This window comes from Saccoglossus kowalevskii, chromosome 22, assembly GCF_978046115.1.
Source record: "Saccoglossus kowalevskii chromosome 22, keSacKowa6.1, whole genome shotgun sequence".
NCBI classification, from domain to species: domain Eukaryota; kingdom Metazoa; phylum Hemichordata; class Enteropneusta; family Harrimaniidae; genus Saccoglossus; species Saccoglossus kowalevskii.
Genome location: NC_140662.1, coordinates 23,847,789 through 23,908,736, shown reverse-complemented (window position 1 = coordinate 23,908,736; position 60,948 = coordinate 23,847,789). Strand labels below are relative to the sequence as shown.

The 60,948-nt window shown below is 37.0% G+C and overlaps 1 protein-coding gene across 1 annotated transcript; it reads left to right on the top strand.

The window, feature by feature from the left end:
- The first annotated feature begins 274 nt into the window (after positions 1-274).
- On the top strand, positions 275-60,351 carry LOC146729201 (uncharacterized). The gene is made up of 3 exons (XM_085495658.1): positions 275-1,013; positions 56,699-56,929; positions 57,480-60,351. The coding sequence occupies exons 1-3, from the start codon at positions 548-550 to the stop codon at positions 59,231-59,233; spliced, it is 2,451 nt and encodes an 816-aa protein (XP_085351784.1). The 5' UTR covers positions 275-547; the 3' UTR covers positions 59,234-60,351.
- Positions 60,352-60,948: the final 597 nt, after the last annotated feature.

Sequence of the window (60,948 nt, the reverse complement as noted above, 5' to 3'; positions counted from 1 at the left end):
TAGCGTAAAGGGTATAAGTGTATTACTTGGTCACATATAATAATGAAAGTTGTTGCTTAATTCGAATGGAAATATTGAACGAGTTGTTTATTGAAACGGTGAAGTGGGATTCCCTTATCACTCTGTAAAGCGTTCCTCTATGTTGCCTTCACTGTTCACGTTTTACTTTACTTGCAGATCACATAGCACCGAGGGAGTATCTCCGTACACTGGAACAGCATTACGCCTACCAGTGTGTTTGTTGGTTGTGTCGATATAACATCGCTGGTAACTATCTATTAGGTCGACGTTGAGTTATGTGTCGCAACTTAATATCTGCTGCGGTGGATTTCTCAAGTGGCAGTGTCATGTCCAACATCACGGACTATTTCGGGGTTTTACACGAATACGCGTAGTGATGTCGGATGGTTTACCGGCGCTGACATACTGGTTAACGCGATAATGGGCTTTTGGCGTTTTTTCTCTCCGTGTTCCCGAGTGTGATGTAATAATCGAAGGAGGACGCGCCACACTAAGACAAGTAGTTTAGCGTCATAGGTTGTCAAGTATGGAGGAGCCGCCGACGAGGGAGAAAACAGTGAAGATCGCTATCGATGTTGAACCAGAGCGACCGCCGAAACGAAAACGCAGTGCCAAGGACCAGTGTTTTTACTATTTTCGTAAATTTGTCCAGTTTATCTGCTCGTACATTGGCTTAACCAGTGTGCTGGTGGGATATGTATTTGTCGGAGCCTTAGTATTTCAAAGTTTGGAGCATCCTGGAGAACGTAAAATTGTGCAGGAGGTGCAGTGGAAACGCGAGCAGCTCTTGGTAGACTTCAGCACTGCCTGTATCTCCAATCCCGTCAACTGGACGGATATTTCTGGTCGCCAAACTCTGCTTTTCTACGAAGCTCAACTCAATAACTACATCACTCGACACGGTTATAAATACACGGGCAATAATGACCCACATTATAAATGGACTTTTTTTGGATCACTTTTGTTTTCTCTGACGATAATCACGACTATAGGTAAGTAAATACCAACTTGAAATCAAATTTTCACAAAACACATAAATCGGAGGGGGGGGTATTCCCAGTCGCGGGTCGCAAGGATAATTCGTTACGCGAACTGTATCCAGCAGCGATTCCGTGAGTGAGCCGAGTAATGAGCTGTCCAATCTTACTAAAAACAAGGACGGTAACAATCGGTAAGGATCAGGCGCATGATAAGTTATGAAAGACAGCTCGTTATTTACGTTCATTGTATTTCATAAAGGTGTCATATTTATTACAAAGATTGCACACAGAAGTACTAATTGTTTTAACTATTTCGACCCGGATTCTGAAACTCTTCAATGTCGGGCAGATGATCTATTTTTAGAACGCGAGCCTGGGCACTGGTTTAGATCGAGTTAGGTTCCAATGATCACTGCGGTGTTAACACAGAGTATGCTGTGCGTCCCATACACGGAAATACCGGTTCATGTTGATTTATAAATATACCAATTCAAAACCACTTGATAGAACTCATTTTTTTTCTAATGTCAAGAAACGCAAAACATGTCGACATCAGCTGTGAACACAGCACTCTGCGCAGCGCCAACGCTGTCTGTGGGCACGATTCGGCGTCAACACACACGAAGGCACACACAATCACGTAATGAGAGTTCGTTGACATGTTTTATTAAAGATTTCTCACTCAGTTCGGTTTTAACTATTTAAATATACTGTGAATTGGAGGCAACCATCCCTGAAACGTTTTGCAATGTATAGTATGTCTCCAATTACTCTGACGATTTCTAGATAATAAAGCAGTAACTAATATAACCGTCGCGCTGTACGCTATCGTTAAACTTTGCACAAAGCAATGTATTTGCTTACATTCTGCATAGCTAGGCCGACATTTAACCTCGAAGATGCTGATTAGTGCTATGCTATTCATTCCCATGTATATAACGTATTTTGAACTCTCTCCATAAATCGGCTCAGATCACTAATTATTAACGATCGTTGAAACAACTGGCAGTTTTCCATCTAATCGTGTAGAAATTTAAGTAACATGCCATGTTTTTTAGATATTCTACGAACGGTACTTTCTGACAGTAGTTGTGTGGACATCTATCGTAGTTAAAGCCCAGAAAAACGGGTACAATTTATTGACGCGAAAGTGGCAGACGACAGTGAACAGTAGTGAAAACTAATCTGTATCTCACTAATTCACACGACACTCATGTGTTACTAGTTAGATGTTGCGGTGCTCAGTTTAACTAATTGTATTAAAAGAGATGATTTCACACCTTCACAGCAGATGATCTGTATTGTGATCGACAAAAACCTACAATCTCCGAGCATCCGCGATATAGTAAGTCTGGCTCGCCACGATGTTATTTCAAGAGTCCATCGGCTGCATTACTTGCAATACGATTAACATGTTATCGATAATATAATTTAAGATTCCAAACTCTGTATTAAATACTAAATGCAATATATGAAGACACATCGGGATGTTGGATTATGTGGGATAAACTTTGCAAGCCGCAGATTGCCGATCGGAGCATGACACATTCGCTCCGCATATACACAGACCAATCACTGATGTTTAGTCTCTGCACTCACTGGGGTGACTAATACCGTGAAATCTGTAATGAAAATTACAGTTCGCCTCAAATCCCCTGGAAATATCCATAAATTTGTAGATAATACATTGTGATTGCGTTATTGAAATTGGCACATCCAAATACGACATCCACGCGACAGCATTCCGAGGTGCATGACCTTTTCAGGGATTTATTCAGAATTGCGCACGAACGACATAAAATATGTCGTATGCCCAACAATTTCGTTATAACTTCCTTGCGCATACCGTCTGTCCGTGGTCTAACTTGTTCTGACATCCGGGGTATTTGACCTCCAATATTTTAACTGACATCTAGCCTGTGTTAAAATGAAGGCAAGCACGTATTGAATGATCGGTTTTAAATAGGCCATTACTAACTTATAATTGAAGCGTGCATGCGTTTTTTATCCTTGAAAATTCTTGCGAAATGTCTACTAACTAGGATCATTCACGTGACGAAATCGTGAAATTTTCGTTTCACTAAACGAAAACAAAATAAATGCTCGGGCAACTTCCACCCGTGGTTACCTTGTTGTTCGTTAAATGACGTCTTGTTGGTTTTCTTTACTTTTTGTGAATCAAAAATATTCTAATATTTTGTTATGGTTGAGTCACCTATCAGTGATATTAACAAACATTGAGAATCCATGATCTTTGACTTTCTTGGTGACCTGGGTCGCGTCTGACATCACTCCTCGTAATGTACGAGAGCACTACTTGACGACACACTGTTTTGGTTTCTGTGCGTCTACGATTACCGCATGCGTTGTTATGGCGTTTCCATTCGCTGTGGGTTTTGACCTGTATTTTGTGGATGTTGCCCGTTAACTACCATACTTAGAAATGTCGTCACTCTCTCCAGAGTACAAGTAATTCAGCCGATAACACCAGCCTTTTCGATAAGGATGGTACAAAAATAGATTTATCTGCTCTAATGTTTTTTATCAGTATCTCAGAGTACTCTCATCTTTGGAATTCTTTGTTTCTCTTTTCTTCCCACTCTTCATTCATTCCCCTTCAATTAATCACTGATCGTTGATCCTACAAAACAGTGAACTATATTAAGTGTCCTTGTGGTAATTTTTAGAACACTTTCGTTAAGAGTTTAGATGGATCACGACCGATAAATTATCGCAACCAATTTCCTGATTGGTTTTCAGTCCAAACGTTGACTCACGGTACTCGTAATATTTCAAATGGATAATTATTTGCCTTATTATTCTTTGCGTAATTGTATTCCGTTCTCTGTGTACGACGCCAATACAGCAATACTGAACGTCTGCGTTGTTTACTAATGTAATTGCTACCGTTATTGCCTCCGTAAGCCTTAATATTACTGCTCTGTATCCTTTCCAACGCGACAGTGAAAGTAATGTCTTTTATTGCGCCTAATATGTTCGATTGTCACACTGACTGGTCAGAGTTCAGTCACATGACATCCATGAAAACCTTTTAGTATTTCACAGTATTATAAGAGTGACTCTGTATAATCTGTATAACGTATTCTCACGTTTGACGCGCGATGACTCACACTGTGGTATGTGTAGCGATACTGAGGCTTCTAGCAGGCTGTACAAATCAGAACAATAACAAATTCGCAAGTCGAGTGATTGTCGGCACACTAAAATTCTAATGTGGTGCCATTTCAAATGATGCGCACATTTCGCTGTGAATGACAAATATCATTCACAAAAATGGGGAATTTTTCTACTAAATTGGATCTATGAACACACGTTTCAGACGCCACGGCCTTTGCGGTCGACGTGGACAGTTCGACACTTACCGTATTTAAACGCAAATCAGACACGAATATATGTTCTAGAAACGTCTGTCACAAACAGCTGTATATTACGTAACGATATTAAATGAGAATTACTTGTATGCTTGTGGAAAACACACAACCTTTTAATACGTAGGCATTAAAATATAATTCTAACTAAAAAGTGCACATATAAAAGAAAATCATTTAGAGCGTAACTACGTCTTGTGTATCATAAAGATAAAATTGGAATTGAATCGGACGAGGTTAATTTGACGCGCCCCCAAGTGCATGAATATTTGCTTCTTGTCTGCTCGCGTCCATTTTGAACTGCCTCAATTTTATCACAGTTGTAGGTGCTTGGTATATTTCCCTTGATTGGCAAAGTGTTTTACGCTCGGGTTTGCGACAGTTGAAGGGCCGTAAATAGAGCATAAGTACCTGTATTTGAGGGTTTCGTGTGTGAAATCCGTTAATAGCTATATTGCAGCAGATTTGCTAAAACCTCTGTGGTCTAAAGCCGACTTAATCCGTAAATTGGATAAATCCGTGTTTTTACTTGAAATATTCAGAAAATGAACCCCTTGTCATGATTAGCCGGGTCCAATTTCGTGATTTACTCGCTCCATCGAGAGATGAAAAAAACGAATCTCTTCGGAAATGAGAATTGTCAGTATGATCCAAAGTCCAATACATCACGTGGAAACAAAATTGTAGAAACCATGACAACGTGTTCACGCGTATGGCAATACAATTAACGCATAATGGCATTAGGAGTAAACGACTTGCGCTTTTCGAAATGATTACATTGAACGAGATAGTTGAGATAATGTTTTCACAGCTCTCCGAGTCTGAAAATCATCGCCTTCACCACTCTGAGTGTTATACAATATCATTCCACTGGGTATTAGCAATATTATGAATGGTAATATAAAAAAATCAAGATCACACAATTTAATAATCCATTGATACAAGGGTTTGGATGATCATTGATGTTTTTAATGGCGCACACTATTTATTTGTTTATGGTTAAGGGTTCATTTGTGGGAACTATTATGCGTCACCTAGTTTGTTTTTGAAAACAATTCTTTATTTAGTTTAATTTTGATGTGTTCACTATCGACGTAGTGTTTCTAACATCCAATGTTGTATTGCGTTAATTAGTTCAACCAATCAAGCATAAATATTATATTAATTTGAAATTTGTTCAAAGTTGGCTTTTTATTTGTATACACATTTTCTTTGGCTGCAGATTTTTATTGACTAAATGGTTCAATAACAAAATCATTTCAACATCTGAGTTGTTTCCCATACGTCTGCTTGATTTTTGACAACATTTCTTGAGTACTTGTGAAAAAAAAATGTTCATGTACAATCAAAGTTACCCAAAAAACAACAAACCCGATTTCCTGACATCACACCAGCGCACGACCTCCGATGTTCCGCATTTTACATCTTGCTCACGATGATTCCGTCATTAGCGAAGCAATGACATTAAAAGAAATCGCTTCTTTAATAAATCTGTATTAGTAAAGGGCATTTTGTCTGCTTTAATCGGCGTTTTAGATGTCGGTTCTTGGTAGTCCGCTTTCGCTCATCGATGTTAATCGCTCTTAGCAAATCATACAGTCCACAGGTTTGAAAGTCATTAATCACTGTGAAAACAAGGATTTGTATTATCTCAGATTGTTTGACTGATCACTGCCAGATTGTTAACACTTCATCTGCTATGACGTCATTATTCGATCTACGTCGTCGCATTCTCATTATCGTGTTATTTAAGTTCTGAGCGACCACATGTTTCACAGACACACAGTGGTTTATTTATTGTATTGTTTGTTCTGGTCGTCGGCCCTTGGCACCTAAACACTTTGATGCCGAATGCTCCTGGTGACTCCGACGAGATGAGTGTGTATTACGTGCCTGATTCTTGCTGGGCTCTTTGTTTGCGTCGCACTCCCATTAACTAAACATCCAAAACGTCTGGACCATGAATTTCTGTATTCGAGTGAATATGGGCATTCAGACGAACATTACCCGGGGCAATGTACTGATCATCGGATTGTGCATGACAATGTTGCCCGAATAGACCATTTGTTTGATATTCTGTCCGATTATCTAAGCAATTTGTAAGCTCGATCACAGTTGATACTTGACGCACAATGTAGTCATACCATGTATACACTCAAATAAGCCAAGTAACTATTTAGGTTTTTGCGGTGCTGCAAATCAAATATTTACATCTACGATTGATATTGATATTTACGACTGTCTATGAATTAGACATCGGATTGTATGACGCACTTGGACAAAAATGTCACGTGATACTAAAACCAACGATTCTATTTCGATTTTCGCGACGTAGAAGGTTCAGTGGCAAACCTTACTACACACCCACCTGGAAGTCAATATATTAGTGTTTGATACTAACACTAACGCATTGTGAACTTTTATTTCGACTGGATGATAGTTATTTTAGAACATTTCCACGTTTTGAAGTCGACTGCATCGGGAGATATTTTCTCTCTGAGACAAGAGAAATGAGTTTGGGACACCGTCTAACTAAATATTAGGCAATCAACTGTAAATGATTCTCACCTCATTCTTTTCACCACGTGCTTTCACTATTTAAACAGTTATATAATGAAAAACAATCTCGCACTCACTCACTCACTCACTCACCCACCCACTCATTCACTCACTCACTCACACACACACACACCCACCCACTCATACTCTCATTCACTCACTCACTCACTCACTCACTCACTCACTCACTCACTCACTCACTCACTCAATCAATCAATTATATACTTATTTTATTACCTGCGAATTCACTTAATGTTATTGATGATTCTGGACATTCACCTGACGTAAAAGACTATTGCATGTGAGCCCAGCTGACAGTATTATCCGATTACCTTGTAATAATCATGTAACGACAGCACATATATTGGTGTATGTATGAGAGTCGGGGCATCCATCACCTTCGCGCATGAACGGTCAGTAACAAACTGCCAACCGTATTACTCTCGTGTACACTCAGGTGGAAGCTCCTCAAGACATCCGACGATAGTTATCTTACTCGATTGGATTACTTCAAACTTATCATATGCTACCCTTGCTTCACCAGATCGTTGTAATTCGAAATGACATTAGTATCACGCTAGAGTCAGTGTCCCTGGGAACTAGTGGGCGTATTCCATTCAACCCGCCTACGGACTATTCACACACAAACTGTCAACATCTCGATTACATACAGTTTACTGTTTGTCCAAATATATAAATATATATAAGGATATAATTGCTACATTGTTGACCTCTTTGTATGAAATTTGCCCCTCCGAAACAACAGCAGACACCCCCCCTTCGAACTGTGAAAAAAATACTGCCCAGTTGTTGGTGGTTAAATGTGTTAAGTTTGCTGTTTGTTGATAGATTAGGACGATACCTCTACAAATTGTATGTAGTTAAATACAAATTGTACAATGTGGTCCTATCTCCAGACATCTGGATCAAAAGAGCGATCTCCGTATATATCTTACATGGGAAATAAACCCGGGGGACAAGCAGCTGGAAAGATAGGTTACTAATTTGGTTTACACGTACTATGCATTGGTTTAGACGGGACATCGATTATTTGAATTGTCGTTTTGAAAATGACATTCTAATATTTGATTTTTCGATAACAAAATCTATTATTTTACCTGACAGCTATCTATGTAACAAATACGAAATGTTACAATCCGCGTGATGCCGACGATGTAAGTTTTCGATTTTGTACTCACTCATTCGAAGGTTCAAGTTATTATAATAAATCTGATTTGATGGACAGACTATTCGGACATTGCTGAACATTTATTTACCAGCTGCTATGCAATGTTCAAGCAAATATGTTTCGCAGTAGTAATTTTCCAAAGTTTGTCGGGACCGCGGCGATGATTTGATGGTTTTCGAAAAAAATAATTGACTGAAATATTTATACGATAAAAGGTAACGACAAGAACACTCTGCTCATGCTTTCACGCTATAAACCAGTATAGTTGTAGTAAAAGGTAGTGATTAGGAAATTATGTCAATTAGTTTCAAAATTTACAAATAAATTATGTTCAATACGTACAAATGTTGAACAAACACTTTGCTGAAGAAAATGCTTTAATTTTTTCAAAACCAGCGTATTTTTTGTCAACAGTTTCTTCCATATTTCGCTGACAAAACTGTAAAACAAAGGGAATTCAAAAGGAAAAGCTGTGAATTTATTTAGTGGCATATTATCAAATATATGATTTTCGGCTAAGTCGTCTGAACTAGTAAAAAACATCCTATCAGTCAAACAATCAAAATGAATCACTTATTTACAGAACCGGATTCATATTTTATCTGATATCGGGAGTATCGGAGATAATGCTGATGCCGCGAGGGAAATGCTATGTGATTAATAGTGTCACGTGTTGTAGCACCGAGGGAAATCGTGCTATTCCTGATAAACGTCCATGAATGGTACCAAGGGACCTGGAGAAAATTAATAACGGATAGCTGGAACAGATTGTAACATCTGTGACCTTAAATTGACCCATTAGGCTCTCGTTGTGAAACTTGCCAATTTATTATATTTCACGACATGGCATAGGATCGCTGCAGTGTACCGCCGTTTTCTCAAATTGTATTTTATTCTATCGTCAAACTATTCTACTTTAGAAGTAGGTGGTGCTTCATTTTGAATAATTTATTGCGGATATATTCTCAATTTCAAGGCCTACATTATATTTTTACACAATATCAAGTACCCCAATTTACCGTATATTATTGCACATTCTATTGAGGAAGAACGGCGAATACGGCGATAGAAATTATACAAGAATGAATTGCCATTTTACTCAGTCGTCTAGGAAGATTTAGATTTTTTAAAAGTTGTTCGCTACAATCCGATCAGTAATTCTCTTGTTTTAAAATGCTTTCCCATTTGAATTTAACTATATGGAATCAAGTAAAAGACGAATACGGTGTACAAGAATAAGTCGCCACTTTCATGTATGAAGTTTTCGATTTGTTAAATGGTTGCATTCTACAATACGATCTACTATGTGAGAAAAACGATTATGGTATTACAGATATATGAATAAGAAAAAAATACACGCTCCTTAGGTTTCTCTGAAGATTTAGATTTGTTTAAAATATGTTTGCTACAAACGGATTCGGATCCGTAATACCCGTTTGTACCTAAAATGGTTTCGCCTTTTGAGTGTAACACTGTAGTAGAAAAATGGAAACATGATGAAGAGAATTTGATTTCTACTTTCTACTGCTCTACTAAGCTCAGTCAGTTCTGTTCTGTGCAGTTCGAATTCAGTTTAGTGGTTAGTTTACAACCGAACATTACTTGATTTCTACTTTTTAGGCTCAGTCTGTTCAGTTCGGATTCAGTTTAGGGGTTAGTTTACAATCGACTATTGATCGATGTGTTTTCTACGTTATTAGTGTTTATTGATGAACACAGCTGGTCTGGAACCGAAGATTTGATTTTCGACAAAAGACTTCAGTGGTACGTGGCAACACGGTAACCGTGGTGGCAATATGTACCAGTCGAAAAATTGAACATATGCATGTACTGTTACTGTAAATTACTGTATTGCGCGTGTAAGAGAAAAAAAGCTCGCGATCTCCGAAAATACTTACCGGGCATCGAACCGTGATGACTTCCCAGGCATCTTAATTTGAGGCAGCGAAGTGCTGTTTGTGACGTTGCCGACAATTTAAGTAATTTACGTAAATTGAGTGAAACGGCGCTGTGGCGTGAACGCATCACTGATAAATTGATGGATAGTGTAATAGTAGTTTTTTTTGTAACAAAGCGTTATTAAAATAAATGGGCCAATATTCCTGATAATATCCTGAATTCTGCCATGAATCATTCTACTTAACGACTCACAAATATCATATTTCACCTTTTATAAACAATAATTATTCAGAAACGAGGATGAAATGCGGGTAGTTGCAATGATAACGATTTTTGCCAGAACAGCATTTATATTGATTTTTGTTAGAGTTTAAGGTATGACGAATTGATGTGACGTCATTTTCGCTGCTTAAGATCTCTATTACATGATTGGCTATTGGAATCAGCTTTCGTAACTTTGGGTAATTCAACCTTTGAAAACTGTTGTTTAAATATGAAATCTCCGTTAATGTGTAGATTTTATTTTTTTGTCGATAATTTCACTCTTTTTCCGCTCAGCAACTAAAAAAAATGCCGGATAAACTCATCGCATTTAAATTTCCATGGTCATCCGCGGTCGTGCAGAGCGCGTGTAAAATGTGTGTAAATAAACAATGCAGTTACGTGTTATCCATTTCGCCTGAGACCCACGCAACTGTGACACCTCATCAACTGGAAGGAACAGGGTAATTACAGAAGTCGAAATATATAGTATATTCTTGTAACGTTGTTTAATAATAAAGTAAAAAATGCCACAGTGCAGAAGTCTACGATACCACGCTACCACGCTTAGTTGAATACACAGTGTGCAATATCAGTGTTATTCGGGTGACACTCTGCTTCACGATCTCCTTAATCATAATATATATTTATATATATCCATGTGTTATAAAATATACATTATCGTAGATTTTGACCATTCATTCTTGTTAGGCAACATGCGAAACATGAACTGGTGTCAGTCCCTTGAGTTAGCGTGGCGCGATAGTCGTCACCCCTTGGGTAAATATTAGGGTTCTCAGCAACATATCTCATTTCAACAATATAATGGTACATTATCAATACTGTATACAACATTAAAAGACGAAGCATGGACACTATGCGGCATAATTGCGCATTAGGGCGTGCTTATATATACAATATTGATATTGATTGTACGTACTATTATTTTTAAGTGCACGCGCATACGCCTAATCACAGTCCCTCTAAGGGACTGTGGCCTAATATGCGGTATATTGCCGAACAACACTCCCGCATAATTCAGTTTGAATTTATATGATCAATCAAACCTTAAACACAAATATGTCTTGATTGTATTGGATGTCGTAGCCATGACATTAAAATCCAGTCATATACTATACTATAGAAGAGGTTATTATACCGTATTGCAAATCAGAGCCCGTCAGATATTACGAAGCAGTGATGTAAATTATGATATCGTATAATTGATCATCATCGTCACTCTTGACGTCATGAAATTATGTTTTACTATACGTGATATAAACCCACCGTTTTTGTTTTCTGTTGAGTGAGTTGCACCAGGGTGCCCGTTTAGGTGTTATACCACGAAAAAATGATGAAATTAAAAGATTCAGCAATCGGTTGCATTTCCAGTGCACAGTGCTGAACGTATCGAATTTACATAAACACAAAAGATGCATTGTACGCTTTGTCATGTCGTGAATTATTCAATGCATAACATCTGATATTGACATGACCTTTCTAATACCCATTTTCCCCACAAACCTTCATCGAACCCCTTCTTTTGTAATTTTTTTCAATAATTGAGGAAGAAGTTCATCTCCTTGTCAACTCCAGACGTTGCACCTTGACGTGAAGCTGCCCAATCCTAGCTAAGGTGTAAGGTCTGATTTACAATAGTGGTTTACAAAATGTGCCACAGTTACATAAGACAATTACATTCAACATATGAGTGCATGTTTGGAAATGACACTCTGCATATGAATACGATTGTGGATGTTTTAAAATTAGTATAAAGACAAAGAGACATGTTTCATGACTGAAAATGGTATAACCATATAATACGGTTGTTTTTTGTTGTGCCCTACGGCACGATGCATGCTTAACCGTGTTCAGATCATTACCTGGTGTTCAATTCTATACGAGTATGCCTAGTAAACATTGGAGAGACGCCTATATTTTTTAGTTAATTGTACGTACCAATATTGAAAAGCGCATGCGCAAATTCATTGCCACTTTTTCATCAACACTGTTTTGTGCGCGAGATAAATGAGATTTGAGTATTGAGAGTTAGTAGTATAACTGTAACTTTACAATGTAACTGTTTGTTGTAAAAGAAGGTTTCCTTTTTTTAAACATCTCCAATTTATACAAATCATTGGAAGATGGACAGCGCTTTTATAACCTTAGAAATGTTCTTTTACACTAATTCATTTTCATTCATACGTGTGTTGGCGCCTGTATCGTGGGTAGTTTTTTGTTGTGCCCTACGGCACGATGCATGCTTAACCGTGTTCAGATCATTACCTGGTGTTCAATTCTATACGAGTATGCCTAGTAAACATTGGAGAGACGCCTATATTTTTTAGTTAATTGTACGTACCAATATTGAAAAGCGCATGCGCAAATTCATTGCCACTTTTTCATCAACACTGTTTTGTGCGCGAGATAAATGAGATTTGAGTATTGAGAGTTAGTAGTATAACTGTAACTTTACAATGTAACTGTTTGTTGTAAAAGAAGGTTTCCTTTTTTTAAACATCTCCAATTTATACAAATCATTCGAAGATGGACAGCGCTTTTATAACCTTAGAAATGTTCTTTTACACTAATTCATTTTCATTCATACGTGTGTTGGCGCCTGTATCGTGGGGAGTACAGACAATCAGTCTTGAAATGAGAGTGATTGGTGCAATAAAGCCACATTTAGTGGATTTAAAAGCTACACCGTAAAAATCGCTAAGGACCTACCAATGGATTAGTATTAGTTATTATTATGTAATTGGATACATTTGCGCGATTGTTGCGTAATCTGTTTCTAGTGCGCTTGAGGTCAATACTGTGTCAATAAATCTAATGGACCGTCAAAGAAATGTTTGTATGTAATCTCTCTACTCGTGAATAACTTGACTGCAAGAAGTTCACAATAGAAACAAGTCTGAGCGAGATCGAGTGGTGTAGTCTATGATGTATATGATGGCATGCACTGTGACAGGTGCTTTAGTCTATGTTACATTCCTGACATGCGTAAAACTGTCAGTTCATACAACTTCGGCTTCCAGCACCGATAGAGCCGCCCAACATCATAAATAACCTGTCAATGAGCAACCGCGTTACTGCTTCACCAATTATTAATTCAGTATATATTTTAAAAAGATTCCATTTAATTGGTGAAATCGTCGCGTTTAAGTGTGCAGTAAGAATGTTAGAGGCAGTTTATGATAGAAATACAAGAAAACTATACGTTTCACATTCAACTTGGCATAAGTCGACGAAAATGGACCTCATTTTATAGCTTTCAACAAAATAACAATTGAGCCTGGTGGACAGCGTTACAGTGACCTACGGACGCATGATGAACACTAGTACATGTCTTTGTACGTACTAGATCATACATTATACATACAAGCATGACAACTGGCGAAGTAAGAGGTTAATACGTCGTAAATTGTGGCTTCTACCGAATTCAGCGGGTTTCAGGAATAATTAGATCCAATCGGTTGAACAATTCTAGTACTCCTAGAGACATGTATTTATAAGAACGTGTAGTTTAAGGGCGGTTAATACACTTGTGATGTTGTAATTCTCTTGTGACTGGAGATTTGAAATTCGACCAATTTTTAATTAAAAATGGCATCCAGAGTAATACTTAACGCTAGTGGCAAATCACTCAGTCACTACGTCAATGGAAACAGGCTCGGATGCCCCTATTTTTAATTTTGGATTTGTTATATGCTTGATGGAATCTTTCACTTAGTAAAATTCCAGTACTTTTAATTTCGTCTTTCGTAATTCCAGTACTCAATATTCGTCTTTGATACGTGTATTTTTCACACAACCATTATTTGCTAGGCTTTATTTTCAGAACAATCGCCGCTGTACCAACTTTAACAGAAAAAGTACAACCACACAAATTCCGTAACTATGTTAAATACAACTCTATACCATGCCTGCATGTTTGTATTCATTCACGCGGAAGTGTTCTTGAACAGCGCACATTTTGTCGAGCATTGCATCAACACCTACATGTTAGAACCCCAACATGGACACAGAGGCCATTGCGGGGTAATTTACCAAACACCATTTTTGATCATGAATTTGGTTGCTCACGGAATACCCATTAAATATATCTGAAACATCCAGTCTGTCATAGAAAGATATATACGACTAACATTGACAGAAAAACTTAATTTATCCCATATTGTGACAGAATTGTGATATATAGTCCTGTTATATCAAGACTTGATCTGAAATGAAAAAAATATCCGCTGTGACTGGTACTGGGGTGTATCCATCAACTGCTTTACTCCAAGGAGTTACTGTACAATTTTAGAATAGTGACGTACGTCAACATTCTATGTACACTCGTAATGAGTGCTACGGCGTTTGCAAAAGACGCCAGGGGACCTTAACAGCAACAGCTGTCCAATCGCACGTATATGGAAACACATGCCAGGATAGTGTTCACCACTGTGACGATGTACATATCGCTTTTCAAATCGCTGTTGCTTATTGGGTACCACGTACATAATATATACATGTACTGGAATTCTCCATAGTGAACATAGACGACGCTTTGTTGAATGTTAAATTTCGCCTAAGCCTCGGGACAGAGAAATTTCACCTTGGCCTAGTAGGTTATACGAGAACGATGCCTTCGTTATTCTATTTTGACGACATAATTTAATCATCAATACCGTTCTCAGTAATGCCAGTTTTCTTTATGACATAGTTAATCCATTCAGCGGAAAGCTCCGACAATGATTCTTAAAGTTACACATAGCTACGGTGTCAAATGTTAACGGTTCTCCTTATACATTTATGACGGACATTCGTGTATATTTTTATATGGGCTGCATTAAAAAATAAAACGCACGTAGCACTTAGCATATAGCCTGTGATCACAGCGTCGGAATTAGTAATATTGACATTCCTAGTTAAGGAAGACGACAGTTCCCGAGTCGAGGGGAGAAGAATCTTCTCTGACTTAGGGGTAAGACGACGTCTACCAATGGAAGTGTGTGCGAGTGTGTGTGTGTGTGTGTGTGTGTGTGTGAGGGGGGGGGGGGTTAGAAGTGGCGCTTATATTTTATTCACATGGAATCTATACAGCTACAAAAACGTGATATTCATGAGTGGAACAATCAGACGTCTACTAGTCTACTGACGTATATGTACTAACTAATTGCCATGGTCGGTTACCAGAACTTATAAACAACTATTGGAATCTAGCTGACTACAAGAAAGATGAGCGATGATTAACTGTACCAAATCTGACTGTCAAAATAAATAATATTAATGTAGGAGACTGACATGGCACTTAATTAACACATTCCATATATCTAAAGAAAATGAGAAGCTGGCATCTGCTTTCATAGAGAGTACAGCTTTTGCGGACAGGCGCGCTGTTGCTAAGGTTCAAGAAAAACATCTTTTTACAGGTGCACAGTCACCTTTGTTATGTGCGAAGACGTTACCATCCAAAAAGAACATCTTCTATAAAGGTGCACATTCCCTCAGATGTTGCCATTAATAAGTAATGTATTCTGCACAGTGCGTGGTCGCTAGCGTTCAAGAAAACTGTTTCATATAATTCGGGTTGACACTAGCGTTCAGGAATAACATTCCTTGCAAAATGTGTAGTCACTACTGTTCAAGACGAATATCTGCAAGTGGCTGAGCCACTAGCATCAAGGAAGAGCGTATTTTGCAAGGTGGGTTAGTTACTAGCATTCAAGAGAAACGTCTTCTGCAAAGTGCATAGTCACTAGCGTTCAAATGAACATTCTTTTGCAAGGTGCATAGTTACTAGCATTCAAGTGAAACATCTTCTACAAAATGCATAGTCACTAGCGTTCAAGAAGAATATTCCTCACAAGGCGCATAGTTACTAATATTCAAGAAGAACGTCTTCTACAAAATGTATAGTCACTAGCTTTCAAGAAGAACATTTTCTGCAAGGTGAATAGTCACTATCGTTCAAAAGGAACATCCTCGGCAAATTGCGTGGTTACTAGCGTGCGTAGTCATTAGCGTTCTGCAAGGTGTATAGTTCAAAAGAAACGCCTTCTGCAAAGTTCGTAGTCACTAGCGTTCAAGAAGAATGTCTTTTGCAAGGTGCATAATAACTAGTATTTAAAAAAACGTCTCGTTTAAGGTGACACATAGTAGGCAATTGTTGGGAGTTGTTGTTTTAAGTGACTATTCAAAATAGCTAGACGTTTCAGGCAATGACCATTCGCCAATAGCATTTGGAAGGTGCGTAATCAGTGTCATAGGAGAACGTTTCCTGCAAAGTGTGCAATGGCTAACGTCCAAGAAGGACGTCTTCTACAAAATGTGCAGCTGCTAGCGTTCAAGAAACTTTTTAGTAGTAGGTAATCATAGTCTCAACCAATATAGCCAAATATTTCGAGCATTAACCCGTCATCAGTATATATCCGAACGTCTAATGTCAGGTGCACAGTGGCGTTCCAGTTGAACGCACCCGTTTGATGCAGAGAGCTAGTGGTATTTCATAAGCATGACGTCACAACGTCTCAGGATCACGTTTACTGCCAATCCACCCAACCACCTGTTCAATAACCGTCAAGCACGTCACAAATTAAAATTCAATTCATGGTCAGGTATGCGCAATAAATTCATTCGTTTGAGGGTCGCTTTCACAGCCGGATAAAACGTCGGTAACCTGAACATCCATTTATCACGAATATAATGGATCAATCTCGTGACATAAATAACATTTATCGTGCTCTGCCTAAATCAAAAAACGATAAAATCTACACATCCCGAAGAAGAGGAGAATGTCGTTTATTTTCTCAGGTAAACTCTTCGATCCAATCACTGTTAAAATCCCATTTTCGGTACGCCATACCACATTTTTATTCACGCTTCCCGGCTTTTCGATTACAACTCGTCGTTAAAACGTTTGAGTAATATGTCGTTCATTGCAAGCACATAATCCACCATCGGAATTTGCAATTGAAAGGACTATTATGTAATTTTATTACCTGGAAATACAGACGTTGACATGTAATTGGTATGATCTCATTTAACAAAAATATCACGTGATTTCACACTGACCCACTCACGGCATAAATGAATTGTTGATTACCAACAACCACTCTGAACTTCTGTTCAATAGTTATATATAACCCCAAGGGGGTACCATGGTATGGCACAATTTTTGTTTTCAAGTTGTGACTCAGACAATTTGTGTATGTGAGGAGACATTTATTTTCTCACGTATCTAGAATATATATATATATATATATATATATATATATATATATATATATATTACTGGGTTAGCATATAATCATGGAAGAATATCTGAACAGCCATTTTTGGATTAGATCGCTTCCAGGGACCGAGAAGTGGTATGCTAGACAAGTACTGAGACAGTGGTGTGTGAGAAAGATGTTGGCACATAGTTATATGTGAGTAAAGTGCTGAGAAAGTGGTGTATAAGAAATGTACTGAGACATTGATGTGTGCAAAAATATTCACACGGTGTATGGAGACAGTGGTGTGTGAGAAATATACTGATGTGTTCGAAAGATAGTGAGATAGTGAGACAGTGATGAGTGAGATAGTTTTCCAGATCTTAAGGCAATGGTGTACGAGACGGATAGAGTCATAGATGCGAGACAGTGAGCGTCATGGAAAATCAAAACAAAATGTTATTTTTTTGTATTTAATAATGTGTTTTTGCAGTCATACAAACATAGTAAAAAACAGAAAGCTGTGCTTTAGTTTAAAAACACATTTATAAAAATAATTGTAAATACCGATCATCTGTTATTCATTTCTACGCCCATAATGCGTGTGTATGTCAGTGCCCCCTTCTCTTCACTGATATTGAGTCTGATTTTTCAGATATGTTTTTTGTTTTTGTTTTTTTTTTCATAAAACTCCAATGTTTGCTTAAATTCTGTATTTACGCGGAAGCACTGCAGATTTAACTGTGATTGGTATTTTCCTTACCAATTCGCAGGGCATGTAATACGTGCTTTTAACGCGTTTGGACACAACGATAATATCACTTTTTTTTTGCGTAATCGAACATTTTTAAGCACCCACCACTTTCTACAACGCTATTGGTTATATCTACGTTCGAACGATGAGCGCACAATGAGATTGCTTTCTAACGTCCACAAATCATGCGAGTTCGCTTCTCGTGAGATCTTCATTGCATGGTTATGAAAGTTGCATATGCTTGTCTTATAAATCGTTAATTTTTATAATTTATTTATTCTAGCACATTTCAATTGTCAGTCATAAGTTATATCTGGTGAGTTGATATTACACGCCATGACGTCACATGCATCTACAAGAAATATTAATCTTACCTTGTCTGAAGGGAAACAACTCGTACAGATTTTTACAAAACATTCAAAACTGAGCAATATTACGAAGAAGTAAAATATATAGATTTTTGTATATTTAAACAAAAAACTTATTGCAAATTGAAGTTTGCATCGCAGTTGGGAAAGTAATCATGTAATGTCCTCTCAGTTTGCCATTGTTTTTCAGCGTATAATGATTTATTTGTAACATTTATAAGGAACACTGACTGTCCATGGCGAATTCAAAAGTATGTGTTGCGCAGGGTGCAATGTGTCATAGACTGTAAAATTCAATGGAAACACACGTTTCTCGGTTAGGTGTATTATTTAATTCATGATTTCTAACAGATTGTTTTTATAGGACACTTTCGCCAGTCGGTGTTCCATGATTTTGTGCGGTCGATTTACTATCACAAACTTGACATGTTAGTTTATGGTTTTCGTATTTAACAAACATGTCTGTCTAATCAGAATTGCGAAAATGTCGTTCTCTACCTGGATTATTTGTTCTAGCCTCTTCACTTTGACATGTTTTCTGGCTTCTAAAGTGTTGGTAACGGTGATTGTTGTTGCAGCGCACTTATACAAACATACACGACGCACTAATAAAACGTCAACATACGCCAAAGAGTACATTCCATGACGTCACAAAGTGTTGCTAACTGACGTCAGCTTTTATCCATTATGAGAATTTTCGATATTGTGTTCAGTGTATATATTGATGCTCTATAACAGAATAATTGATCCCCTCCGAGTCCGCTTGTCAAAACAAAATCGAAGACAAGTTTACTATATATTGCACCAATGTCTTCCCCGTGCCTATAAGTATGGACAGTAATAGAGACAACACACATATCGCTTTAACAAAAACGGGGTCATGATTTGGAGCACCCGCTCACCACTCAGTGTATATTTCACATGTATGCACAATGTATTTCACAAGTGTTGCATACGTCGCATGGGACCCGCATCAAACATGGCGCGGTTTGGCGACTGTAAGGCTTTAATCGCTAAATATCGATTAACGGTAGTCAATTGTGTTTGATATACCTTCTCATGCAGCACATTTGTACACAAAGTGCCCCTCCATATCAGCAGGGTTGAAACATGTTTTTTTTTTCGGCCAGGTTATATATACCCTATTTAATTGAATACATTAACCGTTTTCTAAATTACCAACAAGATAATCAGGTACATGTATATCTGAAATGAAAAAAAAAGTGAATAACTGCACACTTAAACTTAAGTACTATATTAAATGCATGGCGGCATTTAAATGCTATATATAGAGGTAGAGCGATGGCCTATTGTATCCCAATAACTGATGTGGTCATGGACTAACAGCTAGTCAATGTGTAGAAACACGATATATTGCCGACACGCTCAGTTATTGTCCCCAGAACGCATTTGTAACATATGCGAAATCACTATTGAATAGAAGGTACGCAGGTGTTCTAGTTAATACGCCAATTATTACATACGCCAGGGGAATGTTACGTTACTAATTAATAGTATCTTATTTCACAGTATTTCCGTATTTATTTCAAATCCCAAACACATAAACTAGTAAATAAATATTGATACACAATATAACCACTCAGCTGTCATAAGATATGTTTGCAAATGAAACTGCTTATTTGAGCCCCGCGAAGTTTGTCAATGTGCTTATGCCGTGCTAAATATGTTACAATTGAGTAGCTATTGGCAAATTGTCTCAACAATGTCCCCAACAAATTAGAAATTTTCAATATCTAAGTATGGAAATTACATGACGTTTTTGCAGCCAAATCTTGTTTATAGCAACTGCAAAAATGTCATTTTACATAGTAATGCACTTTTATTTGTAAATGCAGTTGAGAATATGTAAATCAGTGGCCCCACACATAACACGAACAGGATTTTTGCTATTGACTCTATTGGCTAATTATGGGTATGTACCACTTAATCAAAGCGTATGCTCGTTGTGCAGTTCATTATTTTATCGATCGAATACCATATTACATACCACCTAAAACAACAATTATAAATACACTAAATGTTGCAAATATACAATGATGCAAGTATGTTTAAACGGCCCACGATATAATAGTTGAACATTTTACTCCACATTAAATCAGAAAAACACGAGTCAATTTTCTCATCTGATGAAAAATATAATCACCTATCAAAACTGAACTTAAAACTGCTCACACGGTGACATGTTGTTTCACCCATTCTTCACTCCGATTTTGGTGTGTTTTCATTTATAATTCCTTTGATGAATTGAATTATAGGTTTTAATAACTCATTGGCCCACAGAAAATCTCTAGATAAAACAATACAAAAATCAATTGTGTAAATTTTCCGCGCTTCGTCTTCAGAACGATCTCTGTCAGAGCCGAATACACTCTAATTTTGAACTCTGAAAGATATACACTAATTGCGTGATGTCATCGAGTCGGCAAGGAGAGGGTCACGACCTCGGCGAATTTAACACTGTACAATGCCGAGGAGATTCTCGCGTCATTCCTAATTTGTAAGCAACTGACACCGTATACGTCAGAACCAAATCCTCGTCAAATGCCCTCCACTCTCTTGTCAGCAAAAATTATAGCCCCCTGTCTTCAATCAAAGGTAATTGAAAATAGTGTCACCATTAAATTAATGCACAACTGTCAGAAGAATCTATTTTTGCCTTTATGGTATTGCTTTACCTAAGCCGTAACAGGACCGAGGTGGTTACCGACAATTAATCGTGAGTAAACTAGACGTAATGATTTGCGTGCGCTGGCCTGGTAACCTACACATCATTTCGATCACGCGAGCTGCAGTGGTTGGGGAGAAACTTCCTCGGATATCTATTCCACGTTTCAACCACGTGAGGGATGTAATGGTTACCCGTAATGCGGGTGTTAGGACATGACATTGACAATGTTTTAGCAATGTCTTTACCAAAGCCAAAAAAAGCATGTTTCAAATATATTTATAGTCTGTTTACAGTATGTTAAACTTTTCATTCCAGTATTTTTCTTCCAATTTGGTAGGACTTTTTGCTTATATTTCTTGAAATGAACCCTGATGTTGGAGTCAACAGACAAACTTTGAGTCAATTATCCCCTTTTTTCTCAAAAAATAGCTATTTTGTCCTAATATTCTGAAAGAAAGTGCAGACTATAACTGAGACTGTTTTGTGAATTTGTGATGAAAAGAGTGAACTGGTGGCGAAAAGATTAAAACATACAAATATATTTTAAACGTATTTCAAACCTGTTATGTAAAGTATCATAATAAAATCATCCATAAATGACAGAAATTTGAGAGAAACAGATTTTCAATCATCCAATTCCACATTCGTATTTTGAAGGAGATATCCAGCTATATTTCACACTACAAATGGAGTAATATGACTGGATGAGGGTTTCTCGGAAATATTTTCACTACCACATGAACTAGATTAGAATAAAAATCGGTAGAATTCACACCCAAAGGCCCCAGAGTAAATTGAAGCAGGTATAAACAGTTAATCTGTTAATGAAAAAAAATACACGAAGCATTCCCACCACGTTTGAACTTCAGCAGAGATTAATGAACCAGCGAAGCTTCCATTCCCAATCAGTTATCCTGTGATACTCTCACTGGTGAAATTTATGTTATTTCATGTCTCTTTGTTTGTGTTAGAACTTATCTCGATGTATATCGGCGGGTGTAACTTGTTCTATTCCTTCGAAAACACATGATTGGAACAACTTGACATATTGGCGATTCCATTCTTGCCAATCAATGGACAAATAATAAACACACCCAAATTCAACTTTAAATTCTAAATTGGATATTGTTGATCACCCGATGAATGGATGGGGAAAACAACCGGACATCGTTCTCTGAGATCGGAAGTAATCTTTCTCAGAGTTACGTGAAGGTTCGGGTATCGAATGATTTGGAGTTTATAATGCCGCTCATCGCATGTGATTGAAAATTGAAAGCATTTGTTATATATTCGCCATATGACGACGGTTCAACATGTATTTCTAAAAGCTTAGTAACTTTTTTTTGGTAGTTATCGTTCATTCCCGGATCCGTTCATATTAATATAGATTGGTTCGCATGGCATGGGTGACAAAATGCGAAATGGCATTTGCAGTTTGTTCCGATTGTACTCCTTGAGTAACTACCTGTCTAACGTTCATGTAGCGACGTTTAACAGTATATATATTATGCGAACATTGTTTTACCTGACATAACGTCGGCGCTTGGCTGTAAATAATGACTCCATGGCAACTGCGATCGCCTTGTTGGATCATGATGAAATTGACTTTCTGTGTGTCTGGCAATTTATCATCCGGCGTTTGATGAATTTCGTCACTTGTGTCTACATAAGAAACGCAACAATTTCGCCTAGAATTTGAATTGCGTGTTGATTCTATCGCATTAGGAGGGATCCCATGGTCCCCATGACGGTTTCTCTGCAGATCTATTATATTAACGCAATTCATAAACATTATAAAACTTAACTCTTCACTTGATTCGAGACTCTCTTCAATTTGAATTCTAATATCGGACAGGAAATTGAGTCTAGAAGTGCCACAACTACTAGCCAAACTATAAAAGAGTTGTGTTACCAGGGAAACGCAGTATCCCGAAAATTATTGCGAACAATTTTTCCTTTGTTAATCTGAATGATCTGGGTAGTTCGAGCAAAGCATTTGATTGGTAATAATGCAGTCTGCAGTGAAAGTTCGGAGGGAGGGTGATGATTTGTTGTGACTTCTTGTTTGTCGCGTGCGAATACGCAACCAACCATATTCTGCTTCTACAGCAGGTGCTGTCCTTGGCATGCTCTTTGGCCTCGTATTACAAGCTTTGCAGATGTCGTGTCACTCTGATGGACCAGAACCACGATTAGTAACAACAACACCACGTGACCCAGGGTCGTCCGCTATGCTAACAATCTACGCATAATAAATAAACAATTGCCCCTGATTATTACAATCGTCCCGTCGAGTCACGTGACCAAATGATCGACGAAGCTCAAACCCCAGTTCTAAGTTGCGGTTGTAGCATATCCTTGACCTCCGATCTCCGGAATTGTCACCGCCTCTGATTGATGCGTGCGATGAGCTGCTTGTATACCTTGAATGCATGAGGCTTATTCCTGAAGAATGAAGGTAGGGACGACAACCTCTCTTGGGGATGTGCCAGAAAAGGTTAAAACGTGTGAAGCCAAGTTTTCATTACGCAACATAATGTCGTGAGTTCGTCATGTGGTAAAAGAAAATGTCACCGAGGATAATTCCTACTTAAGTATAAACAATTTATGATGGCTGTTATTGTCCGTATCAGTCATCATTTCCCAGGGGCATGTACCTCACAATACAGTCGCAACATAGAAGGAGTTACGCAAAGTACATGAGTCGACAACTACGTGGAGGATAAATGTGTTTTTTCTGCTTCGTCGATATTATCACCGTTTTCGTGTGTTCGTGACTTTTAATACAACAATCGAGGTAGCATTGCTACAGCAGTATCATCGAAATATGCCGTTTCTTTTGACATTGGATACAATGACATGAAGTGTATTTGCTATAGCAGTAATTACGTTGATATTCTTTGTATAGTTTCTTATTCTGGGATTTAGATAAACGCATTGGACAAGACAATTATGATGCCGCTCAGGTTATCTGAATGAATAATTAAGCTGATTAAATTTAATTAGCCTCTTTAATGTGACTTCTTTTTCTTTTTCAAAGTATCTCCCCTGTGACTATTTATCAACACAACTAGAAGTTACAGAAGCATATACGATCCGGCATGTGTCTGTATTTAAAGAATGTCATATTTCCATTGGTTGGCCATGTACATAGTTCGTCCGGTTACTTGATGCGTGCTTATATTTCCAATAAGCTATTTGATTGGTCTGTTGATCGGCCATATTAGAATCAAGACCAAACACCCTTAGTCTAGTGAAACTAATCTAAACCAGACAATCGACCAGCTTGTCGAATTATACACGCATATATGTAAAGAACAGCAAAGAAATGCTACAAATAGTGGAAAAACGTTGGCGTTATTTTTTATTAACATGCGCATACTATTATTATGCCATCATTGTTCATTGGTACATGGAAATGTTGGCCGATGTCTGAGCACAATTTCGCATCAAGGGATGCTCAACTTAAGTTTGAACAAATCAAAAATGGCAGCAAAAAGTCTACAACGTACAAATGGTTTATTGCTCGATTGATATAATTGGAAGTTTGAAATCATCGAGTCAAATAATACCTCTAAAACGAACAAAAAGGGAATTTGGTAAAACGTAAGTGTCTCAAAGGGATTTATGGCCAGTTATCTAATTTGTAGGTATGGACTTTTTCATAGTGATTAGCTTCTAAATCCATAATAGCCCTTGCTACATTATGACGTAGAAGGTTTCAGAAAAGGGTTATTTGTAGACGTTATTGGTTGTATTAGATCACACCGATAACCATTATATTCTCATGTATTGATCAATCGGCAATATTCTGTTTCAACTAAAAGCTTTGCTATTTGCTTAACATTTTGACTATTTGAAATGGCAAAGTCATACGACCTGGTTACAATTTTTATGAGTCGATAAAACAGCGAGAAATCTACACGTGAAGATAGCGACAAGATAGGTTCTATTTTTATTTATTGACGTATTTTACAGTGCCATGATCGGAGAGTAAAACGAAGTTTGTTTGTTACTTTTTATTTCCCGTAGTTGTACGTATGTTAATTCTGTCTGTGCGAAGGCCATTGAGTCACATAATTAAGTACTTATGTGTAATTTACACCCACACGGTATATATATATATATATATATATATATACGAGCTTGCAAATATTGCAAATACTGTGATAACACTCTTTTTATTTTACCCGAATGACGATAGCAGTTCATCTGCACTTTTTCAAACCTTGCTCTCTACCCGCCAGTACTATTTATAATATACAATACTTTATATAAACATATTTTTAATGTAACTTGGTTAAAGTATAGTCCACTGTAATTGTATTGAGCTAAAAGCACAGTTAAGAATGGCATTAGTGCTTTACGGACATACTTATTATGTTGGCATATCCGTTAACAGTATCAGACGTCAGAATGTCCTCCCGCTGTTCGCTTGATATGCCTCTCAAATATTATCCAGCAAATTTGCTGTTAATATTACAAGACCATTTTTCACGCCTGATTGAAATATTGTATTAGTGTGTTTTAACAATTTTTGATATTTCAACAAGAAATAATTTCCGAATATTTGGACAGTAACTAGACACTAGCGTATCAACAGGGAGTTCTTAGTGTGTCGTGAGTGTATGCTGTTAAGTGAATTATTGGAGTTAAAGGATGCTATAGTGAAACGGTGAATGAAATTCTAACAAAATCGTTTCTAGTGTTTACCATGGGATATTTTCTACACCGTTGAAAGCACTTTTGGTGTTTTAAATACTGATGTTTCATCATCAAATTGCATAGTTTTTCTCCTTGCTTACGACAAATTGGTAAACTCATATCGGCCATATTGGATTGCACTTAATAATGTTTCGACACAACTTTCACAATGAAATCTGGACCAGGACATCTGACGTTCGTCAAAGCCCAGGGTATAACAATCGCAACCGATCCCAACTACTAAAACCGAAGTTCGAATTCTTGCTTTTTTTGTAAGGTTACTTTTTAGGCGTATATCTCTTACTATCGCGTCTTTTGTGCAATATTTGATTTAAAAGAAGTGTCCATGTCACTCGTCACACCGCCTGTAGTAGTTGTAGTAAAAAGTGTATATCAACTCAGGGACGTATTTTGAACGGAGTCGGTTAGCAAATTCCCCACACATGAAGTAAGGTAAATTTGTGTTGCACATGTGTCATTTTGTAAACATATATTAAAACAAATGTAGGCATGTCAAGATGAATAATGTAATTACGTGACGGCCTCATATTTCAGCGGATTGTCAATTTCCTGGACGAGTAAAACGTTCAGTTGTTAGACCAAAGTAAAAAAAACATATCAAACCGATTCGAAACCAAATTCATTAGCGAAACGATTATCTCAGGTCGAATAACTCAAACAATATGTCGATTGACGTATAGTAAACTGTACTATCCGGTCAGCGTAAGAAATAAATATTGTTCGAAAGACAGACATATATTCAATATATTTCATAAAGTTAGTCATAATCAAAATTTCTACATGTTGTTGACTTCAGATATGTGACATTTATACCTTCTGAGTTCATCTTTAAAACAAAATTACTATCTTTTCATATGCTTTTTAAATCTGCTAAGAATAACGTTATGCCTGTCGAGACCCGTCTTTATATAACACCTGGTTTAGTAACACCATTTCATAGTAAGGCAGTGTTATGTTCACCTGTTCAACAACGTGCAGTTCATCAATAGATAGTGACTTTTCCATTGATTTTCTTCCTTGAGGGAGTTTCAGTTTTATGGTATTTACTAAATTCAATTTGACAGCTACAGCAACGGAACATGTGATAGATATTGTAGTACACGGCTTGTTATTATTGGCTTATCTGATGCTCATCTCTGATATGAGTTAGGTTCACACTGCAAGTAATATATTTCCACCCAAGCTCCAGTATTGATCTGCCACGATTGAATATAACAGTATTCTGATCATTAACAGTCTAGTGATTTATTCGTTCATCGCAGTACAGACTTTAAAGCAATAAAATATAACACTGCAAATATTACATACGTATATAAAAATGTGATATTAGTAAAACACTAACAGCTCGTCATCACTTGGTATGACAAATCACAGATCACAAAGAGACATAATCGTCGACGTCTTCGCCAATCATCAACATTGCCAATCGTATATTTTAGCGTTGTGTCTTTCAAACCAAGCATATATTGAACGTGGACTCGCTAATGTGCCCTATATGTAAAACAGCATTGCGAACATTACCTTATTATGAACTGAGAAGGGACATGTGAAGGAAATCGATTTCCGCTATTATATAGTTGTACAAAGCATAAGATTGTAATCAGAATACTTTGCATACTCATTTGCGCTTAGTTCATATCCCCTTTCCAACCTTGCCCTGATATGTAATACACTATACAGCGATTGCATTACTGTGTGAAATAATGAATGACAAGCCACTATTTTTTTCCAGGAATCGCATTCAGCTAAAACGAATATTACTTAAGTATGCGTTTCATGTACGGACCTCATTGTATTTTTCAGTCATTGGAACTAATAAAATCGATGTTGCCGTCAGCCCCAGTTCTCTCCTGCCGCGAATTACGAGAGAACCCGACGGTGAGACTGTTCTGTTCTACGTCCTCCTCGTTAAATCGGTATATTTGTGAAGCTGCCTGAGGAGATTACAGGTCGACCACTGCGATCTAGTGGGGGTATGAAATGCGTCGAGAAACCCCAAATGACTGCGATTAGAACGGACACCCCGTATCAGCAAGGCGGGTTTTGTACTGAACAGAAACTAGATTTCCATCACCTGTCTGCTATGGGCTTGGGTGGTGGCTTCGCTGTTGAAGTATTGTCATAACCCAGGACAGTTACCGCGCACATAGCTCGTTGACGTGTACACATTCTCACTCTCAATAATGATATCGAGTTTTATGTCAGAATTGTAGGAATGCGTTTTAGGATACGTGGTCAAACAATATGTGTACACTTTAGCTTTAACCCACATTGACACCTCGGGCCTCTGTTTCTCGCGGCGTCTGGTATGTACATAAATTACCATCACCGAGTCTTAGAACTAGGTAGACGGACTTATCTTGTCTTCTTTCATAAGACATGTGACTGTATGTCTAAACTAGAAAGTGCAATACACACAATCATTTTTTATGAGTAAAACAAAATTACATGTGCAAACACGCAGAAAGCATTATATAACAACTAATAAAAATACATGTATATAAAAAAAGCACATGATGTCAGAAGTTTTGAATAGCCAAATCCATCTTAGTCCGCACATCTGTGAATAGGTTGCAAGTATTAGTGTCTTTGTATAAAATTATAATCTACTCAGATATTCCGTAGTTGAGCTCATGTGTCGATATTACATGTTCATACACATAGGAATGGTTCGTGTATTTGTTATTCACCAGGCTTATCTTAATTCCATCTACTACGGATTGTTAAGGATCGTCAAGTTGACGCTTTCTAGATGATCGATTGATGAGAATTCAAAGGCATTCCGTTTTTAGAATGAGTGGGTCGGAGATTGAAAACAATTACACAAGAATTATAATCAGTTTACTCTCCAAATCCATGCATACCATATATGCAATATATCGGGAAAGCTGCATTACGCACAATTACGGAAATATTGCAGAATATGTGCAAACTATTCCATGATTGGTTGTATGCAAATTAGAGGAATAAATCTCAGCTGCCAATCAGATAAGTACGCGTGACGCGTGTACTACTCGACTCAACCAATGGGCGTTGACTGAACTCAAACGATCGACGAGCATTGGTCAGTCCGATAAATGCTCGTAAAATTACTCGAGGCTGCAGTATACGTCGTAACAAGCAAACTACACGGTTACATTAAAACACAGAAAGAAGCGATAATAGAATAAAATACCGTTATATAGATAAATGAGACTTTTATGTAGATTAGAGAGAGTGACCCCCGAAAGTGATTTATCAGGGGAAATTAGTGGCGTAATGAGATAATTTACATACGAATTCAATAATGCATCCCATGTGAATCTTTTCAGGTGGCTAATGGTTGTTTAGTACACCAATTTGTGAAGTTGTTGCCGTTCGTGTATCTTCTTCTATTGTGTCGTACCTGGATGGAATTGGTCGTTTTTGTTATCTGAATAGAATGTATGCTTACCTTATCTTTTACTGTTCTTTGTGACGTACGGGGAGTAATTTGTCATTAATGTATATATTGATTAGTGCGTCTTTTTTACTCCCATGTGGGTTATACAAAGAAAGAAAAAATAATAAGCGAGTGTGTTTATTGTGTGTTGATTAGTATTTAAGTGCGAATGAAAATATAGTAAATGACATGAACTAGATCGGTTTGTAATGTATATAAAAAGGTGTGTAGCTTAATTGTTGTTAGTATTAATTCACCTACACAGCACCAAACAGTCTCCAACTGCGATTATACAGTCAGTTCTGCACTTTCGCGGTGCTATGTAATTACTGAAAATAGGTATTAGTTTAATATTGCTTCGGCGTGAATTAAAATAGGATTATACATTAGTTTGCAGGGCATGATGCGCATTGACTTTTCCCTTTTTCCTGTCTGTTCATCCACTCCATCAGTTTGATCATTTCCGATATCTAAACCCGACGATATTCAATTATCTGCGTTCATTTAATTTCTGTCAAGAATTCCTATGATATACACCGAGTTACGTGTTGAAATCAACATTCCCGAGACACTTAAGTTAAAAAAATAACAGTTCAATGGAAAGCGCTGGAGTGTTTTCGCTGTGATAATGGTGGGCGCCATTGATTTAAGTGGGTTTGCATATTTGAACAAAAAGAGCATGGGGCAAAGGTGTGATCTGGTACTGTACACGTGACGTTCGCGTATGCGGTTGTCCCGATCGTGTTGGCAAGGTAGTGTGTGCACGAGTGGAAATATGTGTATTGTGCATATTTAAATCACAAAGAAAAGTAACATTATAATACATATCAGTATTCTCGAATGCATTACTTCATTTTTTATAAATGTTTACAGCAGTGCGTTCAAAGTCGACCAAAATACTATAAGAATACTATTTAGTTATGACGCTGAATAATATTACTATACGAATGTGGGTCAGTACACTCTCACCTTATCTAACTTCCTTGACATAATGTCATTAAGATTTGTATGTGGTTTGGGCATTGATGTCCAGAACATGACAAATATGACACATTTTGTAAGTGCATTGTAACCCAGAAATTAAACTTTTCAAATAACCCACATTGAAAATAACGGCTATTCAATATCTATTAAATTAATACTTTTCTTAATAATTGTGACAGAATTATTATTCCCAGAATATTTTCAGAATTTCCAGTTCACAATTTCACATAATTTCATAGTTGCTTATTTTTCAGGTGCAAGGTTGAGAAAAATACGAGAAACACAATATCTGTAAACTGAAGACACAGTGTGTTAGACTAGCTTAATGTGTGGTTGGCTGTGATTTCAGTGTATTACCTTGTCCGAAAAGACAACATAGATTACAGGGTGTATCGAAAAACGCTGATGGCGTCATTAATAATATATGTTCTTCTGGGTGATATCAGTAGATCAGTTGTTTTATCTCGACGTCGGATATATTAATGATCATTATAAAAGGCTCGGGTCAAGTTCTATTTTGGTGTGTCTCGCTTGAATGTTTTATGAGATTTCATTACACTCTAACATTCGTGTGAACTCGTACAGTAGTTATATTAAACAGCGTAATTAACTCCCAAAATAGTGTAAATCTGTCTAAAAAACACAATCATAAACCATTGAGCACCGCTGTCCACTTATTCAACTGAGCCGGCGGAGCTGTTCATATTACTGATTGTTTGTCGTCGTTCGCTGGATTTCAACTCACTACTAGTACAAATGTGCTTAGGGTGGTTCTCGCTCGGATTTGTTCAAGTTAATTTCGTTACGACAAATTCAATTCTCCGATTTTTATGAATATAAATAAATAAATAAATAAATAAATAAATAAATAAATAAATAAATAAATAAATAAATAAATAAATAAATAAATAAATACATAAATACATAAATAAATAAATAAATAAATAAATAAATAAATAAATAAATAAATAAATGTCAGATGACAGCCTAATATTACACAGAGAATCGTGTGAGTCTGTAATATTCATTGCCGTATTCACGTGTACTATGGAGGAATGTTTCACCAATGTAACTGCCTTTGTATTCTATTATGCGAGCAGTGTAATTTCCCATACACGATTGTAATTGTGTTATGTGACATCGGGGAACGCTGTGCATTATCGGGACAATTATGATTGACAGGTAAATCCTCGATGGAACCCTATAAATCAGTCTGTTAATCCCCACTGCATGCGTGTCCTCTTGGTATGGTATGACTAACACGTGACGTGAAAGCTAATGTAAAAAGGGCGAAGTTTGTAAGAAAGCTATATACTAGTAGGTTGGATGAAAAGTCGGTTGTATGCGTACGAGGTAAACGTAAACGTAAACGTAAGGGCCGCACTGTGGTCACATATTTGCCAACCAGTATGAGGACGTTTGAGAAAAAAATTGAACCCACAAATCAAAAGTAACTCGCGTAAGCTTTGCTCAGTGTGCGATAGTTTCCGCAACAACTAAAACGTAACTGTTGCATCTCCAATGGTGTTAACATGGCACGGAGGTCGCGTTTCCGACGGTACTAACAGTAGTTTAGGTCGCGTTTCCGATGGTGATAACAAAACAAGGGATCTCGTTTCCGATGGCAGTGTAAAGTATTCACGCTGCTTCTCCGATGTGTATAACACAACTTGGTGGTCACGTTTGCGATTGTATTATTAGCACGTCAGGCTATTTTCCCAATGGTGATAAACAGAATGGGTATTGGAACTGGTTGTCCACTTTACAAGTAAAACTGCGGTAGCGATATCAACAACACATTTGTACATTTTTATTAAAAAGGTATCTATATGTTTGGTGCCACGACTAGGGGAATCTATCATATATATCGGACTTATTTAACATAACACAAGATGATTTCCATGGTAATAAGAAACAAAATGCCTAATATGCCTTATTTTGAATGCAAATATGCAACTTTCAACTACCTACGTTTCTCTCTATTGGTTCTTTATTAGACCGTCAGGGTCCTGAACGGCTTTACATAGCTGCTCTATTAGCGAGATACATACAGTGCCACACCATACGGGTAAGAAAGACTGGTGCTTTCTCTTAATGAATTAATGTGTATGTGCCCGTAGAATGCGTCCTTCTATATACCATTATTTTATATGAGGTTAATCTGGAATTTCACCACCTAGTTTATTCCAGTTCGTTCATAATAATATGTTTTAAGTTTCACCATCGACTGTATATTGCAATAGGCACTGTACGCGACGATCATCTCGGGAAATCAATGGACTCCATTTTGAAGATACGTACAAAGGACGAGGGGTCACGTGAGACTATCGGTTCCTCACGATTACTTAGTTGTTTAGAATCTAAACCTGTGGTTCCTTGAAAAGTAATTATTCAACAATATAAATGAATGCCAATTGCAGTATGTTACTTTGAGATAATATGTGTCTGGGGTTGTAATCGAACGAATTTTCCATCGATGGTCGACAAAGAGAATATCATTAATCCCACGTCAGTGACCTGGCTCTGATAATGTAATCGGTTGTATGTGCTCCATATTTTTACCTATATATACATAAGTCATATCTATCAGAGTCGGCACACTCGTACAATGTCGAGGCGTATAGAGCGTATTACCGAACTCTATCCGATAAAGTCGCTTAAGTGAAAGTCTAAATTGATCAATTATTATTGAATATCCTATCCATCACCGAAGTTAATACACCCTGTCAATTTTCACGAGTTGACCTTTGATATTATAACCTATGATCCGAATATATTACCGCATATGCTAACACATGATTGAAAAAAAAATGTATTTAAATTGAGAAGACACAACAGTATTTGTAATTAGTCACTGAGTGGGCGAGGATCGATCGTCAATTCCCCGCCCTTGCTTCTAAGGGCCTAGAAACCAGATATCTGTCAAATGTTCTCCTAATACATTAATAATGTTCCGAGTTATATTTTTAGACTCGACCCACCGTCAGTGTTTGTCGTATCCGCCGACAGCGTGCAATTAAGCGCTCATCTGGGTATTAGGGGGATGGCGTTGATAAAATAGATTGCAAACTAATCGGATGTGTTATTGTAGTAAGACAAGACGCGCGGCGCAAGTTGGGTTTCTATGTTTAAGCGTCTGACTGATGTGTATTTTCACTTTGATCAAACAAGCCTGTCGACCGCTTATCGGCTATCGTGATTTGTCTTTCAAGGAAAAACAAATAAATTGCACGGAATTGTATTACATGCCACAGCGCAAGTGATTGTTGAAACTCGCATCGTTCATTCTAATTGAAGCTAACGTGCCCCAAATGGGTCGTTCCCAATACATTACTGCTTCCATTGCCGGCTAACAACCCGACACGTAACTGTTTGCACTCACTGATGAACATTGGAATTTATCCGTGCTTTTCTTCAGTAATCCAGTGCCCTTTAGAAAATTAATCGATATGTGCATGGAGTGTAATTTAATCATACTCAATGGTCGCACAATTGGAGACTCTGTTGGCAAATATACATGTTACACACCAAATGGTTGCAGCGCTATTGACTTTGGGATTATTTCAAAACTTTTTTATAACTCTGTACAATACTTCAAAGTTCATGAGCTATCTAATATTTCGGATCACTGCCCTATCTCTTTGTCTTTAGCCATAAACCAAATCATCTATAATGCCCTGAAAAAAAATAATAACAAAAATAAATTGGATCCATTACCAGCAAAATATATTTGGGATGTGGATACAAAAAATAAATTCTTGGCCTCTCTGCATTACAGTGAAAAAAATGAAATTACGGAATTTCTCCTAAAACAATATAACAATGATTCAGAAACAGCTTCTTCAGATTTTGAAAAAATCATATTATCTCTCACAGACCAAAATGTTAAAAAAATCACTCCAAAGTGTTTTAAAAAGAAAAACAAAACAATACTAAAAAAGAAAAAATGGTTTGATAATGATTGCTGGTTGCTTCGCGTAGAATTAAAAAATATTTCAAAATTACTGCAGAAACATCCACTAGACCCGATTATTCGTGGTAGATACTTCAAAACAAAAAAGCAATTCAAAAATTTAGTCAGGAAAAAGAAACATGCCCTAAAACAGTTAAAACTGAATGAGCTTGAAAAATCAAAAAGTGATACATCTAAATTTTGGAAAATACTGAATGATTTAAACAATGACAGTATAACACATTCAGATAATGAACCTATTTCACCTGGGGACTGGTTAATTTACTTTAAAAAACTGTTAAATAAAAACAACACTGTTCACTCTAATATGAAAACACATCTAGAAACTTTAGAGAAAAGTGTGGACGCAGTCAATACAGAATCTTTGAATGGTCCTATTCAAAAAAATGAAATTAAAAAAGCAATTAGCCAATTAAAAAATAATAAGTCATCAGCAGAAGACAAAATCAGTAATGAGGTTTTTAAATGTGGTGGTTATTACCTGTCAGACGCACTACAAAAACTTTTTAACATAGTGTTCATGTCTGGCAAATTCCCCGATTCTTGGAATACTAGTCTTATTGTACCCTTGCACAAATCTGGATCAAAATTGAACCCTTCTAATTACAGGGGAATAGCAATTTCAAGTTGTTTAGGTAAATTATTTAATAGTATTTTAAACACAAGACTAGTTTCATATCTAGAAAAAAATAATATCCTCTCTAATAAACAATTTGGATTCAGGAAAGACTGTCGGACAACAGACAATCTGTTTATCCTGAAAACTATTATTAATAAATACCTCCATCAGGACAAGGAGATCATCCATCAGGCAAATGATAAAAATAAATTGAAAACATCAAATAAAATTTATGCCTGCTTTGTAGACCTCAAAAAAGCCTTTGATAGTGTTTGGCATGAAGGTCTTTTTTATAAATTGTTGAAAAATGGTGTAAATGGTAATATGTACAAAATTATAAAAGATATGTATGGTGATGTGAAATATAAGGTAAAAACAAGAAATGGTTTAACAGAATCATTTTGTTCAAATATCGGAGTAAAACAAGGATGCAACCTTAGCCCAAGTCTGTTTAATTTATTTATTAATGACCTGCCTGATATTTTTGATAATGATCATTGTGACCCTACACTGTTACACAACACACCCATTAATTGCCTTCTTTATGCAGATGATATTGTGATTCTTTCAAAATCCAAAAGGGGATTACAAAACTGTTTGGATAAACTATCAGCCTACACATCAAAATGGCAGTTGTCTGTCAACACAGATAAAACAAAAATAATGATATTCAATAAGTGTAACAGACTCCTTAACAAGGAAATATTCTTTTATGAAGGAAAAGAAATCAATATAGTTAAAGATTTCAATTATCTTGGCTTAACTATGAGTCCAAATGGTAAATTTAAAGATGCAATGAAAAACCTAAAAAGAAAAGGAATAAAAGCCTTATTCTCATTAAAGACCAAAATTGGATCTGGTAATCTGGACATGTCCATACTACTGTCACTATTTGATAAACTTATCAGACCAGTTATTGTGTATGGGAGTGACATTTGGGGAGAAGAAAGCTCTACAAAATCAATTGTAGAGGATGTTCAGCTTACATACTATCGGTACATTCTTGGTATCTCAAAAAATACACCAATCATGGCAATATATAGTGAATTGGGAAAATTACCTCTTGACTCTTTTATTAAGAAACAAATGATAAAATATGCCAATCGTATTGCAAATTCCACAAATACTCTACTTCAAGAAGCATACTATGTCAATAAAATTATTAAAAGTAAATGGTTTAAAAAACTTGATCTGATATTAAATAATATTAACCATTCTTATCTTTTAAATGAAACAAATATTATCTCATTATCAAAATTAAAAACAATTGATGAGAAATTAAAAGAAGAGTTTACAACTGAGTGGAAAAATGAAATAAATAATGACAATAGGAAAAAATCAAATTCTAAAAATAAACTAAGAACCTACAAACTTTTTAAAACCAAAATAGAACAAGAAAACTACTTAACAATTATGAAAAACAGTGAACTTCGCAAATCCTTAACAAAATTTAGACTTGGCAACCACTGTCTGAAAATTGAAACAGGCCGGCATACAGGATTGGATTTTAAAGACAGAGTCTGCAATATGTGCGACAATGACCATGTTGAAGATGAACAACATTTTGTCACAAATTGTCCTCATTACAATGAAATAAGATCAAAACTTTACATTGTAGCTAATAAACGTATACCAAATTTTGACAAATTTAGTAATGAAAATAAATTCATATCATTACTAAGTGACGAGAAAATGTCAATTCCTTTAGCGCAATATTTAAAAAACTGTTTTAATACAAGACAGCAGCACCTACATAAACTAAGCCAGTAATACATTCCTTGTATTCAACTTATTATCTTTTTTTTTTTTTATGCCTTTTTGTTCCCTTACTCTTTATGTGGTTATTTTTCTTTTACTAATATCTGATTTGTAACCCTTTTCATCCCCTCCGAGGGATGTTGTGTGTTAATAAATAAATAAATAAATTAGTATGTAGTTCGAATTTGTTTATCGTATCTGCAAATATTGGGCTTACTTATTGATGTGAATCACGTGTTGTTCCCCTAGTACCCCTTCTGGGCAGGAGCAACACTTTCTCGTTAAACTTTCCCACAGTGGCCTTTTCGCGTGATACTGCATAACATTTTTAGATATTTCGAGATTTTATTTATTCATATGATTGGAAATTAGGAGCATTTCGATTTAATTTGTTGTTATCCAGGGATACCAAAACGTATTGAACCGCAAGTGTTCGTGATTTTCGCCCTAAGCACGGTTACTAACCGTGCCCTACTAAGCAACGCGGCATGCACTCGTCCAGGCAGACTTTATGACGTCATTGCGTCAAACGAGTAATTTTAGGGCATTTCCCGCCAATTTGTTCAATTTCTGTTTTTCCTTATTAAGAATATGGAATAATTAGCGTAATATGTTTGTTTTCTGTGAAGTAGACCTTCATGGAACACATCATTACATTCAATTATATATAGTGAGTGAGATTTTGGGAACGTTGCTATATTTATACATCAGGAAAACAACATGCATTACGTTATTCAGGTATGAATGGCGTGTCACGTGCTCACTACTATCAGATTACGTCACTTTTTGTTATTTTCAGGGATTCGTGTCGAGATAGCATTCATCTATCGATTCTATCGCAATCAGGAATGTCCTATAAGGTCGTGATATATAAATAAATATCACATATATGTAAGCGATATTTTAACATTAGGCCAGACTTTTTTTATTTCTTGTTTCTCGAGTTGTTATAAGGCAATTTTTTTGAGGAAGGCGTCAAAAAATAAAATTAATTCTTTTTTTCCATTAGATTTGTGTGATTCTCAAAGAATTGTAAGTGAGATCATTGATCGGAGAGAAGAAATGAAATAAAATTTTATTCCATGTATAACCTTGTTTCTCATCTGCACGAGACTTTGGTACTTTGATCATGATACTCCTACGAAAATGCAACTTGGATTTGTTATGCGGCGGGCGGTAAAAAATGAAGATAAAAATAATATTTTTTTAGCAATTTTGTGCGCTTACAAGTCGGCGGGGGCGAGAAATTACGCTGAAATAAAATGTTATTTTTATTTCATTTTCGGCTCTTGTTCATTCGGCGGGTTCGCGAAACAAGGGATAATAAAAGTCCGGCCTTATTACTTAAAGTCATGTTGGCATCTGACTGAATATTTCAATGTTTTGTATACATGATTATTCCTATTCTTAATGAAGTAGTCTTATCATAATGTAGGTTCCGTTTCCCCCCAAATACTTGAGTCAAACAACGCCGCCTCTGATAGATAATAGTACTAGCTTTAGTACCGGATTAATAATCGCGTACCGGCATCTTTACCGGACTTAAATTCCTATCGGGGTACAAAAGTTAATCCTAAAATATTCACAACACACGCAGTAGTGTATCGTCTGTGTGGACTGACTGTATTGAGTTGGTGACAACGTAGTTATGAACGAAAGCTAGGAATTAAACTTGGACGGCCGTAATATTAAAACGTCACAGGTATCGCGCAGCACACGTTTGAATTTTGTGTACAGTGTATTTTACACGGTGTACTGTGTGTGTCGCAGGAGTCTGGTGTCGAAAACGATCGCGACTTGCGCGACGACTGATTTCAAATAATGTCGTATCAACAAACTAATACCAGAAATAACTACCCATTTTAAGAGGTAAAAACGCCAGCTTTTATCAGCACTGTACAGCGAATATTGAAGCTGTTAACTTATTGGTTACTAGTATATGGTAACAGATAGGACGGGGTATACATATTTCAAAAACAAAAAGTGTCATATTGGACGATGAATCGGTGTACTGCCAGGCAATGTGAAAAGCTGCTATGTACATTTTCGATCCATAGACTCAATATAGATGGGTGTTATCGAGCATATAAGGCATGACCATCAAATATTTGGTTTATTTTGTATCCACACGTTTCTTTTAATTCGTTCGTTACCAACCCTACCTAGGCAGTTGACTAGCCTTGAATAATATATGGAATTTATTATTTGTATAACATTGTCACATACCATTATATACTAGTTACTAGTATTGCAGATAATATGGAGATTATTTGCAGTCTTTTGTGATATTCGCGAACAGGTAATTAATTTAAAGGACTGAAAGTCATAGACTAACACGCTGCATCTCTTTAAATTGACGAAACAGTGTATACTCGATGACGTCACAATTGCGTAGCAAAATCATCGCATGTATGACTCATACTTGAGGAGTACGTGATACTATATTGGGGTGGGGTCTCTAAGATTCTTTTAATGGATTTATTGGATTTTTACTTTTGTAGATTCATGGATGTTTCCCTCATCACAAAATATTGATATCTACAATATGTGTCGTTTCAGGGTGCGACGATTTTTAATGTGATTTAAACAGTTAGGTAAAAAACCTTTCAAGTGTATACCGGTTTTACATACTGAATCAATGAATCTACAATGAACTGGCATTTGAGGAGTAGTCGCGTGTTCTTCAACATTACCATTAATATGAATTTCAATATGTGAGCCGATGTAACTATAGCAACAGAGACTAACAAATTGTTGTAAAATTAGGCACTGTTGGTGGATTTCCGTATGTAATGATTGAATCGCGTATATACACGTATGATTGTCATTATTATAACTGGTATAGTGCTCTTATATGTTTAAACGTAGATTTGAAAACAAATGATTTCCAAAAAAAAAATAATGTTGAGGCGTCCATCGGTATGTATAAATCTGGTTAAGATCGGATCTCATGTAGAATGCCAGGCGTTCTAATATTAGTAACTATCATTTCCACGTTTGAATTGGGTTTATAACGTTGTTCACGGATCACTGACATTTACAGAAAACAGGGTGCAAGTAAGCCATTAAAAGCATCTCAAGGAGATAACAATTATAATATCTATTGCTTTAGCTCGTTGGCGTTTGAAATAACTTTACAGTGGTGTTTCTTCCTATGCTATGCGTACATCCGGGAATAAACCATTGCCGACTAACACATGAGATATGTCGCCCTCGTTGCTAATTTTATTGCCCAGAATGCATTGCAAAAACAAAATGGCGATTTAATTTTAAAATAGTTGCATGTGAGCGTGTATTATTAGGATTGGGCTGCACGTTGGTTACGAATGATTTCTTTATGTCTTTTCCAGTCTGTGGTGGAACGTGTTCGGAATATTAAATATATATTGAATCGAATTGTATGCTTATCCGGAGGTGTGATAAACCACAGCTCATGTGTCTTTTGACAGTGATGCTCTCATTTCCTCTTTCACCACTTCACAGAAACCTAAAATAACCGAGATGCAAAACAAAAAGATTTGCAGTAATTAACAGGATAGACCATTGTCTTTAATATGTGATTAAGATATACGTACAGGTTCTACATTAGGTATCGATGCGACCTTTTTTTCTAATTACCGCGTATAATCATTAAGCCCATAATTTCCTGTGAATACAACAGCGCTTGCGTAATTTGAAAGGCATGTCTGCGCAGGCGCAAGCTCCATGAACACAGCTGACAAAAAAAGTTCATCTCAATACAAACGTGTCGCTACTGGTTAAAAACACTAAAATAAAATAAAATAAAATAAAATAAATGATGCAGGATGTCTCGTAGTAGCCGTGTATGCTATGTGTTATTTAAACCGTGAAAAGATATGTTAAATGAATTACCAGTCTGAATTTCGTGCTTTTAAAAATTAAATCCTTTTTAACCCACTTTACATAACTTTGAATATATAATTAGAATGAATTGTGCATGTAAAAGGAGTAGAGAGGCGGAATAGAAACCATCTGTTCGACAGTTCATATATGAAAATCGATTGATATGGCGCTTTCTCGCTGAGTGGTGTGTTCTGGAATTAGAATGTGCATTATATGAAGGGTCGTTCATATGAAATTATGAGGGAGGGCTGGAAGATTCGTTGAACAAAAAATGAGAGCTGGACACTACAAAAAATGTTGCGGGCAAAAATGAATAAAAAAGTACAAACAAGACACTTCAAAAAAAACCATGCAGTCAGCCCCATGATTTAAACTGGTTAACCCCTGGCCATTATCATTACGCGATCGAACTAGGAGAATATATTACCATTTTTCAGCTAGATTGCTCTGCCTGGTCCATACAAAATAGTTGACATAATTGTCAGGAGTATGTGACATGTGCTTGAACTGCAATTGACACTGATGAGAATATGTGACGGGACGATGGCCCGGGGTATGTAAAATACCTAGAATTGTGCATTACTGGTGCAAGCGCAGCGAAATTTGAATACCAGTAACAGTGTATGCTGATACGTTATCGGGAATGTATTAGAAAGGTAAGACAATGCAAGACAAGTTTAAAATTGCATAGTCGGGAGACATATTTTTGGTGAAAAAATAAAAATAAGGAAATCATTAGCAGTGCCGCTGTCTCATCTATTCAAATTGTCAATTCTGAGAAAATAGACACGATTTTTATTTATATCTAAATTATAAATTCTTGGGAAATCTCCTCAATGACGTCACAAAGAAAGGTAAATTGTGAACTGTAGAATTAAAAATAAGTCAGTGAAACATTTTTAATTTGCACTAACCTGATCATACACTCGAATAAGATCGCGTTTGATCGAATCTACAAAAACACATACAAACATGTCATGGTAACATGCAATGGTTCGATAACAATGTACTTAGTTGCTATTTTTAGAGAAAATACAGTCAGTCTATATGTAAATAAGCTGAAGTTGAGGAAGAATATTACACTTTTCTACGGATATCACAGACTGATTTAACTTTCGTCGATTCTAATTAAAATTGTAATATCGTGAAATTGGTAAATCATCTATGGCAGCGCCGAATAACCTTATCAATCACACAGATCGCTAAAGAATCTCGCATATCTAGTATTTTGTGATGCATCATGGGAGGAAGAAAGTAGGTCAATTTGCCGTTAATGTTGATAGTTAGGTGGGAATGTGGTCGTTTGGTTTAACACTCTGGTCATAAACCTGACAAATAATTGATTGCTGACCTTTCGACCTCTCGTAATTGATTTATATTAACACTTTGCTTCACGAGAACTGTATCACTTAATTTTAACAACTGGGAAACATTATTTTCCTTTAACTTTGGTTAGTCTTAAATCATCGATTGTGTTTTGGCAAGACCTGTACGTGGCTGGGATATAGTCTACAGTACGTAATTTGTTTAATAAACTGAGTTTTGAACTGAAATGTTAAACACCCGGGCCGATGAACTTGCTGTGTAGTAAAACAAAACTCTGTACTTTGGCGCCATGTCTAAGGCAGACGTCTCAAGACCTTGTTGAGTGTTAACACAAATTATCCTCGTGATTATTATTGCCTTTTTATATTAACGTTATTATATGTGGATGCATTACATGTAACTACACAAGGTCACGCATCTTGGTACTTTTGAGAGCGTGTAAACTTCACTGTTACACGATTTAACATTGGGGTATTGGAAACTATTGTTTTATTGAGCGACAGTATACTGGGATGTGCGACTTTTGGGGATTAAAAATGAGGTATAGTAAAACCAGAATTTTTAAAGTGTAATAGTTCTCGCTTTGATTTAGTTAGATGTTCATCAATTTAAGTATTTGTGTCATCAAAGTGTCTCGTACCAAATGTCATAGGCAATATTATTTCTTTAACCATGAGATATCTCCTGGATATTAGTTCGCCTTTTAAAATACCCCCAAACATTTAATTTTGAGAATTTACTTGAAGTCTATTCTGCAATGATAAGCAGAAATACGATTCTAAGGCTTTATTTCTTTCTTAGTAAGTTTGTGTAGAAATTCGTGATATAATATTTACTTTTACATCAGTTGAGGCAAATGATGCTATTTTCAGGTGTCATTTCTTGATGTTGTTTTCTCATGCGTACGAAGGACCATGTTGTATTGGCAACATTTGCTGTTAATGGTTGAAAGCAATACACAAATATAACACAATTGGAACTATTTCGGGATAATTGGATTCGCTTAAAATGTGCTACTGTAGGGTAGTATTATTCTTAATTTCCTCATTTCTGATATCAATACAAGAAATTATCAGAAAAAATCAAAAACGAACAAATAAAATATTTTTGTGAAAACAAACCATTACAGTAGCACATTTTAAACGAATCCAATTATCCCGAAATAGTTCCAATTGTGTAGTTACTTGCAGACAACAATGTCTTGTCTCACTGCCTTGATGTGCACGCACTTGTAACATATACATATATGACGTAAACAATACGAGTATGCAAGTATTGAGTTACAAAGTATGACGTAACTTTACACGCAACATTGAACATTCACAATTCCAAATACCTGGATGACACATAAAAGATGTAAAACGTCATTCTGTACGCCAGAGCACAATTCTACGGCAGGTGGTAACCAAATCGTGTAGAAAAACAAATACGAAAGGTTCTTTTGTTGAGAACTACGTTCTACTGCTGTAACACGGCTCAGGTGACAATAAAGAATCCAACTCTGAAAAAAATGCTGTTTACGTCACGGTTTCCACCTGGGACAGAAAAATAATTCATAATAGCTCCAATAAGTTTCTAGCACATTCCGATGATAATTCTGGCTTGAATTCCCTGCTAATACTAGCCTTGGGACACTAGTGTCTAGACAGTTATGCAGTTAGTCATTTATGTATTCCATTTCAGTTCCGTCAGGCCAAAAGTTACAGTTACAGGAAGCAGAGAGTTATATGAATGAATAAATGTCTTTGACCTTTGGCACATTTTGAACCATTTAACTACAAAAAAAAAACTATCGAATTCAAACATCTTCAATGGAATCAACTGAACACGGATTTTCCAGATCAGGACTGCAGCACATTGTCATTACGTTACTACAGTCGTCGCGCAGCGCGTTTGAACTGTAAATAAACAATGCATTTTACGCGCGTGGTATACGTCTCGTCAGTGAGACTCACATCGGACAGAACGCGGCGCGACAATTCTGATGCTTTTATTATGGTACCGGTGCCATGGTGGCAATATAAAATCATCGCCTGCTGAGTTTGCGCAGATAACTCGCTCAGACTGATTTACTGATTGAATATATTTAGAAATAAATATATGTTTTATATAATATACTCATATGTAATCATGAATAAATGATTTCTGTCAACGTACAAATCTCTATTCAGCTACCATGTATTTTTTGAAGAAGATGACAGTTGTCAGCGTTGAAAATGCGTTTGCCGGGCGAAAACGAATTATATTTAAACACTAAGAGATCTGTTTAAACAGATGCCTAGCTCTTAATCTCGGAGGCAATTTAGTTGGTGAATATATTCCCACTTGATTCAAGGAATTGTGCTAAAATCCGTCAAAATCTCGCAATCAGCAAAAGTGTGCTATAACACATGCAAGGTGACTAAAAATGTATTTCCACTAAAGTTGGCGCCAACGCAACAATCACTCACTTCGAGATGTGTTTCCTGCAAAAAAGCCGCTCGATAAACTTAGTTAAGTAAGAATATAATAGTACCACAGTCCGTGGTTACGTCACGTTTACGTCACGTCTACTTGCTATTTAATCAATACAATACGCGCCAGTAGATAACAACGTCGGTAAAGCGCAGAGACGGGCACGTTAGTTGGTTTACGATGAAGCAAATTTCTTATAAAAACAGTGCGGCTATAAACTCGTATAATCTAAAACATATCTCGCGAGGAAGACACAGCGCATGCGCAACAGGGGGGAGATTAACTACCAAATTTACAACCACGACGACAGATTTCTCCCCTGAGGTTGTAGACAGTATATGTTAACGTCCCTCGCCTGTGGCAAAAGCGGCCCTCATGGGGTTTGTTTTATTTACTGTTCTTCTGATCTCCGGCTCAATAACACATCAGTGTATACACACCCAATGAAAATAAGAGTATTGATAATCCGTAACAATCTAAAAGCGAAAACCTGTTCTGTAATTTAGCCCAAGGATAAACTTCCGTGAAAATATCTACCGTTACGTGCACGACATGCGTAATTGCGAACTGTGGTGTTGCTATTTATACAAGTAACTGGTACATATACGACGTTGTAGTCGTACGCCGTAGTAACATGACATTGCTTAGTTACGATGATAACACGGCAAGAATTAGATATTGCAACATTTGCTCAAATTATGTCAATGGTTGGACGATTATCTTCAATAATATGAAATTACATCAGTAACATATTCAGGATCATCGTTCACCTGACGGCATATATGAAGCGTTGCCACGAAACACCACAGCGACCGTTGTCCCACTGAATAAACTGTCGTTTCTGTGTCGCAGCCTGCAGTTCAATCCTACTATATTTTGTTCACTGAAACAGCAACCATTGAATGATAAATTGTTAAAATATAATAATAGACATCACTAATACGTAGCAGTATTTGAGTAAAGTGTCATTTTTAAGCACGTATTACCACTCAACAGACATCGTTTTTTCTACTAATTCTAAGCTACCTCATTGTAATTCTGGTCACGCAGAGGCCCCAACCCCCATCGAGATCGCTTAGAACGCAATTACTTGTTTGCGAAATATTGACTCGAATACTTGACTTAATGGTCTTTCAAAATCTTGAAAAAAGAAATCGTAAAAGGTTTTTTTTAAGAGGACATAGTTTTATTGTACATAGTTACAGTCTTGGGTGATGGGGATCGGTGTTGTGTGTGCAGTTGAACAGAGACGTGTTATCGGGATGCACTTCTCGCGCGACCCGCAACGAGAAGCTTTTATTGGAAAACAAATAAATGTTAGTAAATGGGCCCTTCAATAGAATATACAGATGAAAGGACTAGCTCGTATTTGCCAGCCTACTGCCATGTACGGGGATCGTATTGTGAAGTACATTCAGTCGAGGTGCCATAGTAACAATTTAAATGCGACTTTACATTCAAGAATGGCGGTTGACTTCGATGATTCTTTGAGTGTGCAACTTGAATGAGAACATAAAATGTTCATGCGAGTTTGTATTTTGGTACTTCCTGTTCAGTTTATTTATCAACCGAAACCTGTCGCTAAAAATATGTATAGAACGTCGAAATCAAACACTATGTCTGTCCACAGACTCTTGGCCTACAATAACTACAATTGTGTTGCATATTAATACAATGTACACATTGTGTCCTTACAAAGGCAACATAATATTTATTTTATAAATTATATGACTGAAATATGCAAATGTAACAATGAGGTAATGATACCAATAATTCCACACGCATTTAAAAACGATGATTTTTTTGTGCAACCATGCAAGACCAATCCGGTCTATAACAAATGTAACGATGAAGCGCAAACCCTGGAAAGTTCTCAAAAGTTATATTTATTTCCTCGTGAATGTTAGAATTTGGATGTGTTCGTTTGACAACATATGTATTCCCATGTCCATGCTACAGAAAACTCAGTGCGCATGTCATAGTGAATGTTAGATGATGTGGCCAAAGTTCAGGGAAACCACACATATCCATAATACCATTGGCAATTGACATTGGCAGTGTGTTTGTGTGTGGAACCTATGTGATACATCTCTTCAGCCTCTGGCACCTACGTCACCGTTTCGTGTCAAGTACTACCCAAACGTCATATCCGTTATTGCGATAAGGTGGCAATGTTTATGAAAGTGTTCCCATCTAATCACCGCTATAACATATTAAGCTAATTGTTATATGTACTGCACAAGTGCTAGAAAATCCCACATTGCAGTCTTTGAACGAATCGAGCTGCCCCAGGCAACTAAAAAGGGTGTCAAGTGACAAACACCGTGTCTAGGCTGTTTTGTGATAATCTTCTGAACTTCTCAGGTACTCTTGGATAATTTGTGTATTATTATTATTATTAATAAATAATATATATATATATATAAACATATATAATGTCAAACAATATATAACATCGTTCTCCTCTTCTCGCATAAAATAATCAATTAATAGAGCCAACCGACTAGAATTTGACCTAAAACATTATTCGAATGCTTCACACAAACACACACTCACAATGTATCATTAAAATCACTCATGGTTTGGACGTATCCTTTTCAAATACGTAATGTACTGTAATTCAAATTATGCTGGTAATTTAGCTTAGATATCATGACTAAGTGTAATAGGGGTATCAGTACTGTAAATGGTATGGTGGGATGTTAACGTAGATAAAGATCGGATGTCACTTTGATGCCAATTGAATGTTTAGACTATCTTGTGACTACACATTAACCTTTACGCATCTGTTTTCTCAATGTATATTTAGGTTCTATTAGGTGCATGTACCGTGTTGTGTTTATATTTAGGGGGGTTACATCAATATCGGTAAAATTCTGACCTTTAGTTTTACAAATACGTAATGGCGTACTTAACTGAAACAGAAAATCATTAATAAACATATATCGAAATGACGTTTTTACTTGTACTTATACTAGTACCTCAAGTAATTGTGTGCAAGAACAATAAGTGCATTTAATGATGTACGTACAGGTAAATCCTGGGCGCATGCGCATTGGTGTTTTTTCAATTCATCGAGAATAAATACTTGCAATATGCTCTTTTTATATTTTACGATAAGTCATATTTCGATCATGATGGAAACAAGGAACAACATTAAACTTTAAACTATTCTTAATAACACTGAAAAACTAACAATATTGCCTTTTTAAAACTAATGCATTGACATTGACCAATATCTTCGCATTACCAGCACAAGCACAAGCACAAGGGGAGTGAAGATGCAGTCATTTACTGCGCCAGTATTTTGACAAGGCTTTGTCGTATAACACGTTGTAGATTTCACATAATGTTTTAATGCTCTTTACAAACTTTGCCTTCTTGACCTTGCTTGTTTGGGGTCAACGACATAAATTTGGCAAAGAACATTACCTGGAGTTGATTTTCGATGTGTATGATACAAGCCAGATGGTTTCTGACATCAGTATCAATGTCCTCGTTATATAGCCCGGGGCATTATCTGTGGTAACTGTATAATGTTCACAGGGTTTTACTCAGTTGAATAGACTAGTTAATGAGGTGTATACATTATTCTGTAATTGTCATGTGACTTGGTTACAGTGAAGGTGTTTTTTTTGTTAAGTTGTCTCATCATGCCCTGCGTAGAAGTGTCTCATTGCAGTATTTTCACATTCCATTTAATTGTTTCAAGCTAGGAACAAGTTTATGTAACAGTCACCACCGCGACGCCTTCCTGTGTTCGATATGAGTCCCACGCGACGTGTACAACAAGCGCTGTAAAACGACTTCGGCGCGTTACCATGGAAGCTGTTTGTGTGTATTTTCTCCTCTCCTATGGTGGCAGATAACCAAAAGTCTTTGTTCTGTCGATTTCCCGTATCTTGCAAAATTTAAACCACGACATTCACCGTAACTATCAGTAATGACAATTATAACAGCAATATTGTGAAACGTAACTGTTATTTTTAGGTCTGTATTGTTTTATATTGATATCTGGCCATGGTTTTCACCTCCTAACTGACTTTACGCTTGACAGCTTAGCGAGGACGTGTTTACAATATTTTAAATGCTTATAAACGTCACGATAATGACAGCAATGCTGGTTAGTATATCAAGTTAAAAGAGCAGGCACTAAGTGCAGCTGGCATCGCGATTTATTAGGTGCGAGTGACTCCAATGATCTAGCGAGTACGTGTGGATGGACGGCACACTTTTTACAGTGATCCTCATTGAAGTAAATTGCTGGAAATACGACGCAGCAAACGCGGACTTGGGAGATGATAACTTATTTGATGTGCATGGGTTAACACTTTAACGACCATGACTGTCTTATTTACGAAGTCAATTCTTCATCATTTTCGGATAGTGTCTGGGTGTTTAATTGGGCTTTGCGAATGAAACAAGAAAGTACCTTGATGCAGTTAGCTACTACACGCATTGTGCGTCTATTGGCTGGATATAAATGAAGACAATATGCGAATTGTAATTTAGATGGCGTATGTATCGTTCGTGATGGATTGAATCAGTCGCAGTGCCGCCAGGCTTTTTTTGGTATCGTGATATAGTAGGAAGAAAATAATTGTAAAAATAAAAAAAATGGTTATGATTAAACAATTACAAATGCACCTCATATTAAGTTGAAAAACGCCGAGTGAAGGGATAAGCTACCTGCGCATGCGTTATGCTGATGATTTTCACAACTTACAATTTGTAAATAATTTGATACTTATTCTATTAATATAAATACCATGATGTCTTGGTTAAATTTAGCCCACACAGTGTATACAGTTACTTTATCTCGATTTCAATCCAGTGTAAACATTAAACGCGCTTAAAATAAGTTTTCGCTGTGTGAACCTTTGCCTGAGTCGCCAGACGGTTACTGCTGTGTCTCATTAGGGCGCGTGTTTCTGTGATATGTCTTCTCGTCCTCTGTGCTTTGTATTTTCCCGCGTGTTGTGACATATCGTCTTAGTATGTTGTTGTCTAGCTACAATGCCCATGGCATGGCTCGTGGTGAATGTATTTTATCGAACATATGATTTTAAACCATGGTCATGTGATTCTTGTCAACCCACTCTACTTTTGAAAATGACATTGAATGTGATCATCGTTTCTCTCGTTTGATTATAGTCAACGTATATTATAAAGCCAGTTAGGGATCAGTCATTATTTTGGGGGGTGGTGGTGAGTGCAAATTACGGTTACTAAATACTAGCTGTGTTCGTGAAGATTCCTAATGTCACCTCAAAACGTAATGTCACGGTGACAATAGATAGTTCAACCGAATTTGTAATTGAAAAGAACGAAAGTACATGTCCGACAATAAACCGAGAAGTACTTTGGGTCACGTGATTGAAATGAAGCAAGTGATTGGATAAGTGGATGACTCATAAAGTGTATTACTGGCAATAGCAATACACCATCGGAATTCCATTATAGTGCGATGTCTCATTTACAAACATGACGTCAAAGGAAAGAACCATGCTGTTAAAACTGCCCGTAATTATATCGCATTAAAAAACTATAATTCAATCTTTAGCGAATGTACGAGCATTACTGTGACGTCACTTTGTCTGAAGTCAAAGGTTGAACTACAGGTATAAATTGGAGTAATTTAAGACTGATAATCTGACAAAGCAAAATAGTGCGTCATCGCAGGGTCATGCGATAATGGACGCTAGTTCACGGTCATACATGTTCTACTTCCGGTTTACCAATCTGTCATGAGTGGAATTTGGTAGTCTGTTTAATGATGCGGAACGAGGCTTGATGGAGAAAATGGTGCATCATGTGACCCGGTCGGTTATCAGTGACAGTAATGCATCATGAACTAGATTATATGCATGGAGCGCGTACGAAACTCACGCACTGTAGAGTACACATAAAGTTTGGAATTACATATTGTTGATATCTTAGCAAAAAAAAAACGGTATTCGTATCGTTTGACACGAAAATAAACTACAACATTGCACATATGATTATGAATACAGTGCTAGTACATCGTTTAAATACGATGGAAGCTCAACAAAAAGTATATGACAGTTCAATTGTGTACGAGATTGAATTATAATAATAGCGCAACTGCAAAGAAACTCAGTACGCAGAAATCATGCACTCGTCCCTGTTGAGCCAAACACCGTGAACCCTTTTTCATTTCCATTGCTAACAATTTCAAAAAAATCGTTACTAAAACTGAACTGGCAAAATCCTATTGTATATACTTTGCTATTACTAAGGTCAGAAAAAGAGCGTCTTTGTTTGACATTTGACATTGGTTGTCAATGTAGGCAATGATTTGTACACTCGTCAACATGACTTAATAAAATGAAACGCATTAATGATCTCGGCCGTGACAACCAGTTAATCGCATTGTGTGATAGAATGTACAAAGCAAAGAGACAATCAGCTGATGAAGGTGATGTCGGCAGTAAAGAGTTTCACTCATTTAGCTCTTATTTGGAAATTGCCACGATTTGACACAGTAATTCGACCATTGAGTCTTTGACGTTTAATTATTAGAGTAACCGCATTTTTTGTTTTTATAAAAAGTTAACCATAAAACATGCCGCCATCTGATTGGCCCAGCTGTTAGGTTTTAGGGTAACAAATTTGTTAGACCGAAATTTTAAGGTAAACATCAAAATAAATAATTCGAAAAGTGTGAATACTATATTTTGGAGCATGTACAAGTTGACTTCCGAGAGACATAGAAATCCAAGTTACTCTACCTTGATAAGCAATCGATTGATTATCCGAACCATATTAATGGTTTCTAGATTTGATTTCAAAGAAGTTTTATTTTATTTTGTTTAAAAGGTGTCCTTTATTAGACGAAACTGAACATGATCGATTATGTAAACCAATCGTGTAATAGAAACATGCGTCCATGTCGATCAACTTACACATATCGAACACTGGGCCTACGTGGTCTTCTCACATCGTGTAACTAGTGAAAACTGGACAAATACAACATAACAAGTTTTTATTCAGTTTGAAAAAAGCAATGCCACTTGGAATGTGCTGCACACGAAGTAGAAGTTGTATAATAATAAGGTTATTACGAGGATACCGCAAAGTATGCACTCAGACAGTACACCGTCGCATCGATCTCCACTGCGCGTCGGTCAATACTCCTGCTGTACTGTCCTCAAGCATACTTTTCAGTATCCTCGTAATAACCTCATATGAAGTTATACATATCATACTGAGAGTTGATATAATGTATTACGTAAATTATCGTCCTGTAATTGTTGTTTGGTAATGGCCGGCATGTTGACTTGATAGGTATATATCTCAGCTTTGGGCAGAACTTTAATAGCATGTGTGAATATTGAGTCTGTGGTATTATGTGCGCGTGATAATAGTTCGATTACGTCAACAAAGTTACGCTCAAAGTGACATCATGACGCACACGGTCGTTGACTGGTACAAACTCATTGAACCAGTATACTAAAGTTTATGAATTCTCGGTACTTCAAACAATTTCCATTCAATATGCAGATATTTGAAGGACTGTTTTAATTGTTTTAACACGAGCAGCTGTGAAGTGACGATGAACGCAACATTCAAGTTGTGGCCCTGATTTGACAACCTACAAAATATCACATTACACTCGAACCAGTAAATGTTCTGTTCAGTCAGTCAGTTTGTCAAAAATGACTACACTGGATTGAAAATATTACTAAAATTGTTGAAGAATGTTTTAGCGAAAATGTTAGCGAGTAAAAACAGGAGTGAAGCGATTAATGCATGTTGACATAGCGAACTCGTCCATGTAATGGACATATCTATGGTGGATAAAACAATGGCACTATTCTGGATGATTTTTACTGAAATCGAATATTGCAACTTGACGATAAATAGAAATTATGCTATTGGTTACAGGCTCTATCGAGTACAATTGACACTTTTGTCATTTCCATGTCATTTTTGTAAAAGGAATACTTATATTTACTACTACATTGAAATAGTTATTATTGCTAATAACTTTTCTATGGCAAACCGTGATCGACTTGGAGCGGCCATAGTGATGCGCACCGAAAACAGTCGACACGACATGGCCCCAATTTTTGTTAAATTCCAGTCTAGATAACAGCTTGACGATGAAAACAACGCCCCCAACGATATAACGACATCACCTCGTGATGACCGAAGAGCTCTCCGAAGACGACTACTTTTCTCTCTCCTCTTATCACTTACGCTGACTATCGGCTAATGAGGTCTTTTCTTCCCACTCACAATCAAGTTATTAGGGCTCAACCAAATTGGATCAATAAATACTTTAAAATGTAATGTTCAGTAATTCAAGAACCTGCATTCTATATTCCCCTTTGTCAGGTGATCAAGCAGAGCGGCGATCACACTCATTATATTCACTTTTTGTGTTGATGGCCCATTAACCATCTATGTGTCGTTGGATACACATATAGTTGATGACATAGGCGATCGTTCACGTTCAGTTCCATTGCTGAATAAAATCGGTAAATTGCTGGATAATTTCAACCAATTGTGGTTTTCACTGATGTATTTCAACTTCAAATACTCTTTTAATATAGCAACGTGCACGTGCTGTCCATCAATGTCGAAACAAAGAACCGTTGTTATTACGTGCACTTGTTTATTTGTGTGTGTTGTTTGTCTATTTCTAGCTATTTACTTTCACCATTTTTATGTGAGAAATGAACAGTAAAACGGTCGGTATTAAAACACTAAAAAACCATATAAATGTCAATAAAGATAACAATCCTATGTGACAGCGCCAGCGTGGACTTATGTTAAAGCGGGGGAGTCATCACCTGCGCATGCGTCAGATGGTCATAACGTATCATTGTTTACAAACAAGCGACTACCCATGAGTCTTTGCGCTTTTAGCGTGTGTTGTTATCGTCGCTTGGGACTCAATTCCCGCGCGTGCGTAGGTGACGACCCTCCCGCTTTAATATGAATTACATGAAACTCGGCTGTTAGTTAAATATACTCAGTTTCCAGACTCATCAATATTGCTTGTTTTATCGATTTGTACTTAGTGACAAGATGTCGATTACGTAAACATGCAACAATGTCAATTATCATTGCATCCATATTAGATTTCACCTCGATTTTGACGGATGCGATAAATGTGGTTTTCAGATTCGAGTGAACAACTTGATTCGTATTGTTTTCGTATTGGATTCGTATTTATTTATTTATGTATTTGTCAGTTGTTAGACCACGTGCACGACAATGGTTTCTGAGGTTAGCCGTTGAGCGCTGAAAGTGATTTTGTTGATGTTTTGATAGTGTTATGTTTATGTCTCACGTTGTACTGATTGTGGTCTCATTCAGTCTATCGTTTGACGTAATATATGATATCATTAATATAGAACGATGCTACATGGCGCTGTTTAATCACGTGTTACATAATCTACCTTTTACTTGTGCAGGTATACTGCGAGTGAAATGATTTAGTTACAGAATATAAGAACAACCGTCATTACTCTACCTACCATGAGATTTGCAAACATCATGGTTGTCATGGCAATATTTGATATATGCTGCGTAAATTTCCGCATCCCAGCGCGATAAAGAAATGATCGCTCGTTACTATAGTAACTTCACATCCCTCTTTTCTTCCCAGAATTGCCTAGTAAGTAGGGTGGCATGAGATGACGAAGTGTTGGCGTGGTGCTGTCAGCAACAGTTTCCGGCATAATATATGGTATGGCTGTCGTTCATGTGGACAGGACGCTTTCCATCAACATATATGGTGTGTCTGTAGTTCATGTGGATAGACAGTTTGCGTCATCAGATGTTGTGTTGTGGAAAGGGCGGTTTTCGTCATTGTATACGGTGTGAATAGTTCATGTGGACAAGATAGATACTGTCGTTACATATAGTTTGACTGTAATTTACGTGGACATGACGGTTTCCGGCATTTATATATGGTGTGACTGTGGTTCATACAGACAGAACAATTTCTGTCACCATATATGGTATAACTGTAGTTCATGTGGACATGACGGTTTCCGTCATTCATATATGGTGTGACTGGTTCATATAGATAGGACGATTTCTGTCGTCACATATGGTATGACTGTAGTTCATGTGGACATCACGGTTTTCGTCATTCATAAATGGTGTTAGTGTGGTTCATATAGACAGAACGATTTCTGTCATCATATATGGTGTGACTGTAGTTCATGTGAACATAACGGTTTCCGTTATTCATATATGATGTGACTGGTTCATATAGACAGGACGATTTCTGTCACCATATATGGTATGACTAAAGTTTATGTGGACATGACGATTTCCGGCATTCATATATGGTGTGACTGTGGCTCATATAGACAGAACGATTTCTGTCACCATATATGGTATGACTGAAGTTTATGTGGACATGACGATTTCCGTCATTCATATATGGTGTGACTGTGGCTCATATAGACAAAAAGATTTCTGTCACCATATATAATATGACTAGTTCACGTGGACACGACGGTTTCCGTCATTCATATAATGTGTGATTGTAATTCATGTGGACAAGACGGCCAACTGTTTACAGATTCAGTCTTGGATTAAAGGGTCAAGAGCTACTTGTTTGTCAACTTTCTCGTTTTTTTTATCCAGATTGGTCTCTGTGATACCAAAAAAACACGAATGCTATTTGAGACGATCGATATTTTAAAAACGTACAAAAAGACAAGAAGTTGGCAAAAATTATTGAACGTTTTCTTTACACATGCGAACATCAGTTGAGGAAATCTGACGTTAGCGGCGCCCTAACATGAAAATAAACCGAGGGATCTCCGATTGCATGCATGCATGCCAAAAATAAAAATCGAATAGAGTCGAGCATAGACCGATGTAATTTGCTGTCCATTGAACTGTCGTCGTGGTCACGTACCTTCAAAGATATTGATAAATAGAAATACACATTGTGATGTGAGCTCGTCCTTTATCTGCCAATCACGTGCTGGTACCAAAGGTCAATGAAGGCCCCTCGGAAAGACCTCTCCCTGTTTGTTCAGAGACAAGCAGCATGAAAAAGTACGACCCCCATGAGACGGCACCAGCTCTTAAAGAATTATGAGTATTTCGGCATTAGCCGATCCCTTGGGTCTCGTCATAGCTACAGTGTTAAGGGAGTCGTGTAATTCCGTTACCAGAAAAGGTCAATTGTCATAATTAAGACAATTTGTTAAATTAATTGAGTTCATGTGATCTTTTACGTTTTTTACGTGACAAGGAGCTCATATTATTTATGAACAGACAGTTAGTCCTGCCGGGTGGATTATCGTCTGCCAAGATTAAGAGCCGTATGTGTACATTTCCACGCGCAAATATGCAAAACAGTTTCAAACATCCGGGTTCTTCAGTGAATCGAGCCCTTTCGGCTACGTTTCGCGATAAAGCCAGTAATTGTGATGTAATACGAAACATTAAAATAAATATTTGTTTTCAGTGGGTAAACTTCAAAGCGTGGGATACTCGAACGGCTGACATGACACGCAACAACCTTCTCATGCTTCTCAGCGAGCAATCTCGTGGTAATACACCACGTGACCTCATCACCGGAAACTTACGAGTAAAAAACGGGAAACACTGAAATCTTGCCGAGTGGTTAATTTGCATATTACCTTCTGACATTCATCGAAATGTTAATTAAGAGATTTTTCTTACATGTGTCAGTCAATAATCCCAAGGATCCGTTTCCGTGGCAACGCTCATTAAAAGCTTCCTCGCAAGAGCAAATGTAAGGTTGTTCATCATATAGGTTGTTGAAATATTCGCTTCGGGCGACACAGAACGCTTGGTTTGACTTCCATCTGCCGTTGATACTATTTGCTTAACATAACGACTCTGTGGCACATATTCACTCTTTCATATCAATCCACTTTGTTTTCTTTCATTTGTTATAATGAGTGTTTGTTAACAATTGAAATCATGGCAGCGCTGACAGCTTTTCACAATGGAGACGCCTTGAAATGGATTCCTCAGTCCCTGGTAATAATATGAAACGTTGAACATGAAACACCCTAATTTGATTTTTTTTAAATAAATAACTCGAAATTGACGACGATCTTAAGCATGTGACTTTTAATTTTCATTTTCTGATTTACACTTTAGTCATTCTTTGAAATAAAAATCCTCCTTGTTTTGCTATGTTTTGAGTACACTGGCAAAGTCACATGTGTATGTTGTCATGACGACATTAATTTGTCAATACAAATTATCTGAATATTTTTTTGTTTTTGCAGGATACGGCCACATCACACCTGTCACCTGGTTTGGTCGAATATTCTGTATGTTTTATGCGCTTGTAGGAATACCCTTGATGCTACTAGTATTAACCAACGTTGGCCGACTACTTGCAAATACGGCTAAGCTCTTATACGTTGCATATACCAGCAAGCTGTGCCAGCAATCTAGGTGTTGCCGTGCCCAGCGGAACAGGAAAATGGCGAGAGGGAAAAGTGTGAAAGCGAAACGTAAGTATTTTGTTTTAGCAACACTTGGTGGCGCTATGTTATTATGCTTACGGATAATTCGCATTACGTTTGTGTGGATAATAGAAATACACGAAAAGACGGGGATACAAACTATTTTACTTAAAGCGCGGTGGTCGTCGCGCAGCGCGTGTTCGAATTTAATGTAAATAAACAATGTATTTTACACGCGTTGCACACGTCGCTATGAGACCCATATCGAACAGGACGCGGCGCGACGACCACCGCGCTTTAAGGTTCACTAATGAATAGCCAACTAACTATGGATATCGGCGTATCTTGAATGCCAAAGTTAAATTGTGTAACTTTTATGAAATAAAAAAGGTTATAAAGACGTGTATGACATGGTAATTATGAATATTGGTCCGAAATTAACCAATAAATTATTAAAAAAAAAAACTACATAAACATTTGCACTAACACGGGGAAAACATGGCACACAGTGGATTTATTAGTTCGTTCAGAGTTTCAAATGTAAAATTTAATCTAAATCGCAATGTGTTTTCTCTTTCTTATGTTGTTGCTCTAATAGCTAAAAGAAAAGCACCGACAAGGAAAAAGGGCAAGAAAGGTGTATCTAAGAAAAGAGGAAACAACAAGAACACAAAGAAAGAAATTGCCTTGACGGTGGACGAGGAAAACACGAAATGTCAACCAACGTTACCAAAATCACCAAGCGATGTAGGACCTACCAGAGATAAAATGAAAAAGAAGAAGAGACCTGCTACTATAGCAACCGCGGATATTAAAATGATGGACCCTGATAAAGCTAGTCGGTTAGCACACTATGACAGGATTGAGGATTTGTTGAAAGGCTCGCCGGGGCATAGTACGGGAGAAGAACCGTCCAGTGTGGCATCGTCTCCAGCAAGAGGGCTAACTATTCGGGAAGCATACGCGTTCAGCCGATCTGCGTCGAACGAAGGGTCTGCCTCCACACCTACGTCACCACAGAGTGAACGAAAAAAAATCACTTTCAACGCAGGTGATGAGGAAACTAAATCAGATACGGAACTTGAAATTGCGAAGTCTGGCGAACGTACTGCGGAGGCAAGCAGGCAATCAAATACTCCAAGTTCTAGTAAAGACGAAAATGGTGACAAAAAAACGAACAATGATCAAAAGGAAAAAGATGAGAGCGATTCTAAGTCGGGATCGAAGTCCGAGGTTGAAAAACCAAAGAAAACGGTTGAACTGGACATTAATAAAGACACAGGGACCTCCAGTTTGAAAAGGAGGGGTAAGAAAAATCACAGATCAAGAAGTGAAACTAGAACTAAAAAAGATAGTTATAGGTCAGACAGCGAGTCCGATAGCAGGTCTGGTAGTTGGCAAAGGCGGCGAAGACGACGGCTATCGTCGCCCGGAACTGGCTCTAGACCATCATCCATTGCGTCTTTGTATTCTCTGGAGCTAAAGGTGATGGACACTACAACTGCTTTGAGGTTAGCTAACTATAATAAACCCGATTGGAGCAGTCGAGACGATTTGGACAAAGCGCTGTCGGAATTTTCCGAGGACGATAAAAAATCGAAAAGTGGGGACACGCCAGTTAAATCTGACAAAAAAGGCACTAAAAAGGATAAATGTGCCGAACAAACTGAGGAAAAATCAACAAAAGATAAAAAAGCAGAAAAAAGGAAAAGTAAAATAAAAAGCAAAAGCAAAGAGAGCGTTAATGTCACGGAACCAACAGAAAACGACGAGAACAAAACTGAAGTGGAGACCGAAACAGGAAATGCCGAGGTTTCTATTGTGGTGCCTGAACGTCAGGACAGTGTGAAATCAAATAAAAAAACTGCACGGAAACGTAAAAGTACCGCCAAAAAGAAATCTCCCAAAAAGACAGTTATAGACGATAATGAGGAGGACATTGCCCCAACGCAGGGCATGGATGATTTAGAGGCCGATTTTTCAGAGGAAGAGCGCGCGCGCAGACGCAACGATGAATTCGAAGTTCCCATCACACCTGTATTAGTATTATTCTTCTCGTATATTTTAATGGGCGCCATTTTATTCTCTCAGTTAATTGACGGTTGGGATATCCCCATCGGAATTTATTTCTGTTTTATCACCTTGACTACCATTGGGTTTGGTGATTTCGTACCTGACGATAGTCTGTACAGTTTGGTGGCTTGTACAGTGTACACCATGGTTGGCATGGCGATCACGTCCATGTGTATAGCCTTGATGATTAAAAAGTTTGTCTCCTCCATCAGACGAGTAGGCAGACGAATAGGACTCATTAAAGATGAAGACGAGGAGCGTGATTTCGAGGACAGATGAAATTATGCAAAATAATTGAGTTTTTTTATTCATGTTTGTTATAATCACGTGATTTGCTGTGGTTTGGTATGAATCTGAACTTGAACCCACATTTCGTAGAATAGTGTCGAGAATTATGTGTTACAGGCAAATCAGCGTAAGGCTGTTGTCCTTGGTTACATCAATGATGATGATTTACCCTAAACTGCGATGCGCGCGCCGCAAAATGAGAATGTTGCAATTTCTCCCTCTAGCGGGCGCACAACCTACGCAGTTGATTTGTCCGGTCACATTGAGCGTTTTTCTATTCATATTCAAAGTGCAATGCTTGATGTTAAACTCAGAGATGTACAAAATGTAGATATTATTTATACTTTTCAATATCCACCTGTTACCATGTCAACGCCAATAACGAGGTTTCGAATATTTCGGGTATGGCGTATTTACAATGAGTGACCTCTGTCCCACTACAACATTTAGTGTTTTTTCCCGCGCTGTGCAGACGTTTTCCCCAAATTTTGTTTTTGTCGTATCTTCGGAATATAGGTCGTTATTTCTACAACGTTTTTGCAACTGTGTTTCCCGTCGAAATTAAAAAATGTATTTTTCGCTTACCTGGAACAAACAGTTTAATCTGTGTTACTGTCGCCACTACAAATGATTACACACGACACAACTCGATCTATTTCTGATAATTCTTTCTATTCAAGTGTTATTCATGAGATTCGAGCCTTAATTGTGCTCATAACATCGCCATTTTCCTGTATGCAAATTAGGTGTTTACGTCATAAACGAGTTATGGTGATCGCAATATATTCCAAGTAGTTCCAGAGTAGCGGGAGAATACAGATATTATTATCCACCCAATTTTGGCGAATTACCTGAAATAATGTAAACAAACTTGAAACTTAATTAATTTTGGCGGGAAAACGCCGACGTCTGAAGAAGTTTAAAGTAGTACTTACTATGCAAATGCACACTTAATAAGAAATCATTGTTGTATAGACTATTCTCAATAAAAAGATAGTGTTTAGCTTATAATTAGAAGAATCAAGAAATTCCTACTTAATCTGTTGCTTTCATATCAGAATTAAAAAAAAAACATCGAAGAATGAATAAATTTATAGTGTTCCACCAAACCTATTATTTTTTTGTTTTATTTTAATTTTAATTGGTAATAGTTACTTCACCAAGAGAGTGAAACTCTTACTATGGCACGTTTATGCCAGTTAATGTGCCAAATCGTTTGTCGTCATGGCAACAACGTGTATAAGATGTATGTACCCAATCGGCTATCATGTGTGTGATTTATATATGTACCAAACTGGTTGTCATCCTAGCAAAAACTTGTGTGTGAATTGTATGTACCAAAATGGTTGTCAGCCTAGCAAAAACAAGTGTGTGAATTGTATGTAACAAACTGATTCTCATCCTAGCAAACACGTGAGTGTGAATTGTATGTACCAAACTGGTTGTCATCTTAGCGAAAACGTGTATGTCAATTGTATGTACCAAACAGAAACTGGTTGTCATCCTAGCAAAAACGTGTATGTGAATTGTATGTACCAAAGTGGTTGTCATTCTAGCGAAAACGTGTATGTGAATTGTATGTACCAAACTGGTTGTCATCCTAGCAAAAACAAGTGTGTGAATTGAATGTACCAAACTGGTTGCCATCCTAGTAAAACAAGTGTTTGAATTGTATGTACCAAACTGGTTGTCATCCTAGCAAAAAC

Bases quoted from the DNA above. Each gene is read 5' to 3' on its own strand.
- LOC146729201 (XM_085495658.1), top strand. From the start codon at position 548: ATGGAGGAGCCGCCGACGAGGGAGAAAACAGTGAAGATCGCTATCGAT. The intron at 1,014-56,698 runs GTAAGTAAATAC...TTGTTTTTGCAG, and splicing joins GACGATAATCACGACTATAG to GATACGGCCACATCACACCT. The intron at 56,930-57,479 runs GTAAGTATTTTG...TTGCTCTAATAG, and splicing joins GAAAAGTGTGAAAGCGAAAC to CTAAAAGAAAAGCACCGACA.